This window comes from Vicia villosa, unplaced genomic scaffold (assembly GCF_029867415.1).
Source record: "Vicia villosa cultivar HV-30 ecotype Madison, WI unplaced genomic scaffold, Vvil1.0 ctg.002811F_1_1, whole genome shotgun sequence".
Taxonomy (NCBI): Eukaryota; Viridiplantae; Streptophyta; class Magnoliopsida; order Fabales; family Fabaceae; genus Vicia; species Vicia villosa.
This window is the reverse complement of record NW_026706038.1, coordinates 198236-270324: the sequence shown is the minus strand read 5'-3', so window position 1 is coordinate 270324 and position 72089 is coordinate 198236. Positions and strand designations below refer to the sequence as shown.

At 37.4% G+C, this 72089-nt stretch overlaps 1 protein-coding gene across 1 annotated transcript; it reads left to right on the top strand.

The window, feature by feature from the left end:
• The first annotated feature begins 35570 nt into the window (after window positions 1-35570).
• On the top strand, window positions 35571-36105 carry LOC131639860 (uncharacterized). The gene is made up of 2 exons (XM_058910305.1): window positions 35571-36041; window positions 36094-36105. Exons 1-2 carry the CDS (start codon window positions 35571-35573, stop codon window positions 36103-36105), a joined length of 483 nt encoding a protein of 160 aa, XP_058766288.1.
• The last annotated feature ends 35984 nt before the right edge of the window (window positions 36106-72089 follow it).

The following is a 72089-nucleotide window of genomic DNA, read 5'->3' as shown; positions in this document are numbered from 1 at the left end:
GTCTTCTAGAGTCTACTGATCTCACTGATCACTCTAGGAACCTTTTACAATCAGTGTAAAATAAATGTTTACAAGAGTTTGAATTGCTTCTTAGAAAGCTATAATCACAACTGTGATATTTCTCTTAAGTTCTAAGCTTAACACTCACAAAATATTACAATAGTTGCGAGGTTGAAGATGAAGTTCGTGAGTAATGAATTCCGCAGCGTTTCAGTATTTTTCAAGAGTTGTTCACTACGTGCTTCTGATCAGAACTTCATATTTATAGGCGTTTTGAGAAAATGATCGTTGGGAGCATTTAATGCGTTGCATGTTCCGTACAGCTCTACATTTAATGTTTCACTCTTTTGTCAACTACCTCGAGCCTTACTTTTGCTGCTTTTACTGACTTTGCCTTTTGTAGCTTCTAACGTTCCTTTTATCAGTCAGCGTAGCCTGTCATCTTGTACTTGCTTCTGATCTGATGTTTGTAGATACAACGTTTGAATAATCAGAGTCAAACAGCTTGGTGTAGAGCACCTTCTTGTCTTCTGACTTTGAAGTGCTTGAGTGTGATACCATAAGAACTTCAGTGCTTCTGCTTCTGATCTCATGTTCTTCTGATGCTTCAAAGACCATGTTTTTATTCTACTTGACCATCTTCTGATGTCTTGCGAGAGCATGTTCTAATGTTGCAATCTTGAACCTTCATAGTCAGTGCTTCTGGCGCTGAATTGTGCATACTCTTTATATATTTCCTTAAATGGAAAATGTGAAGGATTAGAGTACCACATTGTCTTATACAAAATTCATATACATTGTTATCATCAAAACAAGAATATTGATCAGAACAAATCTTGTTCTAACAATCTCCCCCTTTTTGATGATGACAAAAACATATATAATTGATATGAATTTGCAATCAGAATATCAGATGACAAAAGACAATTTCACAGATATAGCATAAGCATATAATCAGAGTGTGTGAATATGTCTCCCCCTGAGATTAACAATCTCCCCTTGAAATAAATACTAGAAGAATTTATAAATAAAAGACTTCCTTGAGTATTTTCCATTTCGGTAGAGACATTCACTTTGCCTAGAACTTCAGAGCATTCAGAGCTTCTGCTTCTTTCTTCCATAGGACAACTTTAGAGCTTTGAATTTCTTCTTGAATCATAGCATGCTTGATTGTATCAGAACATTCTTGAATGTATCAGAGCATCATCAGAGCATCTTTATATCCTAAAATGTTTCAGAGCACACTAGACGAAAATAATCAGAGCATGAATGGATCAGAATATTTTTTTAAGAAAGAACATGTATCAGAGCAATCTTGATAGATTCTTAAAAAGAATAGCATGTATCAGAGCATATGAGAGAAGAAAAAATGTATTAGAGTATATTCTTCAGAGAAAATATCAGAACATTCTCCTTGCTTCTGATCTTAAAGCTTCACAACACTAAGCTTGCTTCAATTTTCCAAGACATGCTTCTTTATAGAATTGCTTTTCCCATGTATTTGCTTCTCATGTTGAGCTTTTTCAGAATATCTTCAATCCTGCAAAAAATCTCAAAGACATAGAACTTGCAAATAATAATAGGAATGTTGAGACTTAATCCCAGCAACTGATATAATAAACCAAATCAATTATCATGTTTCTCCCCCTTTTTGTCATAACATCAAAAAGCATTTAAAAGATTCAGATGAAAAATGACATATAGAGTGAAGAAGATAATATTTCATTAATTAATAAAATATCAGAAGTACACGAGGGATAGAAGTAGATGCAAGAAACAGATGCAAGAAACAAGAAAACATCTAAGACCAAGACACACTACGACTAGCCTAACTTAGAAGCTATCTTGGCCAGAAGGTTTTGAATCTCAGCAGTGCTTTCTGTCTGCGTCTTCATAAAAGATCTTAACTCCTTGTGAGTATCCTCATGCTTGTCCAGACGAGAAGCAAGATCAGCTTGATTCTGTTGAAGAGCCTTCATGGTGTTCATCAGAACAGAAGGTCCAGCAGAAGAAGCGCCAAAGCTATTGTCCATTAGAGGATTCTCAACAGCAGCATCGATCATGAGAACATCAGCTTGATTTTCCTTAAGAGGAGTTTGCATAGCGGGATGATTCTCAGCATCTTGAGTTTCAGCACCTTGATTCCCAGCATCAGCTTCTGATTCAGAAGCATCTTCAGCAAACACAGGCGAAGGGATTTCAGCTTCTGAAGTCTCTAAAGCCAGAAAGATTTCAGCCAAATTCTTTGGAGGTGTAGGAGCAGCAGGTTCTGATGGGTATTCAACTTTTGGATATACCATATTTGGCGCTTTCACAGAGGGATTCTCCCATAGCTAGTTGAATATAGACTGAAAGTCTCCAGTCAGAACATTGTAATGAGGCTTCCACACAACCATAGCAAGTGGATGCACTTCCTCGAGCTCATCAATAAATTCCTTCTCTTCAAGGGATTTCCAGCTTCTGATGGGATGATAGTACTTACCATCATCTATATCCAAAAAGTAGCCAGAAGATCCAGTACTTTCAGCCAAGCATCTCTTCTGGATGTTTAGAAAATTATTCTGAATATCCTTCTTGAAAAATTTCCACACTTTGCGAGTAGCAACATGATCCATCTTGGACTGATAAGCAGCTTTCAGAGTCTCAAAATCAGTTATGACCTTAGACATCAACAAGTCATAGCAAGCATTAATAGAGGGTTCAGGAGGATTGAAAGTGAAACAATAGTCAGGGTAAAGAAGACTATAGGGTTTTGATTCTCTTGAGAACAAAGTAGGGATGGTAGAAGATGTTAAGGAGGATGAAGAGTCTGTGGTGGAGGTGGTTGAGAGAATATTTTCAGAGGGAAGATGGGGAGAGATAGCATTTTGAGGTTGAGGGTTTAGAACAGGTGTAGAAAGAGGTGGTTGGTTTCTGTTTGTGGTGGTGGAAGAGGATGGAATGACAGAATGAGGAGGCTTTTTCTGAGGGGGACGGTGAGAGGAGTGGTAAACTTTATGAATGAGCTTCTCAAGCTGTTCATCAGTTCTTTTCACTTTGAGAGACTCTCTAGGTTTCTTCTGCTTCTTTGCTTGCTGAGCATTAGGTCCTTCTTTTGTGGCCTTTCTCTTCAATTTCTTTTCTTTCTTCTTCTTCTCCTTCTTTCTTAACTCATCCAGTGATGGAAGAGTTCTTCCTCGAATCCAAGCAGGATCAACAGAAGTTTGTGCTTTAACACATGACTTCAAATAGCGTTTAACAGATTTGTCTAGCTCCTCTTTATACATGTGAGAGAAACTCACAACAGGAGTTCTTCTAGTTAGAATATCTGGAAACATCTTTGAAGAAGTAGTCACTTCTTCAGTCAGCTGCATCCTTTTTAGAGAATGAGCATTCAGAATGACTCCTTGGATAACAGTCATTTCTTCAATCAGCTGCATCCTTTATCCCAATGATTTCTTCCATGAAGAGCACCAGTGATTCCATCTAAACCATCAAGACCATACAATTTCCTTATTAACTTCTCGGTCACAACAACTTCATGCCCTAGCACAAAGGAGATGATGGCGGTTAAAGTAACCGTTGCATGTGCCCAGAATTGTTTAACCAATAAAGGGTAAACTGGGCCAACCAATCTTTCAAAATATTTTGTCCATCCTTGTACTACCATTGCAGCTTTGGTTTTGAAATCATGTTCCATAAGATTTTCAAAATCCACCATGGTTTCGCAGAGAACTTCCAGTTCGTTAAAAGGAAGGTTCGCAGATCTCTTTTGCTGAACTTGATGTTGCGATGATGCCTTGTGTTGAACATTCGAAGATGAAGAAATGGATTCACACAGAGATTCAGGTTTAGTAACTAGGGTTTATGCAAAACGAGAGAGAGATGAACAAATAAAGACAGCGAACAAAGAGAGAGAATGTAAAGAGATGAAATGTTATAGGAATGAGTTTATATAGGCACGGATTTGAAATGAAATGCAATATGTTTCTGAATGAACAAGATTACAGAAATGCAGAAAATCAAATGCATTTAATGTTGAGTGACGTTAGGGTAAAACGTGATATTTGAAATGATTTTGCACAGTTACCTAGGGCGGCGTCTCATCAACTGCACGCATGCTTGTCCAAATAGAGTGAACACGTGTTCATCTTCTGGAATAGCCGATGACAACTGTTTTGCTTTAAAAGAGATTTTGAATGAACTTAGACATATGAAACGTTAGAAATAACAGAATCAGAATATCTAACTGATCAACATCAAAACTTCTTATAAGAAAATAAAGCTGATCATTTCAAATCTAATCCATATATCAGAACTTCTCATCCTTTCATTCTGGGTATAAATCCATACTGATATTCTTCAGAATGAACTTAAACCTATCTTCAGCAAGGGGTTTTGTAAAAATATCAGCCTATTGATGGTCTGTATCAATGAGGTTTAAAGAAAGAACACCCTTCTAAACATAGTCCCTAATGAAATGATGTTTAATCTCAATATGTTTAGCTTTGGAATGTAAGATTGGATTCTTAGATAAACAAATAGCAGAAGTATTATCACAAAAGATAGGAATATTACTCTCATATATCTGATAATCTTCTAGCTGACTCTTTATCCAGAGCATCTGTGTACTACATCCACCAGCAGCAACATATTCTGCTTCTGTTGTAGAGAGGGCAATTGTAGCTTGCTTCTTGCTGTACCAGGAGATCAGGTGACTTCCAAGAAATTGACAACTTCTAGAAGTACGTTTCCTTTCAACTTTATCTCCAGCGTAATCAGCATCACAAAATCCTACTAAGTTGTATTCTTCAGATCTTCTGTAGACTAAAACAACATTAGTAGTACCTTTCAGATACCTCAGAATTCTCTTAACAGCTGTTAAGTGAGATTCTCTAGTATCTGATTGGAATCTTGCACACAGACAAACACTGAATAAAATATCAGGTCTAGAAGCAGTAAGATATAGAAGAGATCCAATCATTCCTCTGTAGAGCTTCTGATCTACCTTCTTACTTACCTCATCCTTACCTAAAACACACGTTGGATGCATAGGAGTTTTTGCTTCTTTCCTTTCTGAAAGATTAAACTTATTCAGAAGTTCTTTCACATACTTGGTCTGATGAACATAAGTTCCTTCAAAAGTTTGATTGATCTGGATCCCAAGGAAATACTTGAGTTCTCCCATCATGCTTATTTCAAACTCAGCCTGCATAAACTTAGCAAACTCATTTCCAAGTGTAGCATTAGAGGTTCCAAAGATAATATCATCAACATAAATTTGGCGAATTAAAATATCCTTTTTAAAGATTTTACAAAAGAGAGTAGTATCCACTTTTCCTCTAGTGAAACCATTACCCAGAAGGAAAGAACTTAATCTTTCATACCAAGCTCTAGGAGCTTGCTTCAATCCGTATAATGACTTCTTTAGTTTAAAAACATGTTCTGGAGACTTAGAGTCTTCAAAACCAGGAGGTTGGTGGACATAGACTTCCTCATATATATAACCATTTAAGAAGGCACTCTTAACATCCATCTGATACAGAGTGATGTTATGTTGAGTGGCAAAAGAAATCAATAAGCGAATAGACTCTAACCTGACCACTGGTGCAAAGGTTTCTGTATAGTCAATACCTTCTTGCTGACTATAGCCCTGAGCAACTAGTCTGGCTTTGTTTCTTACAACTTCTCCTTTTTCGCTTAGCTTGTTTTTGAAAACCCACTTAGTTCCAATGATGTTAAATCCTTTTGGTCTTGAAACAAGATCCCAAACATCATTCCTTGTAAACTGATTTAGTTCTTCTTGCATGACAATTATCCAGTCAGCATCCTCCAGAGCTTGATCAACAGAAGTTGGCTTTATAAGAGATACAAGACCAAATTGACATTCTGCATTGTTCTTAAGGAATGCTCTTGTTCTGATAACATATTCTGAGTGAGTAGAGTTGAGTCTAGAATATCTTCTGATAGTTGGCTCTTCAGAAATTCTGAGATTCTCTAATGAAGTAGCAACTTGATCTTCTGATACTTTGCTTCTGGGTTTTTCAGCGTCTGAATTAGAGATTTCTATATCTACAAAATTCTCAAACTGCTTTGGCTTTTCAAGACCAAGCTTATCATCAAATCTGATATTGATTGATTCTTCAACAACCAATGTTTCAGTATTGTATACTCTGTAGCCTTTAGAGCGTTCAGAATATCCAAGAAGGAAACACTTCTGTGCCTTAGAATCAAACTTATGCAGATGATCTTTAGTGTTCAGAATATAACATACTGATCGGTCACCATTTCTAGTAAGTTTCCGCACCTTTTTCCGACCGAAATTCGTAATCTTGGTAATACTAAGTGGCATTGGCATATGTTTTTAAAGTAAGTTTCTTGTTTTTCGGTCGTATGGCTTTGTTGCATTTTAATGTGTTTTGAGTATTATAAAAGTGTCATTTTATGCGCTGGTTGTTAGTTTGTTTTTGGCCAGGTTGATGCACGGGAGAGATAGAGACTTATGGCGCGCACGAATGGAAAAAGAAGCCGAAAAAGCCAAAGCTGAGGGCCACACGGGCACCCGTGTGCATGCACACGGTCCGTGTCAAAAAGTGGCTAGAAAAGCAAGTTTGATGCAAAGTCAGAGGTTTCACACGGGCACCCGTGTGCAGGCACACGGTCCGTGTGAAAAGATGCAGGGAACGTGTGTTTTTGGCCCAGGAGCAGAGAAACAACACGGGCGCCCGTGTGCAGCAACACGGCCCGTGTTGTTGAAGCGTGCTGATTTTATTTTCATTATTTTTCTCACCTGAAGGGGACCAGTAAGGGTATTTTTGGTACTTCAGTTTCAACCTGAATGGAAGCGAGTTATAAGAACAACCTTAGGGCAAAGAGAAGGACACTTTTTGACGTACGAAAGAATTGCAGAAGAAAGAGGAGAGCTCTCAAGGGTTTTGGAGAACAGAGATCTTCAAGAGCAATTGCGATTGAAGATCAAAGCAGTCCTATTTTCTTGTAATGTCTAATCTTCCTATTGTATTTTCTTTGAATATTATGAGCGGCTAAACCCCCCAATGCTAGGGGGTGTCCCTGAATTGCTATTGTCATTGAACCTAATTTCCTTTATGTTAGAGATTATTTATGTGTGTGAAATTATTTGATTGTGCAAAGTGCTTATTGCTCTATCTATCTGACAAATAGATTTTTGATTTACGGTTAAGGTTTAGGTCGGACAAACCACCTTATCGCTGTTTGCAAAATTATATTACGATTGCTATTGCTTAGGAATGAGGATGCTTCGTAGTAACCATAATAATCTTGATAAATTATATTGCGCTTGATTACTTCTTGAATTGCTAAGGAATTAGGATACAACAAAGTATCAAAAGGTTTTCCTCTGAGGAATTAGGGAAGATAACTCTTGAGATTCGGTAATAGTTCATGTACATTGATATTTTATAACTAAGGATTAAGGGTCATTGCAAGGCAATTCATACACTCACCCTAGCATATTCTCTCATATTGTTTTAAAGTCACATTTACGTCTCTTATTGATTTGTTGTCATTTATCATTATTTCTAGTCAAACAACAAAACCCCCATGATCTTTTGTTCAATTGAATCATTAAAATAACTTATATTTCCTACGCAGTCCACGAGATCGATATTTGGGATAAATCCTATTATTACTACATCGGTAAAAATAGTACACTTGCTATTTTCCGATCAAGTTTTTGGCGCCGTTGCCGGGGACTGCCATAATATAAGTGATTAATAAGTCAATTGAAATTTTGTTGCTCTGCAACTAAAATTCTATTTTTCTGCAATTTTTATTTTTATTTTACTTTTGTTATTATTTGTGCTTCCAATTAAGCATTGTCTAATCTTGTATGCGAGGTAAGGCCTTAGCTGAACTTCTTTTTGACGCAGAACCAGAAAGAACATTGCGAGCACGACTACGAGAAGTTAAGCGGAAAAGACTGGCATCGAAAGAGGGATCACCTATAGTTTCAGAATCGGAAGACGAAGAAGGACTATCTATTCCGTCCGAGCATTCAGAGTCTGAATCAGAACCTATGGCAGCGGATCCACCTCCTCCAGAGAGACTTTTAGGAGACTATGGAAGGGCTAATGCCCCGCTTGGAAGAATGACCATCGTAAACCAACCGGTCAATGTGGCACACTTCCAACTCCATCCTTCAACTATCCGACAGTTGGAGAGCAAGCCGTTTGCGGGAAGAATCAATGAAGATGCAAATAAGCATCTACAAAGATTCCTCACCACAACAACATCATTGAAGATTGAAGGCCATTCTGAAGAAGCCAAGAGACTCGTGATGTTCCCATTTACTTTATCCGAAGATGCAGAAGAATGGTTTTACTCACTTCCAGCTGCAAGTATCACGACATGGCAAGAGATGGAAACAGCATTCCTCAATGAATATTTTCCTGCTTCGGTGTTCATCCGAAAAAGATATGATATCGTAAATTTCAAACAAAAAGAGGGGGAATCATTGGGGGATGCATACAAGAGGTTCAAAAGGTGTTTGACTGCATGTCCTACTCATAACATGGACGCTACCGAGCAGATGCAGAATTTCGTGAATGGTTTGCGACTTAAGACAAAGCAGCTTATTGATACCGCTGCTGGTGGTTCAACCAATTTTGCTACAGCCACTGCTATGAAAAGGATCATAGAGGCAATTGCTGCTAATGAGCATCTTGAGTTGTATGATCGAACCATGAGCCAACCGGAGGGCAAAATTGATTTGAAGTTGCCAGAGCAGGTTGTTAAGATGGAGGATCAGATTGCTGCAGAGGTAGAGAGAAGGTTAAAAAAGATGAATATTGGAACTCAGACAGTGGCACAGGTGGAACCAGTTAAAGCGGTTCTTTGTGAAATATGTGGTGGACCGCACTTTGCTATGCATTGTGTGGCAACTCAAGAACAGGTTGAGCAGATTCATATGTTGAGGCAGAATAATCCTTACGCCAGCACATATAATCCGGGGTGGAAAAATCATCCGAACTTCTCATGGAAAGACCAGCAAGGAAACGTCCAGAAGCCGGTTCAAGGCCAACAACCATATCAACCTCAGACTCAACAATATCAACCACAGCCACATCAATACATACCTCCACAACAACCACCATACCAACAACAATTCCAGCACCATCCACAACAGTTCCAAACTCAAGGTCAACAACAATTTCAACAACAGGTACCGAAGAAAGAAGATTGGGAGATCGCTATTGAAAAAATGGCAGCTCAAAACTCTCAATTCCAAGAAGAAACTAGGAGCAATCTGAGGAACACCAGCGCTTCAATCAAGAATCTGGAAATTCAAATGAGTCAGATAGCACAACATCTCACTCCACAAGCACAAGGTACTCTTCCAAGCTCAACTGTGGCAAATCCAAAAAACCAAGAAAAAATTAATGTTGTTACAACAAGAAGTCAGAAAGCGCCAGAGCCTGAAGAAGAAGAAGAAATAGATGACAACTTAGTCATAGAGGTAGATCTAGAAATTAGAGAAAATCCGAAAGAGCCTGAAGTAGTGATATCACCGGTTAAGCCACTAGAAGAGAAAAATAAGAAAGAAACTAAACCGGTGGTAAAATTACCATTCCCCTCTAGAGTGGCCAAGAAGGATTCGAAAGAGAAAGATTTTGAGAAGTTTGCTACAATGTTCAAGAAGTTAGAGATTAACTTACCTTTCTTTGAAGCACTTGAAAATATGCCTTTATACAAGAAATTTATGAAAGAGGTAATTTCTAAGAAAAGACAAGTGGGAGATGAAACAAAAATTGTGACTGAAAAGTGTGGTAGAGTCTCGCCAGCAAGGAAGATTCCCATTAAGAAGAAAGACCCTGGAGTGGTGGCAATACCGTGCACCATAAATGATAGAGTGTTCAAAAAGGTGCTAATTGATTCTGGTTCTAGTGTGAGTTTGATGCCATTGTCCATCTTCAAAAAGCTGGAGATTGGAAAAATAAGCGAGAGTGAAACAAAATTGCAATTTGCTGATCACACTATTAAGAATTCATATGGGATAGCCGAAGATGTAATGGTAGAGATTGACAAGTTTGTGTACCCAGTTGATTTCCACATCATGGACATTCCTGAGGATGAAGAGACTCCAATCCTTCTTGGGCGACCCTTTCTGCTTACTAGTCGCTGCAATTTGGATATTGAAAAAGGGGAACTTGTAGTTAAATCATTTGATGAGGAGGTAACACTGAAGGTGTTAGAAGTCAAAGAAGAAGCTGCTGGTAGGAATAATCAATCTAAAGTTGGTATGATCAGAAGTGAGGGAGCCAGCAAAAGTCCACACCATTCCGAAAAAGTTTCAAGTATCATCTCTAAGCTGGCCTCAGCTCATACACCTATCATAAGTTCTGCGTTCATTCAAGAAGTCAAAAAGAAGAAAAAAGAGGACAATCAAAGTGAGAAGATGAAAGTGGATAGTAGCTTGAAGAGAAAAGCAATCAAGTTTGGAGAAGTGACAAGCAACCAGGTTTGGAGGAGGAAGTACCCTCCTTAATAAAGGGTAATGGACCGTCGAGCCATGCGACGTTAAACGAAGCGCTTCGTGGGAGGCAACCCACGGTTTTAATAATGTGGTTTACTTTTTGTTTTTTTTTTTCAGAAAATAAAGAAAAGTGGGTCTCTCTGGTGAAAGCTAGGAAGCGGAAGCTGGAGTCGCAGTACCCTCTGTGAGTTCACCCTCGCTATCTCGAATTGAAACATTGAGGTCAATGTTTCGTTCAGGTGTGGGGGAGGTTCTTATTTTATTTGCTTTATTGCTTTGCTTTCCGTTTTGAATTCATAGTTTAGTTTGTTTAATTTGAACCATTTTCTTTTGTCTTTCTGTTATTGTGTTTATTTCAAGTTTGTAGTGCTGCCATGGTGTTACCAGGTTGGATACAAGTCGGAAGGGGGCAAATGAATAGATAGTGGTTGAACAACACATCTCACACTTGACCTCTACAGGCACCACGGAAGTTGACACAATCAAAGAGAAGAAGGTAGGACGCAAAAAGTCAACACTGAACCAAGAGAGGAGTATGGTGTACTTTAGATGAAAGGAAACTGCAGGACACCAATAGCACCTCGAAGCATGCAAGCTTAACCGACCCGGTGAGATTTCTGAGCCAAATTCATAACTCCACATGAGAGTCCAGTCAGGTATGGCACTATTCACTTTGATTTTGTGTATGTTCTCATAACACAAGCACACTACGAGAGCGCACACTGAGGCAAGTTTTTTTTCGTAACCCCGAGCCTTTCTAGCCATCCTGTATGCATGATATCCATTGTCAACCCCCTTTGAGCCGTAATGTTTGTTTTGTTCATTGTTGTTATTCTCGTTACCACCCACATATTTACTATTCATGTTATCACTCGGCATTAATGTTATTCTCTTGAAAGACACGAAAGAATCTAAGTGTGGGGTTGTAAACCATTGAGAAAAGGGCAAGAAAAAAATAGAAAGAAAAAAAAAAGATGAATGTTGAACTTGTGAAAATCCAAAGAGAAAGTTTGAAAAACAAAAGGAAGAAAAAATCCTTAACCCTTGCCCACGTATATGAAAGACCATGTGAATGACTCTAAAAAGCTAAAAACAAGATGTCGAAGGTCTTAACCCCATTCTTACGATTCAAACCACTAAGAGTAGAAATGTGAACCCAACATAAATGCCGAGCACCAAAACCATTTGTTATCCCATTCCTTGTTACCCCACCAAACCCAAGCCACGTTACAACCCTAAGACCTCATGAAGTGTGTGTAATCTGTGCGTGTAGTGATTAGAGAATATATTCAAAGTTAAAAGTAATATGCATGCCTTGGTACTGTGAGTGTAGACACTTTAACCCGGAGAGATTTTGTGAGAGTGTGAAAAGCTTGCAGGTGAAAACGTGCTCGAAAGTGATAATGCAGTTGATAGTTTGAAGAAGGAAACCAGAAACTCGATTGCTAAGTGAAGGAATCTTGCGAAAAACCTGATTGTTTTGTGGAGAAAAGAATCTCGTCAGGTGACCTCTGTTTTGCCTCGATACATCACTTGAGGACAAGCAATGAGATAAGTGTGGGGTTGTGATCGGTCACCATTTCTAGTAAGTTTCCGCACCTTTTTCCGACCGAAATTCGTAATCTTGGTAATACTAAGTGGCATTGGCATATGTTTTTAAAGTAAGTTTCTTGTTTTTCGGTCGTATGGCTTTGTTGCATTTTAATGTGTTTTGAGTATTATAAAAGTGTCATTTTATGCGCTGGTTGTTAGTTTGTTTTTGGCCAGGTTGATGCACGGGAGAGATAGAGACTTATGGCGCGCACAATTGGAAAAAGAAGCCGAAAAAGCCAAAGCTGAGGGCCACATGGGCACCCGTGTGCATGCACACGGTCCGTGTCAAAAAGTGGCTAGAAAAGCAAGTTTGATGCAAAGTCAGAGGTTTCACACGGGCACCCGTGTGCAGGCACACGGTCCGTGTGAAAAGATGCAGGGAACGTGTGTTTTTGGCCCAGGAGCAGAGAAACAACACGGGCGCCCGTGTGCAGCAACACGGCCCGTGTTGTTGAAGCGTGCTGATTTTATTTTCATTATTTTTCTCACCTGAAGGGGACCAGTAAGGGTATTTTTGGTACTTCAGTTTCAACCTGAATGGAAGCGAGTTATAAGAACAACCTTAGGGCAAAGAGAAGGACACTTTTTGACGTACGAAAGAATTGCAGAAGAAAGAGGAGAGCTCTCAAGGGTTTTGGAGAACAGAGATCTTCAAGAGCAATTGCGATTGAAGATCAAAGCAATCCTATTTTCTTGTAATGTCTAATCTTCCTATTGTATTTTCTTTGAATATTATGAGCGGCTAAACCCCCCAATGCTAGGGGGGTGTCCCTGAATTGCTATTGTCATTGAACCTAATTTCCTTTATGTTAGAGAATATTTATGTGTGTGAAATTATTTGATTGTGCAAAGTGCTTATTTCTCTATCTATCTGACAAATAGATTTTTGATTTACGGTTAAGGTTTAGGTCGGACAAACCACCTTATCGCTGTTTGCAAAATTATATTACGATTGCTATTGCTTAGGAATGAGGATGCTTCGTAGTAACCATAATAATCTTGATAAATTATATTGCGCTTGATTACTTCTTGAATTGCTAAGGAATTAGGATACAACAAAGTATCAAAAGGTTTTCCTCTGAGGAATTAGGGAAGATAACTCTTGAGATTCGGTAATAGTTCATGTACATTGATATTTTATAACTAAGGATTAAGGGTCATTGCAAGGCAATTCATACACTCACCCTAGCATATTCTCTCATATTGTTTTAAAGTCACATTTACGTCTCTTATTGATTTGTTGTCATTTATCATTATTTCTAGTCAAACAACAAAACCCCCATGATCTTTTGTTCAATTGAATCATTAAAATAACTTATATTTCCTACGCAGTCCACGAGATCGATATTTGGGATAAATCCTATTATTACTACATCGGTAAAAATAGTACACTTGCTATTTTCCGATCACATACACATCCAAATGGATGGAAATATGAAATGTTGGGCTTTCTGTTCTTCCATAATTCATAAGGAGTCTTATTGAGAATAGGTCTGATAGAGATTCTATTCTAAATATAACATGCAGTGTTTATTGCTTCTGCCCAGAAGTGCTTAGCCATATTGGTTTCATTGATCATGGTTCTGGCCATTTCTTGTAGAGTCATATTCTTTCGCTCTACAACTCCATTTTGCTGTGGAGTTCTAGGGCAAGAGAAATCATAGGCAATACCATTTTCTTTGAAATAAATCTCAAAGAAATTGTTCTCAAATTCGCCACCATGATCACTTATGACCTTTATGATTTTGCACACTTTCTCTGATTGAATCTGAGTGCAAAAGTCAAAGAACACTGAATGAGACTCATCCTTATGTTTCAAGAACTTTACCCATGTCCATCTTCTATAATCATCTACGATGACTAATCCACATTTCTTCCCTCTGAAAGATGCTGTTTTGACTGGGCCAAACAGATCAATGTGCAGAAGTTCTAGCGGCCTAGAGGAAGAGACAACATTCTTAGACTTGAATGCAGGTTTGGAAAACTTCCCTTTCTGACATGCTTCGCAAAGAGCATATGATTTAAATTTCAGATTAGGGAGTCCTCTGACCAGATTTAGTTTGTTAATCTGAGAAATCTTTCTCAAACTAGCATTGCCTAATCTTCTGTGCCAGACCTATTGCTCTTCACTAACAGACATAAGACAAGTTACCTTTCTGATTCTTAAGATCTTGACGATCAATCTTGTAAATGTTGTTCTTTCTCTTGCTTGTAAATAGGATTGATCCATCCTTCTGACTAATAGCTTTACAATACTTTTGATTAAAGATTATGTCATAACCATTGTCACTTAATTGACTTATGGACAATAAGTTATGAGCTAATCAATCTACTAGCAAAACATAAGTTATGAAAGGAGAGTTACCAATACTTATGGTTCCTGAGCCAATGATCTTGCCCTTATGGTTCCCTCCAAACTTAACTTCTCCAGCATATTTAAGCACCCGGTCTTGGAACATAGACCTTTTTCCCGTCATGTGCCGCGAGCATCCAGAGTACAGGTACCATGACATGCTTTCCTTTGTCTTCTCTGCAGCCAAGGATATCTTCAACATGGATAATCTTTTCCTTAGGTACCAACATTTTCTTGGGTCCTTTCTTGTTAGTTCTCCTCAAGTTCTGATTGAACTTGGGTTTAGCAAGATAAATAACAGGAGGTACAGCATGATATTCCTTAGTTTGAGTTACATGATATTTTCTATTTTGTGTCACATGCTTCTTAGTGTATGTAATGTGAAAACTCTTCGCATGTGATGTGAGCATAATATCATGGGAGTGGCCATACTTGAATTAATCATACAATGGCTTGTATGTGATTTTCATATCATCCACAGATTCAAGTTTGTATGGGGTTCCACCCTCATAGCCATTGCCAACTCTCTTATTTCCACTAACTGCATATATCATAGAGGCAAGTTGACTTCTTCCAATACCTCTAGATAAAAACTTTCTAAAACTCAAGTCATATTCCTTAAGAATATTGTTCATACTTGGAATAGACTTTTCTGAACTAGAAGATGATTCAACATCTTTGGATAATTTTAAAACTTGTTCCTTTAGTTCAAAATTTTCTACTTCAAGCTTCTTAGTTTTAGATTCAAATAGCTTCTTCAGCTTTTTGTATTTGATACTAAGTTGGGCCTTGAGTTCCAGAATTTCAGTTAGATTGGAAACTAACTCTTCTCTAGATAGTTCAGAAAATACCTCTTCAGAATCTGAGTTTGATGTAGAATCTGATCCATCATCAACAGTGGCCATGAGCGCAATGTTTGCCTGCTCATCTTCAGAGTCTGATTCTGATTCTGATGAATCTGAATCGTCCCAAGTAGCCATAAGGCCTTTCTTCTTATGAAACTTATTCTTGGGCTTCTCCCTCTGAAACTTTGAACACTCACTCTTGTAGTGACTTGGCTCCTTGCATTCAAAGCACGTGACCTTCTTTTTGTCAGATCTTCTTAGACCAGAAGATTCTCCTCTTTCAGGCATTTTGGAACTTCTGAAGTTCTTGAATTTCCTTTGTTTGCTCTTCCAGAGTTAGTTTACCCTTCTGGAAATCATGGACAGTTCATCTTCTTCTTCTTCTGATTCTGACTCTTTAGAATCTTCTTCTTCAGCCTGATAAGCGTTAGTGCATTTTTTATTAAATGATTTTAAAGCAATAGACTTACGCTTCTTCTGAGGTTCATTAGCATCTAGCTCTATTTCATGACTCCTCAGAGCACTGATCAACTCTTCAAGAGAGACTTCATTCAAATTCTTAGCAATCTTGAATGCAGTCAACATTGAGCCCCATCTTCTGGGCAAGCTTCTGATTATCTTCTTGACGTGATCAGCCTTTGTATATCCCTTGTCAAGTACTCTTAATCCAGCTGTTAGAGTTTGAAATCTTGAGAACATTGTTTCAATGTTTTCATCATCCTCCATCTTGAAGGCTTCATACTTCTAGATTAATGCAAGCGCTTTAGTCTCCTTGACTTGGGCATTTCCTTCGTGAGTCATCTTCAAGGATTCAAAGTTGTCATGGGATGTTTCTCTGTTTGATATCTTCTCATATTCAGCATGAGAAATAGCATTCAGCAGAATAGTCCTAGACTTGTGATGATTTTTGAATTGTTTCTTTTGATCATCACTCATTTCTTGTCTTGACATCTTTACTCCTCCAGCATTTACAGGATGTCTATAACCATCCACAAGTAGATCCCATAAGTCACCATCTAGACCAAGGAAGTAACATTCCAATCTATCTTTCCAATATTCAAAGTTTTCACCATCAAATACTGGTGGTCTAGAATATCCATTTCCATTTTTATTTTGATCATTAGCAACAGGTGTAGGAGTTGATGCAGTAGTTGGTGTATCAACCATATTGACTTAGTGTTTTTCTTTTCCTGAATCTTTTTCTAACACGGTTAAGTTCTTGCACCTAGAACCGGCGCTCTGATGCCAATTGAAGGATAGAAAAACACTTAGAAAGGGGGGGTTTGAATAAGTGTGACTTTAGAAACTCTTAAGATAAAAACAGTTAACACAATTATTTTTATCCTGGTTCGTTGTTAACAAAACTACTCCAGTCCACCCCCTTAGAGTGATTTACCTTAATTGAGGATTTAATCCACTAATCAATCTCGATTACAATGGTTTTCCACTTAGATACCCTCTAAGTCTTCTAGAGTATACTGATCACAACTTGATAACTTTAGGAAATCACCACTTAGAAACTTCTAAGTCTTCTAGAGTCTACTGATCTCACTGATCACTCTAGGAACCTTTTACAATCAATGTAAAATAAATGTTTACAAGAGTATGATTTGCTTCTTAGAAAGCTATAAACACAACTGTGATATTTCTCTTAAGTTCTAAGCATAACACTCACTAAATATTACAATAGTTGTGAGGTTGAAGATGAAGTTCGTGAGTAATGAATTCAGCAGCGTTTCAGTATTTTTCAAGAGTTGTTCACTATGTGCTTCTGATCAGAAATTCTTATTTATAGGCATTTTGAGAAGATGACCATTGGGAGCATTTAATGCGTTGCGTGTTCCGTACAGCTCTGCATTTAATGTTTCACTCATTTGTCAACTACCTCGAGCCTTGCTTTTGCTGCTTTTACTGACTTTTCCTTTTGTAGCTTCTAACGTTCCTTTTGTCAGTCATCATAGCCTGTCATCTTGTACTTGCTTCTGATCTGATGTTTGTAGATACAATGTTTGAATAATCAGAGTCAAACAGCTTTGTGCAGAGCATCTTCTTATCTTCTGACTTTGAAGTGCTTGAGCGTAATACCATAAGAACTTCAGTGCTTCTGCTTCTGATCTCATGTTCTTCTGATGCTTCATAGACCATGTTCTGATTCTGCTTGACCATCTTCTGATGTCTTGCGAGAGCATGTTCTAATGTTGTAATCTTGAACCTTCTGAGTCAGTGCTTCTGGCGCTGAATTGTGCATACTCTTTATAAATTTCCTGAAATGGAAAATGTAAAGGATTAGAGTACCACATTGTCTTATACAAAATTCATATACATTGTTATCATCAAAACAAGAATATTGATCAGAACAAATCTTATTCTAACAGCAGCTACCAGCTGAAGAACAGATGTTCTGGTGCTAAACTAATGTAGTGTGAGAACATTGGTTTGGAACCTACTCCTGGTATGGAAGAGGAGACATCTGATTATAAGTTGATCAGGACACGATCAACATGTAATTCTACTCCAAATCTTAATTTATGGGAATTTAGAAGTAAAAAGCTCAAATCCAAAGAAAACTCATGAAGGTATTTCTTTTTTATCCTTTATGTTTAAATCAAGATGAGCTTACATCTGGTGTTTTCTTCTAATCAAAGGAACCAGATATGTGAATTTTCATTCATAACCATAGAGGAGTTGTTGGAAGTGAATAATGTCCCTCAACCACAGTGAAATATGGTCAAGAATGTTTATTGCCCTAGTTGTTATCCAGAAAGGGTAGTGTTATTTGGAATCAAGGAAGTCAGATGGCTTAGAAGAATCTGACTAATTCAGTGTTATGTCATGACTAAGTCTGTTCCAGAAACCTAAATGAGGGAATCTCCTCTATAGGTACAGACTATGGCATCCATCATCTCGAAATCAGAATGAAAGACTGAAGAAAAGCTTATTGAGATGTTGGCGATTCTATTCCTTGATATGTCTGGATGTTGCTGATAATTAGATGTTTGAGATGTTAACTAAGAACCATGAAGGATGCACTTTTTTGTTTCCACCCCAAGTGCTATAAATTAGATGTTAGAGATGTTAACTAAGAACCATGAAGGATGATGTCATATCAGATGTTACAACATCATCTCAAGGTCTTCAGTTATTTGAAAGTATTTTTTTTGCCAAGAGGAAAATATATAAGTGTGAAGAGGCAATCAGTCAGAATGATCTAGTGTGAGTAGTCAATTCTAACTGATTAACTGATAAGTACTTGGAAGGGAGACTTAGTTCTTATTAGGTGTAGAACCTGGATGCAAGACTGTGAAGAAGAAATCAGTCAAGATGAACTAGTGTGAGTAGTAAATCCTACCGAGTAACTAATAAGTACCTTGACGGGAGACTTAGTACTTATTAGATGAAAAGCCCTTCCAGTTGTGTATTCAAGGACTAGTGTGAACTAAATGTTAATGTTCAGTGTTATCTTCACAAGCTTAGAAAGAGTGGCAATGGTATCTGGAGAAGCATACTGATTCTGTTAAATATCTAGATGGGTGCTGGATATTTGCAATATCTGTATGAAGAGAAGAAGTATGTGATGAAGAAAAAGATCTACATGAAAATACATCATCACTACTGTTGAAGACACCAGAGAGATAAGCTTCATACTTATCTGCTGAAGATTGATTTATGGTTATAAAATTATAGTTTCTTCTAGTTCAAGTTGCAGAGTATGGCAATCTGAATCTTGTGTAGCAAGCAAACTAAAGATTCTAAATTTGGAAACTGTGACAATTCCAAATGAACGTAGCTTCAAGGAAGAACATCAAAGATGTCCTTAATTTGTATATCTCAGGGGGTAAGAGAGTATGAAGATCAACAAGGACACTGTTATTTTGCTTCTAATCAAATGGAAAGTCTCTCAAAGACTAATCTTTAAGCCAGAAGAACAATGTCATACAAGATGTCAGAACATAACTCAAGATATGTTTTATCCTTGAAAACCAGTGAGGATCATTCTTTGGATTAACATCTTAAAACATGTATTGATGGTGTATATCACTTGTTTTGATATAGTGCATGTTCCAACCATTGCACAAGTCCACCTGATGCAGTTCTTTCTCAAATAACATGTCTTGATCAAGAAATTTGTTAAAGTCTATGTATGTTATTCAAATTGCTTAGGTTTTTAGAGTCTTTTCGTTTTCATTTTTTTTTGTTTCTCTTGAGTCTTATTTGAGTCTCTCATGTCCTTCTTACGGATATGGGTAAGTTTAGAGTCTATATAGGTTATGTTTGTGACAAACATAGGGTCTAAGGGTAATGTTCATACATTGTTAAGTCTGAGGTCATTCTTTGCAGTTGCTTTGCAAAGATATTATTATTTTTATTTTGAGTCTTGTTTCGAGTCATAAGCACAAATTGCTTCTTGTGTTATAAGTCATCCAATATAGAAATCTGTTGTCTATTTGGATAAGTCCCTGTAATTAAGTCCTGTCTAAAGTCATGTCTAATACGGTTAACTGACTTTTAGAAATGTGCGGATAGCAAGAGTCGCCACCGACTTTTATTTATCCAATTGGAAAGGCAAAAAGAACAGGAAAGACCTTTGAAAGATTTTGAGTTCGGGGGGTAGGTTATACAAAGGGAAGGTGTAAGGCACCCATTGCATCCATGGTTTTCCATGGGCTCTTAATTGCTTAGATCACTTGTTTGTTTGAAAATTTTGAAGTGTCGTGTGTGAATAGTAAAAAGATTTGAATAAGGACTTTAGCTTGTAAATAAGCGTAGCCTTTTGGAAATTGTCTTGAAAAGGAGGTGTGGAAAGCATTTTGAATTTTGAATATGAGCAAGCATTTAAGAACACCTACTCTAAGATTGTCTTTCTTGTTCTTTAAGTCTTTCGGGGGAAAGGGTCTATCCATACCATGAGAGGGCAGGAAGTCTTTCAATTGGATGTTTAAGGGTCATCGATAATAATCGTTCGCCATAAGACTGTCCCTACCATAAAGAGGGCAGGTAGTCTAAGGGAAGGATATAATAGTCATTTAGGCAACAGTAAGGATACCTTAGCATCCGAAGGGACTATCACCATTTTATCGAGGGACGAGATCATATTTATCGTAGGCAACTCGAAGGGGCTATGATCTTTTATCGGAGGGACATGGTGATTTTGAATCGAAGGCAGCAAGCTAAGGTATCCCTACATCCGAGGGACTTGACTATATTTAGTATAATTAGAGGCAACAGTAAGAGGGGTTTTCCTAAAGGTGTGTGGGTGCACAATCACGTGGTTAACTTCGATTACATTTATCTTGTAAAGTTATTCATTCTAGATCCAGTTCATGGTTTGCACTCCCTAATTTACTAACCACAACAGTTATGATAAACAATTTAAAAAAATCTACGCTATTACAATAAACACCTGTTAATGCAGAAAAATAAAAAGCGGAATTTAAAAGGCCCTAATTACTATTACATCAAAATTGAATAGGCAACCTATACACCTTCTAATATTTAAATAACAGAAATTAAATAAAATAAATAAATGTCATAATTAAATAAAGGCGAAATTTAAATGACGGAAATTAAATAAGTAATTAAATAAACGTCATAATTAAACAAAGGCAAAATTAAAATAAAGGCACGCGACAATCATAGAGTGTGGGATGAGAGGAGAAATTCGTAATTAAATTAAGTTAGAAAAATCAGGGTTAACAAACCTAAACCTTTAAAAAACCCAATGATATTAAATTAATTATTACGGTAAAAACCCTAATCATAAACTTACAAGGTTTATTTAAGAAAACTTACTGTGACTTAAAAAGGTTTGTGAGGTTTGAAAATTGTGTTAATGGGCAATACCTACCTGAGGCTACCTAGGGTTATCTATGGTTTTTGAAATTTGAGGGTAATTACTAAACCTAATAAAACAGTGAATTAACTAAATAAATCTAATTAGCCTAAATTACCTAATTAAGTTAAATTAGCCTAAGTCTAAAAATTAATTATTAGTTAAAGCTAAAATTAAGTTAATTGATCTAAATTAAAAATTAAATTAGAATTATTATAACACCATAAATTAAAACTAAATTAGTTTAATTAATATTATCCTAAAAACTAAATTAGTTTATCTTTTTAAAAAAAATTGATTTTAATTAAAAGGTTTGCAAGAAAAAGGAAAGAGGTAAAACTAATCATATAAATAAATATAAAACAATTTAGAAAAACCTGGGGTTTATAATCCGGTGTTGTTGGATCTTGAAGGTCCATGGTGAGGAAGCATCTCCTGGGCGTTTGATTTGTTGGTCGCTGGATCCAGTGGATGAGATTTGAGGATGTACGGTGGGGACCCATTTGCGTTGCACGCCAGATCTGCAAGGAACATCAAAATTGAAAAAGAATAAAAATACATGTCTTGCTCTGGGGTTGAATTCGTGACCCCAGGACTGCCATGCCACACGCCTTGCCAACTGTACCAATTTTGTTTGTTGACATTAAATCATCCGTAATTAATAATATTAGAAAACAATGAAAAATCTGAAAATTCAAACTTCAATGGAAAGTGGACCCCATGTTCCTTTGAATCAACCAGTCGTGTGAGGAGAGAGAGAAGCGAGTTGGTTGACCATCCAATCAAGGTATGGCACGCGTGGAGAGAGGTTTGAGAAAGTTGACCAGTCAATCATGCTTCCCAGAATTGCCACGCGTATCGGTCAATTGTTCCACCATTACTGTTCATCATCTCTTTCAAATTACCTGCGGATTTTACTATGGATTTACCTGCGAATTCTGTTGCGAGTTTTGCTACGATTCTCCATGGCTTCATCCTGCAATTTTGGAACCTGAAAAATCTCACAAATAAAAATCCAAGGGCACTCCTCCCACCTGAATCGGACCTCCTGAGTCCATTGGTGGTTCCCGTTTGGGCTGAAACGACCTGAAACACATAATACGAACAAAAACAAGAAACGTGCCCTAGCCATGGCACCTTGTCATTCTTACGTTAGAGCTTACAACCAAGGGCTCTAAACAACCTAAACCATATATGTGAACAAGTGCTTATGCATAGACTCCATTAAAACACCATATATAACATGTTTGAAATTCAATAGTTCTTACTAATGTGTGTAGCTTCGTGGAGGCGTTTTTAGGCACGATTTTGTTCGCCTAAGGACTTGTCTCGATTGCTGGAATACTCAGGAGGATAAGTATATATATGGTATTGATTGAGAACGTCTGCAATGAGAAATCTCCCTTGCCCTAGTTTGGGGAAATTTTTGAGAGCTTTGGTTGTTTCTTGGAGGCAGTTATGAGGCAAGGGTTTCGTGTCTTTTGATCAGAATGATATGAGTATATATAGTAGATCAAATTAGGGTTGAGAATACTTAGAGAAAAATCATGAGATTTGATTGAAAATTTTCTTTGATTTTTGCATAAAATCTTTCTTTTTTGGGATTGAATCTATTTTCCAACTTTTTCAAACGTGTAATGGCCCATGTTGGATGATTGCATGAATGCAATATTTTTGTGTAATTTTAATTTGATTTATTCTTCGATTTTATTTGATTCATATTGAATTTAAACAAATAAATCCAAAATAAATGTAATAAAAATCACAAAATAATTATCAAATAAGCTTTGGGCCTTTAATGAGCTCATTACCACGTGGGAAGTCCAAACTTGGAAGCCCATTACTTAAAACTTTGAATTTGGTCATTTAGGAATCCATGATTTTCCTCAAATTTCTCCAAATTCTGACAGTCATAACTCACTCAATTTGTATCCTGTGAAGGTGTTCTAGGACTTTTTGGAAAGCCCAAGATGTCTTCTACAAGCCACTTTGGAACATATTTTTCATTTGGAGATTTTATCTTGATGATATGGCTCCTGACAAAAAACTGCTTTTTGCGAGCTTCCAGAAGGACCTGTAATGTATTGGCTCATATTTCTCAAATGGTGCATTTCTGGCCTTGGCTTGTGAGAGACAAAATAGTAGATAATTGAATTTCCTTCAAGATACGCTTTGGTTGGGAAATTTCTGATGTTCCATGTGAAAGTTATGGCTGGTCAAAGTTAAGTTGACTTTCTCCTATAAAACCCTAATTTAGAACTTTGAGTTTTGTTGATCTCTGAACTTTCCTTGATGATTCATGATCAATCCTTAATCAAATGATGAATGATACTTCCAAATGAGGATGTTGACGAAAAATCAGGAGTTTTGACTTTACTTTGACCACAGTTGACTTTTAGGTCAAACTAGTCGACTGTTGACCATTTGAACTTTTGACTGAGCAATCTTATGAATTAGAGCTTGCAACTTGGCATGAGGATCCTTTGAGGCATATGAGAGACCAAGGGTTCCATTTGAGGTCTTAGAACTTGATTTTTCTTTGAAAAGATCAAATCCCTAGTTGGAGGGTAGTTGATTAGGAGAGTGTGCATTCAATCAAGTCTTGTGCTTCTGTCATTCAGCCGAGTTTAAATATGAAAATATGATGGGCAAATTTTGGGGTATGAGAGCTGCCCGTGTTCATTCTTCTTAAACCTTAAGATGTAGAGTGGTTCGTACGCCAGTCAGTATCTGAAGGTGGAAGAGGATTGAACACTAGAAGACCCAGAAATTTGTACCATCGGGGGATGGGCTTAGAGATGCCATCGGGATGTTGGGGACATGAGGTGGGCTTTAAGATGCCACCTGTCTTGATAAGTTTTGAAAGTCATAATGAAATACGTTAGCCTATATCTGAACTTGAAGTATTGAGAAGTAGTTGTTGAATGTTAGTTGTGAAGGATAGAAAAACACTTAGAAAGGGGGGGGTTTGAATAAGTGTAGCTTTAAAAACTTGACAGATAAAAATAAATTGCACAGATATTTTTATCCTGGTTCGTTGTTAACTAAACTACTCCAGTCCACCCCCGCAGAGATGATTTACCTCAACTGAGGATTTAATCCACTAATCGCACGGATTACAATGGTTCTCCACTTAGTCAGCAACTAAGTCTTCCAGAGTCTTCTGATCACACACTGATCACTCCAGGAACAACTGCTTAGATACCCTCTAAGACTTTTCTAGAGTATACTGATCCACACGATCACTCTAGTTACAACCTGCTTAGATAACTTCTAAGACTTCCTAGAGTATTCTGATCCACACGATCACTCTAGTTCCTTACAACTTAATGTAATCAATTCTAAGAGTATTACAATTGCTTCTTAAAAGCGATAATCACAAACTGTGATATTTCTCTTAATCGTTTAAGCTTAATCTCACTAATATATTACAACAGCAATGTAGTGAGCTTTGATGAAGATGAAGATTCTGAGTTTTGAATTTGAACAGCGTTTCAGCAAGTTAATAAGCGTTGTTTTGTTCAGGATTGTTAACCTTGCTTCTCATCAGAACTTCATATTTATAGGCGTTGGAGAAGATGACCGTTGAGTGCATTTAATGCTTTGCGTGTTCCGTACAACATCGCATTTAATGTTATACGCTTTTGTCAACTACCTCGAGCCTTGTTCACGCTGTGTCTACTGACGTAGCCTTTAGTAGCTTTTAACGTTCCTTTTGTCAGTCAGCGTAGCTTGCCACTTGTACTTTCTTCTGATCTGATGTTTGTGAATACAACGTTTGAATATCATCAGAGTCAAACAGCTTGGTGCATAGCATCTTCTGATCTTCTGACCTTGAAGTGCTTCTGAGCGTGATACCATCAGAACTTCAGTGCTTCTGTTCTCTTGTTCTTCTGATGCTTCCATAGACCCATGTTCTGATTCTGCTTCGACCATCTTCTGATGTCTTGCCAGACCATGTTCTGATGTTGCATGCTGAACCCTTGAGACAAAGCTTCTGAGCGCTGAATTATGCGTACTCTTTATATATTTCCTGAAAAGGAAATTGCATTGGATTAGAGTACCATATAATCTTAAGCAAAATTCATATCATTGTTATCATCAAAACTAAGATAATTGATCAGAACAAATCTTGTTCTAACAATCTCCCCCTTTTTGATGATGACAAAAACATATATAAATGATATGAATTTGCGATCAGAAAGAGCAGACGGCAAAAGACAAATTACACATCTATAGCATAAGCATATGAATATGTCTCCCCCTGAGATTAACAATCTCCCCCTGAGATAAATAATCTCCCCCTGAAATAAATACTCGAAGAACTTTAATAAAAGACTTCCCTGATTATTTCGGTAGAGACGATCATATAAGCTTCTGTCTTTAGAGAATTCATAGCTTCTGACTTCTGCTTCCATTGGACAGCTTCAGAACTAGAATTTCTTTAGATCCCTAGAACACTCACAGCTTCTGATTCCTGCTTCCATCTAGGACAGCTTCAGAACTTGAATTTCTTTGATCTTCTGAACATTCACAGCTTCTGACTTCTGCTTCCATTTAGGACAGCTTCAGAACTTGAATTTCTTTGATCTTCTGAACATTCACAGCTTCTGATTTCTGCTTCCATTTAAGACAGCTTCAGAACTTGAGTTTTCTGGATCTTTAGAACATTCGCAGCTTCTGATTTCTGCTTCCCTCGGATAGCTTCAGAGCTTTGAATTTCTACCAACATCACTTCATGCTAGATTTGTATCAGAACATTGTTGAATGTACCAGAGCATCATCAGAGCATCTCTACATCCTGAAATGTTACAGAACAAAAACTAAACGACAAAAGTCAGCATGAACGAGTTAGAACATAAAATGTATATTAGAACACATGATATGTATCAGAGCCATATAGGCTAAAGTAATGTATCAGAGCAAATAGAATTTTGTCAGATCAAATAGACAAATATGGATCAAATTCTATTATCAGTGCTTCTGATTCATTCTTCTTTCTTGCTTCTGATTTCTGAAGCTTGATAGCACTCAGCTTGCTTCAGTTTCCATGGTTTTGCTTCTTGTGTTTGCTTTGAAGATTTTCTTCACTTCTTTATACCTGCAAAACACTTAAACCATATAGAACTTGCAGTTCTTGTTAGTAAATGTGTGGGAGCTTTATCCAGCAACTGATAGATTAATCAAATCATTTATCATTTATCTTCTCCCCCTTTTTGTCATAACATCAAAAAGAATATTTCAAAAGATTCAGATGAATAAAACGACAAATAAAATCACTGGAATGTAAAAACAAAGAAACTTTTCATTGATAATCAAAAGATATTACATGAGGATGTTTAACAAGCAGATGCAACAAGGAAAGAAAACTACAAAGACCAAAACCTAAGACCCTAGCTAAGACAAAGTCTGTGCCAGCATGCCATGAAGGAGTGAAACGCCTCATTGACTGCTTCTTGGGCTTCCAGGTGAGGGGTCAGGGAGACTTGGTTCTGTTGCAGATCTTCCACAATCTTTCTCAGAGACAACATTCTCAGCAGGTGAAGATGAAGAGATTTCTTCGGAATGGATTGAGGGAGAGGAAAGGTTAGATGAAGAGGAAGTTGATTCTAGAAGGAAACAAGATGAGGAAGAGGATGGAGATGATGGAGGGCTTTCACCAGGAGGTTGAAACACACGTCTAGAATAGTTTCCAGATAACTTTGCTTCGAATGGATTCACCTTGAGAGGGTCATAGGTGATCTTTATCTTTTTGGGTTTGGAAGGAGATGTTTCAACAGCTTTTCTCTTTTTATTTTGATCATTTTCATGGTTTCCTGGGTTTGATGAAGAGTTCATGATGGATTTGCAGAAAATGAACAGCTAAGGTTTGATATGAATGCAAAAAGATAGAGTGAATAGAGAAAATATGAGAGGGAAGGAGAAGTGTTTGAAGAATATAAGGAAAAACTGAAAGAGAGTAAATGATGAAAAGCATTTAATGTTACGTGACGTGAGGAGAGATAATAAAGACAAATGAGGTGACTAGCACAGTTACCTATGGTCGGCGTCCCTTCAACTGCACGCGCACTTATCCATGAATAGTAACGACAGGTTTACCATCCCGAGATAAAACGTTACAGCTGTTTTGCTTTAAAAGAGGTTCTGAATCAACTTAGACAATGAAACGTTAGTAATAACCGAATCATAATTTCTAAAAGATTTCAATCAGAACTTCTGATAAAAAAAAATCCATTTTCATTTCAGAAGATACTCATACATAAGAACTTCTCATCTTCTCATTCTGGGCATAAATCCATACTGATGTTCTTCAGAATGAACTTAAACCTATCTTCAGCCAGGGGTTTTGTAAAGATATCAGCCCATTGATGGTCTGTATCAACAAAGTTTAAAGATATAACACCCTTCTGAACATAGTCCCTTATGAAATGATGTTTAATCTCAATATGTTTAGCTTTTGAATGAAGAATAGGATTCTTAGATAAACATATAGCAGAAGTATTATCACAGAATATAGGAATGTTACTCTCAAATATCTGATAATCTTCCAGCTGACTCTTCATCCAGAGCATCTGTGTACTGCAACCAGCAGCAGCGACATATTCTGCTTCTGTCGTTGATAGAGCAATAGTTGCTTGCTTCTTGCTATACCAGGAGATCAAATGACTTCCAAGAAATTGGCAACTTCCTGAAGTACTCTTTCTTTCAATTCTGTCTCCAACATAGTCAGCATCGCAGAATCCTACTAAGTTGTATTCTTTAGATTTTCTGTAAACTAAGCCAACATTAGTAGTACCTTTCAGATACCTTAGAATTCTCTTAACAGCAGTTAAATGAGATTCTCTAGGATCTGATTGGAATCTAGCACACAAACAAACACTGAACAGAATGTCAGGTCAAGAAGCAGTCAGATATAGAAGAGATCCAATCATACCTCTGTATAACTTCTGATCTACCTTCTTACTTACCTCATCCTTACCTAGGATGCATGTTGGATGCATAGGAGTTTTGGCTTCTTTGCAGTCTAGAAGATTAAACTTCTTCAGAAGTTCCTTCACATACTTGGTTTGGTGAACATACGTTCCTTCTGATGTTTGATTTATTTGTATTCCAAGGAAATACTTGAGTTCTCCCATCATGCTCATTTCAAACTCAGCCTGCATAGACTCAGCAAACTCCTTTCCAAGTGTAGCATTAGATGTTCCAAAAATAATATCATCTACATATATTTTACAAATTAAAATATCCCTTTTAAAGGTTTTACAAAAGAGAGTAGTGTCCACTTTTCCTCTAGTGAAACCATTATCCAGAAGGAAAGAACTTAAGCGTTCATACCAAGCTCTGGGAGCCTGTTTCAATCCATACAATGATTTCTTTAGTTTAAAAACATGATTAGGAGACAGAGAGTCTTCAAAACCAGGAGGTTGATGGACATAAACTTCTTCATCTATATAACCATTTAAGAAGGCACTCTTAACATCCATCTGATAGAGAGTGATGTTATGTTGAGTGGCAAATGAAATTAATAGACGAATAGATTCTAACCTGGCCACTGGTGCAAAGGTTTCTGTATAGTCAATCCCTTCTTGCTGACTATAACCCTGAGCCACCAGTCTGGCTTTGTTCCTTACCACTTCACCTTTCTCACTGAGCTTGTTTCTGAAGACCCATTTTGTACCGATTATATTGAATCCATCTGGTCTAGGAACAAGATCCCAAACATCATTCCTTGTAAACTGATTCAGTTCTTCTTGCATAGCAATTATCCAGTCTGGATCTTCTAGAGCATGATCAACAGAAGTTGGCTCGATCAAAGATACAAGACCTAATTGACAATCTGCATTGTTCTTAAGGAATGCTCTTGTTCTGATTGGATCATCCTTCTTTCCAAGAATGACATCTTCTGAATGACCAGAGATGAGTCTGGATGATCTTCTGACAGATGGTTCTTCAGAAATGCTTAGATTCTCCAGAGGAGCTGATACTTGATCTTCAGATTCTTTGCTTCTGAGAAGCTCTGCTTCTGATGCGTTGCTTCTTGGCTCAGCAACTTCTGATATATCAATATCCCAATCTGCAAAATTATCAAACTGCTTTGGTTTTTCAGAACCAAGCTTATCATCAAACCTGATATTGATTGATTCTTCTACAATCAATGTTTCAGTATTGTATACTCTGTAGCCTTTTGAGCGTTCAGAATATCCAAGAAGGAAACATTTTTGTGCTTTGGAATCAAACTTACCAAGATGATCTTTAGTGTTCAGAATAAAGCATACACATCCAAAAGGATGGAAATATGAAATGTTGGGCTTTCTATTCTTCCACAATTCATAAGGAGTCTTAATTAGAATAGGTCTGATAGAGATTCTATTCTGAATATAGCATGCAGTGTTTATTGCTTCTGCCCAGAAATGCTTAGCCATATTGGTTTCATTGATCATGGTTCTGGCCATTTCTTGCAGAGTCCTATTCTTTCGTTCTACAACCCCATTTTGCTGTGGAGTTCTAGGACAAGAGAAATCATGGGCAATACCATTTTCTTTGAAGAATTCTTCAAAGGATCTGTTCTCAAATTCACCACCATGATCACTTCTAACCTTTATGATTTTACACTCTTTTTCAGATTGAATCTGAATGCAGAAATCAAAGAACACTGAATGAGTCTCATCCTTGTGTTTCAAGAATTTTACCCATGTCCAGCGGCTATAATCATCTACGATGACTAATCCATATTTCTTCCCTCTGACAGATGCTGTTTTGACTGGGCCAAACAGATCAATGTGCAAGAGTTCTAATGGCCTTGAGGTAGAAACAACATTCTTGGACTTGAATGCAGGTTTGGAGAACTTGCCCTTCTGACATGCTTCACAAAGAGCATCCGATTTGAATTTCAGATTAGGGAGTCCTCTGACCAGATTCAGTTTGTTAATCTGAGAAATCTTTCTCAAACTAGCATGACCTAATCTTCTGTGCCAGACCCACTGCTCTTCAGAAACAGACATAAGACAAGTCACCTTCTGACTCATAAGATCTTGCAGATCTGTCTTATAAATGTTGTTCTTCCTCTTGCCTGTAAATAGGATTGAGCCATCCTTCTGATTTACAGCCTTGCAAGACTCTTGATTAAAGATTATATCATAACCATTGTCACTCAATTGACTGATAGATAAGAGGTTATGTGTTAATCCTTCTACAAGAAGTACATTAGAAATGGAAGGAGAGTTACCAGACTTTATAGTTCCAGAGCCAATTATCTTGCCCTTCTGATCTCCTCCAAACTTGACTTCTCCTCCAGACTTAAGCACCAGGTCTTGGAACATAGACCTTCTTCCTGTCATGTGTCATGAGCATCCAGAGTCCAGGTACCATGAAATGTTGTGCTTTGTCCTTTTTGCAGTCAAGGATATCTCTTCAGAATCTGATTCTGACGTAGATTCTGATCCGTCATCTTCTGTCGCCATCAGCGCACAGTTAGCCTGCTCATCTTCAGAGTCTGAATCATCTTCTGACTCATCCCAGGTTGCCATAAGACCTTTCTTCTTATGAAACTTCTTCTTGGGATTTTCCTTCTGAAGTTTTGGACATTCATTCTTGAAGTGTCCAGGCTCATTGCATTCATAGCACATGACCTTCTTCTTGTCAAATCTTCTGTCATCAGAAGATTCTCCACGTTCAAATTTCTTTGAACTTCTGAAGCCTCTGAACTTCCTTTGCTTGGTCTTCCAGAGTTGATTTAGCCTTCTGGAGATCAAAGACAGTTCATCTTCTTCTTCAGATTCTGATTCTTCAGGATCTTCTTCTCTAGCCTGAAAAGCGTTAGTGCATTTCTTGATATTGGATTTTAATGCAATAGACTTACCTTTCTTTTGAGGCTCATTTGCGTCCAGCTCTATTTCATGACTCCTCAAGGCACTGATAAGCTCTTCCAGAGAAACTTCATTCAGATTCTTTGCAATCTTGAATGCAGTCACCATAGGACCCCATCTTCTGGGTAAGCTTCTGATGATCTTCTTTACATGATCAGCCTTGGTGTATCCCTTGTCAAGAACTCTCAGTCCAGCAGTAAGAGTTTGAAATCTTGAAAACATCTTTTCAATGTCTTCATCATCCTCCATCTTGAAGGCTTCATACTTCTGGATTAAAGCTAGAGCTTTAGTCTCCTTGACTTGAGCATTTCCTTCATGAGTCATTTTCAAGGACTCATATATGTCATAGGCCGTTTCCCTGTTAGATATCTTCTCATACTCAGCATGAGAGATAGCATTCAGCAAAACAGTTCTGCATTTATGATGATTCCTGAAAAGCTTTTTCTGATCATCATTCATTTCTTGCCTTGTCAGCTTTACGCCTCTGGCATTTACTGGATGTTTGTAACCATCCATCAGAAGATCCCATAGATCACCATCTAGACCAAGAAAGTAACTTTCCAGTTTATCTTTCCAGTATTCAAAGTTTTCACCATCAAATACCGGCGGTCTAGTATAACCATTGTTACCGTTGTATTGCTCAGCAGAGCCAGATGTAGATGCAGGTGTAGACTTTTCACTTTCATCAACCATCTTTTACTGAAGCGTTTTTCTCTTCCTGAATCTTTTCTAAACACGGTTAAGTGCTTGCACCTTAGAACCGGCGCTCTGATGCCAATTGAAGGATAGAAAAACACTTAGAAAGGGGGGGGGTTTGAATAAGTGTAGCTTTAAAAACTTGACAGATAAAAATAAATTGCACAGATATTTTTATCCTGGTTCGTTGTTAACTAAACTACTCCAGTCCACCCCCGCAGAGATGATTTACCTCAACTGAGGATTTAATCCACTAATCGCACGGATTACAATGGTTCTCCACTTAGTCAGCAACTAAGTCTTCCAGAGTCTTCTGATCACACACTGATCACTCCAGGAACAACTGCTTAGATACCCTCTAAGACTTTTCTAGAGTATACTGATCCACACGATCACTCTAGTTACAACCTGCTTAGATAACTTCTAAGACTTCCTAGAGTATTCTGATCCACACGATCACTCTAGTTCCTTACAACTTAATGTAATCAATTCTAAGAGTATTACAATTGCTTCTTAAAAGCGATAATCACAAACTGTGATATTTCTCTTAATCGTTTAAGCTTAATCTCACTAATATATTACAACAGCAATGTAGTGAGCTTTGATGAAGATGAAGATTCTGAGTTTTGAATTTGAACAGCGTTTCAGCAAGTTAATAAGCGTTGTTTTGTTCAGGATTGTTAACCTTGCTTCTCATCAGAACTTCATATTTATAGGCGTTGGAGAAGATGACCGTTGAGTGCATTTAATGCTTTGCGTGTTCCGTACAGCATCGCATTTAATGTTATACGCTTTTGTCAACTACCTCGAGCCTTGTTCACGCTGTGTCTACTGACGTAGCCTTTAGTAGCTTTTAACGTTCCTTTTGTCAGTCAGCGTAGCTTGCCACTTGTACTTTCTTCTGATCTGATGTTTGTGAATACAACGTTTGAATATCATCAGAGTCAAACAGCTTGGTGCATAGCATCTTCTGATCTTCTGACCTTGAAGTGCTTCTGAGCGTGATACCATCTGAACTTCAGTGCTTCTGTTCTCTTGTTCTTCTGATGCTTCCATAGACCCATGTTCTGATTCTGCTTCGACCATCTTCTGATGTCTTGCCAGACCATGTTCTGATGTTGCATGCTGAACCCTTGAGACAAAGCTTCTGAGCGCTGAATTATGCGTACTCTTTATATATTTCCTGAAAAGGAAATTGCATTGGATTAGAGTACCATATAATCTTAAGCAAAATTCATATTATTGTTATCATCAAAACTAAGATAATTGATCAGAACAAATCTTGTTCTAACAAGTTGTGTCAGTACCGTTCGTAGTAACTGAATTAGACTTTGGAAAAGTTGATCGTGTCTACACCGTTCGTGATGATAGAATTAGATCTTTGAAGGTTGATCGTGTCAAAACTTAGATCTTCGTAGCATAGTTCTCAGTTTGATGGGGAGCATTTAGTATTTTCTTCCTCATGTGCATCATGGCCTCAGTTTTCTCCTTCTCTATGAAGATGATATCTGTGATGTTATGTTTCTTATGCTATAGTGAGTTCTCCTTCAACAAAGCCTTTGTCTTATCATGGCTTAAAAGGGGGAGAAGTGGTTATGTTCTGTTATCTCTAAAGAGCAACTTTTAAGGGGGAGTAACTTTGTGTGATCTGTGGGATCCTTAAAAGAGAGAGAGAACATTGGAGTTGGACCTGCCAAAAAGATGTACTAGTATGATGTTTCAACATTATAAAAGAAGACTTAAGACCGTCACTTGTAAAGTTTGAAATATCATAAACAGTGACTACTGAAGACTTCTAAATTGCTGCTACTGAATTGTAATGTTTAAACCCTTGTATTTTTTATGCTTCTGTAATACAAAGGTTATGGAAATTAGTTTTAGCCAAAATAAGCCAAGGGGGGATATTGTTAGTGCTTTTGAGGATTAGCTTTATGTTTGGTAAAACTAATTTAGCAGCAATAGGATAAATAGGATCATAACTTGTAAGAAAAAGCAGGTGGAAGTTCTATTTAATGGAGAAACATGTTGTGTTGAAATGTTTCAACATCTGGAACAACAATGTCGAAGAAGATGTCGTGACATCGTATTTGAATTGACAGTTTGGATTTTGTTATAACAAAAACAGAATATTCCTAAAACATTGGATCCTATGTGGAGCTATATCTAAGGAGATCAAGGAGAACATTTAGCAAACTATATGTTGAAAGATTTTATAGGAGAATCTGTTGCAAAAGTGTAACAACTTATTGTTGTTACTTGGAGCATATTTTATGGAGATATTTGTGGAGAATATCTTGGAGCTTATATTGTGGAGCAATTTTAGCAAAATTTTGTTATGTCAGTTTGTAACAGCAAGATGTTATATGGAATGTCATGACATTAACGCATGACATCGCGCCTGCTAAGCTGGAATGTGAAGATTCAGTTTTTTTTCAACAGATGTAGAATATTCTATGGAATATTATGCAATCCTATGTGGCGCAAATTTAAAGGTCAAAAGAATCAAGTCAGAATATTGAAGAATCAAATAAGAATATTGAAGATTCAGCAGTTTCTAATTTAGGAGATAAATTAGGAAACTTGTGATTGAAGACCTTTCTTTTAGGAGAAGAATTCTTCTGACTTCTAACAGCAAATAAGGCCATGATTGAAGGCCCAAATCCAGTTGGGTAATAGGTTATAAATATGTAGTTGTAACCTAAATTTAGGAAGCTAGCCGAGTATTGAAAAGATGTAGTTTTTTGGGTTAGCCATGTAAGTGAACCACCTGGTTTGTGGGATGGTCAATGATTTATGCCTCGAAGCCTATAGCCAAGAGGTTTGTTTTACTCACTCAGAAATTGTGAAGCAATGAGTGAAGTTTTGTTCTTGGAGAAAGCTTGTAAGCAACTTCAAGTTAACTTTGTATATGTGCTTAGAATATTGGTGAAGGGTTGTTGATGCAGTGGCTGAGGTGTTGAATGCTAGACATCATTGCTATGATTGGGTGTGGAATGGAGATATTCCATATCTAGGGAGAACCTAGGTAGAAGGGCATTGGGTAGTAATTAAGTGAGAAGTTGTAAACGGGTGAGTTTAGCTTTGAATTGATACTGCTAATAGTGCACTTCATCCGTGGCTTGGTAGCCCCTAGAGTAGGTTGGTTGAATAGAACTGGGTGAACAATTCTGTGTGTTATTTATTTTTTGCACTGTTATTTGTATTCCTACCTAATCTGTTTTTATAATGTCTGATCAGATGTCACGGCATCCTATATGACATCTAAGTCAGCTGTAACCAGAATTTCAGAAAGTTATTGGGTTTCATTGTCACCCAGAAAGGAATTGAAGTATATCTCGATAAAGTCAAAGCTATTCAAGAGATGCTAGCACCAAGAATTGAGAAAAAAGTGAGAATTTCCTTGGGCGTTTGAATTATATCTCCAGATTCAACTCCAATATCACTACTACTTGTGAGCCGATTTTCAAGTTGTTAAAGAAAAATCAGGGATGTGTGTGGAACAAATATTTCCAAAAAGCTTTTGACAGTATCAATAGGATGTGTGTTGGGACAACATGACGAGTCTGGTCGAAAAAAGTACACAATATACTACCTTAGCAAAAAGTTTACCTAGTGCGAAATAAGATACTTGCTACTTGAGAAAACTTGTTGTGCTTTGGTGTGGGCTGCTCGACGACTGAGACAGTATATGTTGGTTCACACCACCTTGTTGATTTCCAAAATGGATCCAATCAAGTACATATTTGAAAAGCCCGCGTTAACTGGAAGGATTGCTCACTGGAAAATGTTGTTATCTGAATGTGGTATTGAATACCACACTCAAAAATCCGTGAAAGATAGTGTGTTGGCATAGTACCTCGCTCACCAACCGATTGACGATTATTAGTCTATCAGAATGGATTTCCCAGATGAGGATGTGATGTATTTGAAAGCTCGAGATTGTGACGAGACATTGCCCGAAGAAGGACCAGAACCTAGATCCCGATGGGGTTTAGTTTTTGATGGAGCCTCTAATGCTTATGGTCATGGTATTGTGGTTATTATCACACTGCAAGGTTCATATATTCCTTTCACTGCACTCGTGATTATTACTGAATATGAAACTTGCATCATAGGACTTGAAGAGGCCATTGATCTTAGAATTAAGATTTTGGATGTTTATGGAGACTCTGCACTCGTGATTAATCAAATTAAAGGAGAATGGGAAACGCGTCATCCTAGCTTGATCCCTTACAAAGATTATGCCAAAAGGCTGTTGACATTCATCAACAAAGTTGAATTCCACCACAGCCCTCGAGATGAGAATCAAATGGTTGATGCTTTGGCCACACTGTCTTCCATGTATAATGTAAATTTCCATAATAAGGTACCTCGAATTACAATCATGCGTCTTGATAGACCCACTCATGTGTTTGCAGTTGGGGAAGTAATAGATGAAAAGCCTTGGCATTATGATGTTAAACATTTTCTTCAGGCCCAAGAAAACCCACTTTGGGCATCAAACAAGGATAAGAAAACTCTGAGGAGATTAGCTGGCAGTTTCGTCATCAATGCTGGTGTTTTGTACACGAGAAATTATGACATGGTTTTGCTCAGATGCGTGGATAGACACGAAGTAGACATGTTCATGCATGAAATTCATGAAGGTTCATTTGGTACTCATGCCAATGGAAATTCGATGGCTAAAAAGATGTTTAGACCAGGTTACTATTGGTTGACAATGGAATCAGATTGCTATAAGTTTGTAAAGAAGTGTCACAAGTGTCAAGTGTATGCTGACAAGATTCATGTGCCTCCGACGCTTCTCAATGTTATTTCCTCTCCATGGCTTTTCTCTATGTGGGGCATTGATATGACCGGGATGACTGAACCCAAGGCTTTGAATGGACATTGTTTCATTCTTGTGGCAATTGATTACTTTACTAAGTGGGTGTAGCGGTGAATTTGGTGAGACTAGAGTCGTGGGAAGACTTAGCTCATTTTACTCAGAGTCGTCACCGCGCTTTATTGATTCCAAAAAGTAATGTGTGAAAGAGCGAATAAAACCCACAGAAGTTTTTAAAATAAAAACTAATAAACTTGTTAAACTAATCAAAACCCACATGATTCCCCGGAATCAATTTATCATCTTGAACGATCAAGTTATCGGGGACCGGATATGTGCAATTAACAACCGGATGAAAATGGTGAATTGAAATTGCTTGATTCAATGGAATTATCAATTAGTTAATGTACATACTATATGGAACTTACTCACAATAAACTGCTTCACAAAAATTGACCAAAAATTCAATGTGGAATTTTATCAAACACTTGGTGAGCGATTTTCACCAAGCTTTAATTTTTGCTCAACTATGAATTTTTACTGAAAACGAATATTGAAAAGATAAAACTAAAGACGATAAAGAACACGATATTTGTTTAGGCAGTTCCTCTATCGTCCTCGCAGTAGTACGTCTGCCCCTAATTTCAAATGAAATTAGGAAAGTTTTATTTGATTGGAAAATGTTTAACAGGGAAAGAGTTTACCAATCACCAACTACACACATGCAGTAAAATTGAATAAAATTCTTTCCTCCCCTTGATTCAAGTAGAACCAAGTCAATGTCAATGATCTCTACCGATCACGACCCCGATCCTTCCTTTTCAATCCTCCAGTTGTAGCAAATTTGATGAGCGAATCTACAATCCCTCAATTCCTTATGCTCGGCTGAATTGAATCCAAAGCGAAGCGATCGTCAAAAACCTTCAAATCAAAACCTTGATGTAGAAGGAAAAACCCTAAGATTTTATACAAGAAACACCCTCAACAATCTTCACTCGAACAAGACTACAGTCCACCGTCGAACCTTATCAACGCACATTCCTTACTCTGATCGAAAAAGATTATTATGTGTGATTTCCGATCAATAAGCGAAAGGTTGAAGATGAGAAGAAGCTTGAGTATATCTTTCACGTTTCTTGTTGTTTTTGCTTGAGAATGATCAAAGACAATATATACCACACCCTTTTCATTAGCCACTTAGAATCAGCAAAAAAACAGTAAATTTAGCGATAGGTCGACCTGTCCACCTGTGTAGGTCGACCTATTGCAATTCTGCACTTGTTTTGGAAGCAAACGTGACACATGCGTCGACCTATGAGCTCGGCGTGCGCATTCCACGGATTTCCTTAAATGTCTATGCGTCGACCTGTAGGGTCGGCGTGCGCATTCCCGAGATTTTCTCAATGTTCCATACGCCGACCTGAACAGGCTATGCGTCGACGCATTCTGCCCCAACATAGAATTTTGCTCAAGTCTACCAATAGGTTAACCTGTACCAGCAGTGAGTCGACCTGTTGACTGAATTTTACCAAAAATGCCTTTCCTTAAGGCATCCACTCGATTCCTTTGTTTCTCCATTAATTTGGTCAAATTCACAATGTTTTGACATCATGAAAATGCACATTGCCCTCACATACTCCCCATTTTTGATGATGGCAAAACTTGTAAACTTTGTCGAGTGCACTAAGAAAATTCTCCCCCTGTCACTATGCCTTTTAACTTTTGCTTGCTCCCCCTATCTTGGTGCACATATATGCTACAATGTCTGGGCTAATCCAATACCTTCCCCCCCTTTGACAACATCAAAAAGAGACAAGCATTGTTATACATACACGGTGGGTATTATATCATTAAATTTAGATCACACTCAAACCCTTTTTCAATAATAAACAAATAGCATTCATTCACATAAAACGATACTAAAGACAATATAAAAAGGCAACAATAACATAAATACCAAACAAACCAAGAGCACATAGCTCAATGTTTCAATGTTACACAAACACATAGTAGAGGAAACAATTGTTCAGACAATAAAATAAAATAAAGTACTCAAAACATATAAATTGTTCATGGATTATGCTAATGATTCATGCATGAAAAATACTCTAGGAATCATCATTATCATCTCTCTCTTGAGTAGGTGGAGGTGGTTGAGCAACATGAGCTTGAGGAAACGGATAGTGTTGAATGAAGGCGTTTGTGAACGAAGTGAACTGGTTGCTTTGCAAATCAATCATCCCATATAGTGTGTTGTACCTTTGCTCTTGAATAATTGAATATGTTGTAAATTGTTCACCTTGCTCAGTGACACGGGAGGTCAAGGTAGTAAGGCGCTCATTCATGAGGTTTTGATTCTCAGTTTGTTGAAGGCGCATAACCTCAAGCAAGTTTGCAACATTTGAGCTTTCTTCACCAGCACCCACATCTCCATCTTCATCTTCAGCCACATGCTCTTCGCCTTCTTCAATATCCATATCAGCCTCGTCATCACTGTTTACTCGGTTAAGATCCGCATTGTTTCCCCTTAACACGGCTCGGTAGGATCTTGTGGTATGATTGTAGAAGAATCCCATCATGTTCATAGTTTTTTTGGTAAACTCTTGGTCAATTGGAATAGTCACCATAGAAATATGATTAATCCCAATGTTTGCCTTGTTCAGCACCATTTAAATGAAAGAGGCATAGCAAAGTGCGGTGCCTCTACCAGATTCTTTCAACTCAAACATCCTCTTTGCAAAGAAATGGGGCCAATTTACTCTAATCCCGCTCTTGATCAGCCAAACCAAATATACCTCTCGTTGATCAACACGAGAGTATCCACCCTGCTTAGGTCGGATAATTCATGCCACGATCCATTGTAAAATTCGATCAACTATTTTCAACAATCCTGTAGTGGCAGTTCTTGGAAACAAACTGCTTCGAAAAATATCATTAGTATAGGGGCGCCTGAACATGTTGTTCAAGGCAATATTGTAATCAAATTGCGCCAGCACATTTGTATCAGTCACAGTTACCGCATCATCACTTAGCGGAAATAAACCGACATGACTCATCAAATTGAACGAACTTCTACTAAAGGTTCCTTCCATTCCATTATAGAAAATCCGAACCAAATCTTCATTATAGTCATGACTCAATTCTAGAAATGTACTCAATTTTTTATTAACCAGCAAATCATTAATTTCTTGCAGATGTAGTCTACGTAGAGTACCACTATACATCATAAATTGCTTAATTATCTTCCTCTTGCTAAACTTAGAAGAGTAAGATTCAACCAGTTCATTGGGTACAAGAGAAAGAGCAGTTACCGGTTCAGGTTGTTGAGAAGAGGAGTTTCCCTTACGAGGCCTCTTCCTTGAAGACTTGTGTGATGCCATGGATGAAAGATTAAGAGGATTTTGAGAGAAATTGAAGTTGAGAATTTAGGGTTTGCTGGAGTGAGTCGACGACGTAAGAGCGAAAGAATGAGGAAATGATTTTGCCATTCAGCCTTTTTAATTTAATCAATTTTGGAAAAGCTGCAACCGATGCGTTGACCTATGCAGGTCTTGCGTCGACGCATTAGAATTAAATTTTTAAAAAATTTCTTTTAATATGTCGACTCATAGAAAGAGTAGGTCGACCTATTTTTGGCATTTTTCCAAAATTTGTTAAACTTAAAGTATGTATGCATGAGACTTCCAAAATATGCACAATACATACACAATTATGAACAAGTAGCAAATTTACCATATTGATGCATTATTTTAAGAAGATTCTAAGATTGAAACGATATTACCTTTACAAATGGGGGATAGAGAAATATGCCCTCACATATCTTTAATACACACTTCAACACATTTATGAGAGCATAGATAATAATAATAATAAATTGAGCATATGCAACTACTCATAGTTGCAACCTATCCGATATATCAAGGACACCAAGTTCCCTACGAATGTGAAAGAAGGGCTCGGTAGCCAGTGGTTTTGTAAAGATATCGGAAAGTTGATTTTTGCTTTCAATTTGCTCAAAAACTACATCACCTTTCTCCACATGGTATCTATGAAAATGTTGTCGAATTTCTATGTGTTTATAGCACTTGTGTTATCACAAAAGATGGGAATATGATCAAGCTTAACATTAAAGTCAAGTAATTGTTATTAAAGCCATAAGATTTGAGCACAACAATTACCGGCCGCCACATATTCCGCCTCGGCGGTTGACAAAGCAACAGAAACCTTTTTCTTGCTATGCCAACTCACTAAGGAGTTTGAGAAGAAATGACATGTACCACTAATGCTTTTCCTATCCAATTTGCAACCGGCAAAGTTGGAATCGGAGTACCCATCCAAAGAACAATCACTACCTTTGGAGAACCATAAGCCATACTTAGTTGTACCGACAAGATACCTAAGTATGCGCTTAACGGATTTTAAGTGAGACTCCTTAGGACATGAATGGTATCTCGCACACATGCAAACACTAAACATAATATCGGGACGAGAAGCGGTAAGGTAAAGTAGGGAACCGATCATACCTCTATTCCTTTTTACATCAACCGGCTTACCATGTTCATCCCGATCAAGATTGACCGCGGTAGGCATTGGGGTGTCAATGGCCTTTGACTTTGCCATGTCAAAGCATTTGATAAGCTCTTGAAAATACTTAGTTTGACTCACAAATGTGCCTTCCTTTAGTTTCTTTATTTGGAGTCTAAGAAAGTAGTTTAATTCACCCATCATGCTCATCTCAAATTCTCCCTGCATAAGCTTAGAAAACTCCTTGACAAGAGTCATGTTAGTAGACCCAAAAATAATTTCATCAACATACACTTGAACCAATATAGAATACTTTTCATGTCTTTTAATGAATAGAGTGGTATCTACCTTCCCTTTTGAGAAACCTTGATTGATAAAAAAATTACTAAACCGCTCGTACCAAGCTCTTGGAGCTTGTTTAAGACCGTACAAGGCACGCTTAAGTTTATAAACATGATCAGGATAATCAACATTTTCAAAACCGGGAGGTTGAGATACATAAACTTCTTAATTAATAAACCCATTTAGAAAAGAACTCTTCACGTCCATTTTATATAGCTTAAAGTTGTGTGAGCATGCAAATGCCATTAACAAACGTATGGCTTCGAGTTGGCCGACTGGAGTATAAGTTTCCTCATAATCGATCCCTTCCTCTTAGCTATACCCTTGAGCGACAAGGCGGGCTTTGTTGCGAGTAATAATCCTGTTTTCGTCTAGTTTGTTCCTAAACACCCATTTAGTGCCAATTACTCGATGGTCTCGCGGAGGAGGGACAAGGTCCCAAACCTCATTTCTCTTAAATTGGTTCAGCTCTTCTTGTATAGCTAAATACCAATGCTCATCGACTAATGCATCTTTGGAGTTTTTAGGCTCAATTTGAGAGACGAAAGAATAATAATAACAAAAGTTACTTATCCTTGACCGTGTTGTTACCCCTTTTGATATGTCTCCTAGAATGTTCTCCAAAGGATGGTCCTTAGAATACTTCCATTCAAGGGGAAGATCACTTTTATCACTTGGTTGATCTTCCACTTTCTCTTCAGGTGCTTGATCCACTTCTTCTTTAATATTCTCGGGTGAGAGGCAATCTTTATCTTTATCAATCTTTGCATCTGAATCCTTAAGTATACTCTCAGTTGAGATACCTGCACCATTAAGAAAACTACCTTTTTTGACTACTTTCAGACAAGACTCATCAAAGGAAACATGTACGGACTCTTCAACAATATGTAACCTTTTGTTGTATACTCTATTAGCTTTACTCGATTGAGCGTATCCTAGAAAGATACCTTCATCCGCTTTTGCGTCAAATTTACCAAGGTTTTCCTTTCCTTTATTTAAAATAAAGCATTTACATTCAAATACGTGAAAGTGGGATATGTTTGGCTTTCTTCATTTTAAGAGTTCATATGGTGTTTTGTTTAGAATAGGTCGTATCAAGATCCTATTTAAAACATAGCAAGCCGTATTTATGGCATCGGCCAAAAAGTATTTTGGAAGCCCATGCTCATTAATCATAGTATTTCGGACACCTTTTATGAACCTCAGGGAAGCTTTTGCAATGCTCAAAAGTTCTTGGAAATGCCTACAATTAAGAACACGATTTCACCTTGAACCTAAAAACGTTATGGTTAGTGTGCTATGAAAGTGGTGTTACAGATCAAATGCAGATGTCTGGATAGCTTCTATATGATGTTTAGAACCTATCTAAACAATAAGGCCTTAAAACGCACAAGTGGATTTGGTTTTTGCAAGTTTGAGTTCAAAGGTTCTTTAATGGAGTTTTGAAATTGTGATTTCTTGTTCAAAGCCTTTGGTAGGTGTTTGGGTGCTATGGATAGCTTCCAAATGATAAATAAAAGTTTTTTGAAAGGTTGTTTTGGTTTGAAAGTGTTTGGTTTAAGTTTTGGCTAGTTATGAGCTTAAAAGCTTTGAAAATGAACCAAAAATGGTGATTTTTGGTTATAGGCCCTTTTGTAGGTTAAAGAGAGTATGGACAGCTTCAAAATGGTGTTTAGAAGTTGTTCAAACCCTTGTTTGGCACCCAGAGCTTATGGAACTAAAAATGACTTGAAAAATGCAAAGGTAAGAAAAGGAGAATTTCAAGTTTATAGGTCACTTGGAGAATTCTGGTGTATGTGATCCAATGAGCAATGCCCTCTATTTATAGGCAAGAATTAGGGTTTGTGAATGGCAAAGGTTTAGAGGTTTGAAGCTCACATGTTATCTTGTACCATGTTGTTTCTTTGTGAAGAAATGAGAAAGTTATGGTTTCAATGGTTAGATAGAAAGCTTTAAGCATGCTTGCAAGGTTTGGATTTGATCTTAGAGGCTTGCTTGTTGGTTTCAACTTGCTTTTTTTGCAGAGGGAACAAGTTAGAGGCTCAAGACAAGTTGACTTAGCATAAAGCAATGCTTTTCTAAAATGGAAGTGGTAACTTTTGTACAAAAATGGTATGAAACTTGGATAATGCTTAGAACACTTGGATCATATCTCAAAAGAATGTGTAATCTTCTAATTATGGCCTCTTAAACAAGTTAAAATGGCTGTACTTGCGAGATTCCCATAGATTTAGATGAATTTGGGACTTTGTTCTTCATAAAAATGCTCCATTTCAAGTGTTCATGGTGCCATATTGACAAAATCATATCTCATGGATGGAGCCATGGATTTTCATGCTACTTGGCTCTTTAGAAAGTCCTTGCTACATACTTCAAATGAGTAGTTGAAAGTTTCCTCAAACTGCTTTTCGATAATTGAGAAAAATGGCCATAAAGTTATAAAAAAACCAACTAAAACACCTGAAAATTTCTCTAAGTCTTTTTGAAAGTTATCTTCTTAATTCCATATCTCTCAAAATAATCACTTTTAGAAAAAAGTTCCAATTTGATAAGTTGTTTATTTTTCCAAGATCTACAACTTTCATGTTGGGAGATTTTTGAGTGTGTGAGCAAAATTTGGAGATCCATGAATTAGGTCAAAATACACTTAAAAACCCTAGTTTGACTTTTTGTTGACTTTTTGATTCTTGATGAATTCTTTGAATTTTCTTTGATCAAATGTCTTAAATATCCATATGATGATGATTTGGATCCTTAAAAGTCCATGGTTGACTATTTTCCTTGAAAGTCAAAGGTTGATTTGTATAGTTGACTTTTTCCAAATGAATGGTTGTCTTGTGATTTCCAAATGAATCAAGCTCTCCTCTTCAAATGAATGATATGGATGGACTATAATATTGATTAGGATGCCCTTAAATCATATTTTGAGTTACTAGAAAAGAATGAAGAAAGCTTTTGATAAGGTTCGACCTCGTGTATTCAGAGAAGGCGACCTCGTGCTCAAAAAGATCATGTCTTTCACCGTTGATTCAAGGGGCAAGTGGACTCCTAATTTTGAAGGATCATATGTTGTTAAGAAATCTTTCTCTAGCAGTAATTTAATTCTTGTAACTATGGATGGAGAGGAACTCCCACGACTCGTGAATGCTGATGTAGTCAAGAAATACTTCGCCGAAAAATGATAAAAGAACAGCTCGCTAAGTTGAAAACCCGAAAGGGCGGCTTAGGCAAAAAGAGCGTCTCGGTGGATTGAAAACCCGAAAGGGCGGTCCAGGAAAAAGTTAGAGACATAAACAGAATAAATTACCCTGTGGACTGAAAACCTGAAAGAGCGGTCCTGGAAAAAGTTAGGGATTCATGGCAAATAACTACATCAGACAAGAATCGATCATCGACAATCATTTGTTTGTCATGAGAAGTTCAACACATTTTGACAGAAGCTTTAGCTCAGAGATTTGAAGTTGTGAGAGAGGATAGGGTCATTGCACTTCAATGTATCTTTTCCAAAAAATTACCACTTTCCAAACTTTGTAATCATCCATGGGGTCTTGCCATTTGCAGACTACCATTCTATTAATGAAGTTTGAGCCCTTATCCAATTATTTGAAATCTTACTTCTTTCTACTTCTTAAATGTCATTTATTGTTTATAGTAATTTTTGAAACAAAAGGAAAATTTAATTTCAACAAATTCTTTTGAAAAATATAAAAAGGATTTATTTTGATACATGAGTATACCAGAAGGAATGGAAATGGTGATGCCGTCATGGTCAAAAGAACATAGTTTCCAGTTTAGTGTGTCCCTGACATGATGTAAGGATGTTAAAAGAACCAGCTTCAGTGATTCCCCAGTGTTTGGAAGAATTCATTCTCAGCCATCAAAATATAATTGTGGCTACTCTTTGCTCATGTTTGCAGATGATACCTCGAGTGTTCTGCTTGAGACATGCTTAACTATACTACTGTTGTATTTTGTCTATACTGATTTAAATCTTGTGCTAGTTTTGGCAGCATACACATCATTAACATGCATAAAAGACAGTCATACATTCATTTTGTCGTCATGTGTAAACAAAAGTTTATCAGAGTCCTCTTTCATTTAGAAAATCTCTAGGCAGAAAAGCGTTCACTTCATTTTAATTCCCCACTGAATTCGTTCATCGTGGATGATCTATTCTTCAATACTTCTGTTCGATCATACTCATGAACAGAAAAATCTAGTTAGTTATGCCCTTACTTGATGTAGTCTTATTTGGCAGTTTCTTTCCATTTGTTCATGGATTGTGTCGCCCACTCGGTTTTTTGCCATACCTCTCGCGGAGAGATACGCGAACTGACTCTTTTTATTTCTGCTTTTGTGTTTGAAAATCAGAGAGTCGCCACCGACCTTTTATTTTATCCAATTAAGGAAAGGTTTATAAAAGAAACAGAAAAAAGACCTTTAAGAAATTCTGGGTAAGGGGGTAGGTTATACAAAGGGAAGGTGTTAGCACCCTTTGTATCCATGGTTATCCATGGGCTCTTTAATTTGCTTAGCTCACTTGTTTTCAATTACTTTTCGATTGCCTTGAAATGCTCGTATGTGGTTCCAAATACCTTTGTAAATTGACTTTGTAATGATCCTTGTGCGGATGTATACAAAGTGTTTTTATCTTTCAAAAGATGTTTTGAAAAAAGAACGTTAACTTCGTAATGATCCTTGTTTGGATATATACAAAGTATTGTCTTTTTGAAAGTTTTATTTTGAAAAACAATGATATATGAGAGATTTGTTTGTTTTGATTTGAGCAAGCAAATTAGGAGGTCTACCCTGAGTTATAAGGTCTTTATCCTATTTCCTTTAAAAATCTATCCTTTCACCGGATATAAACAAAAGTTCGATTTTGTACTCGAAATAGTAGAATTTGATTTTTTGATTTTGAAAAGAATGAGAAAGGGATTACCCTAAGAGGTGCAAGTGTGATTGTGTTTGGATTCAGATATTTTATCTTTGAAGTTAGTGATCTAACGATTCAATTTTATCTTTGGCATACACGCAGTTTATATGTGCTGGAATTTAAAATGCGGAAATGTAAAATGCGGAAAGTAAATCTACGCTATTACATCGATTGTGCAGGAAATGTAAACTACGCTATTTACATGAATTTGACAACCTATACATTTATCTAGGAATTTAAATTGCAAGGAAATAAAAGAAATGTTTTTGGATTTTTTATGATTGTTTTTAACTATAATTAATGCATGATTAATTAAATTAAAATGAGGAAAAAGATGAAAATAAATTTCAAACCTAAAAATTAAGTTCAAAATATGTTCAAAATGCTTGTTAATTAATTTTAAAACAAAACTAATTTTTTTGGGATTTTTGAAATTGATTTGAAATTTATTAAGTTAATTAACACATAATTATATAAATAATTACACAAATAATTAAAACTTAAAGAGAAAATTATTCTAAATATGTACAAAATTAGCCTATAATATATAAACTATATTTAATATAAAGAACAAAAAATTTTATGATTTTTTGATTGGTTGAAATAATTAAAAAGCAAATATATAAATATAAACTAATTAATTATGCAAAATATTTAAATTATGAAGAAAAATAAAATATTTTTATATCAGAAAATAAAATATTATTTTAGAAGCCTAAAAATATTTTTTGTGTATTTTTTGGATTTTTAGAATTATTTAAACTAATTTTGCAAAGAAATTAAAATGAAAATAGAAAATAAAATAATCAGGTGTGGTATTTAAATGAGGTCCATGTTATGGAGAGTGTTTTGGTGCGTTGGATTGAGAGTTAATGAGATCAGATGGCTCAGATATTGAGGGCATATGGAAAGATGATGGAAAGCGCACATGGGAACCCAGGATTCAAAAATACTGGCGCGCGCGTTCTATCCAATGAGGTGAGGACACCTCATCATCTTCAACCTCCAGCCAGCACATTTAACTGCGTTTTTATGAAAAAAGCGCTATAATAGATGTGTTCTAAACCTGCAAAATAGCGAATAGGGTTAAACCATAACATAAATTTTTCGCGACATGCTCTTTTGACTGGGTTTTCTCTTCTGAATTCGAATATGGCCTTAGTTTCTTCTAATTTTGCTTGTAACGAAAATCCCTAAATAGGATCTAAGAACCCTAAAAATGGTAACCTCGTATACAAGCATCCAAAACATAATTAAACTTCCAGAAATGATCAACACATCAAACTAAACTCAAATATATGTCTACATCTTGCTAAGCATGCGTGTATGATCAAATACGAGTTGATTTATGTTTGAACAAACTGTGGCTTTTGGGGCTCGATTTGTGAGGTTTTGATACTTTAAATTTACTTGGACAAGTTCAATGAAGTTCAGAGATGATGTTTGAATGCTTAGTTTGTATTGAAAATGACTTAAACTTAAAATTCGAATTTCAAGTTTCTTTGAATTTTTACAAGTTGTTACAAGAGTGATATATGCCTATGGGAGCTTCTAAATTCGTCCTCTCTTCTTTGCTGAAGTGATATAGCCTTTATATAAGCATTGAAGTGCTTATAAACTAAGTTAAGAAGCATTTATGTCTTTGTTGAATTCTTGATTTCTTTAATATATCAAGCTTGAATTTTAAGCAACCATGGCTTAATTTTTCCACACCTCTTGCCCTAGGCCTGCTGTACTTGTTTCTTGCTGCGGAATTGAGTCAATTGTGGAGGCTTTAGCTTAAGATTAAAGCTACATCATTATCCTTCCATTTTCCATTTTCAATTTAATTTTAAATGGGATAAAATTAAACCAAAAATGAATAAAAATGATGTGGGCTTTGTCTTGGTCGTGGGAGGCCCATTGTATCATGGTAAACATGTTTGAACTATGAAAACTTGGCCCCATTTGGAAAAAATACATTTTTGAGCAGTGTTGGTTTTATGCATTTTCCCAAAATTTAGCCAACTTCAACAAGGTGTAAATCCCTCAATTTTTGTCATATGAAGGTGATCTTGCACTTTTTGGAAACCTCAAAGAGTCCTCTAACCAATGTCTTTGGTCTCATGTCAAAATGATTTTTGATGCTCCTTGTGTATCCTTTTGAAAAAAGTGTCTTTTTGTTGACTTTGAAAATGACATGTAATGTCTTGGTTCATATTTTTCAAATGGTGAACCTAATGACCATGGGACCAATTTAATTTGAAGGATAATTGAATTTCCTTCAAAATGAGCTTTGGTTTGAATTTTTTGGATGAAGGATGAGAGAGTTATGACCAGTCAAAGTTCAGTTGACTTTTTAGGAGAAAACCCTAATTTTGAATCTTAGGGTTTTGTTGATTTTTGATCTTTCCTTGATGAATTATGATCATCCAATGATCAAATGATGAATCCTTTGACAAAATATGGATGTTGACAAAAAATTTCATTTTTGACTGTCTGTTGACTTTTTTGGTCAAACGGGTCGTCTGTTGACTGTTTGAGCTGCTGACGGTGCGTCTGAGTGAATTGAAGTTTGAAAATTTGTATGATGGTACTTTGAGATGTATGGAGGTCCATGAAATCCATTTGAGGTCTCAAAAACTTGTTTCTCCTGAAAAAACAATAAACCCTAATCAGGGACTGTTTGTGTAGGAGACAGTTAAGCGTACCTGATTTTTGTGCAGTGCTGAGTCTCTGCTAATCATGTGATATTCAGAAGACTTCTAGGACAAAAATCTTGGAATTTTTAAATTCAAAAGTTTGATTTGATTGATGGTACAAAACACGGAGAATTGTACTGTCAGCAGTTTGACTGTCAACTGACTATTCAGGCATGTAACAGCTAGAGTGAAAAATCAACAGTCAAAGTTAATTTTCTCTTTGTTGTTTTTGTTTTATGTGATTGGTGAAAATTTATTTACATGACTTGTTAGAAAAACACATACATAATAAATAAATAATATATACTGTATGCGAGCAAAATTACCGATAATAACCCTGAAAATCATTTAATGCACAGAAAAATAAATATTTGACTGGCAGAAAACACACAAAATATTATCTGAATAATTAAGCAACAATATGACAAATAGTACAACATTTTATACTGACAGTACAAACATTACATACTATAATGAACGGTACGACGAGTAAACGGTACATTTAAGAAAATAAGAGATACGGCAAACTTTAAGAATGACGATTAATAACCCATGCTATGACCAACAGAAAATAGATGATCGGGAGTGTAACCATCGCAGGTCCACATTTTTCAGGACTATGCAGACAGAAGAAGGACATGATCACCGTAGCAATGGTGATGACCATAAGAAAACATGTTTCCATCCGCTTTGCCATTTTGCCGGGGAGGAAGAGAGAATGGATATGAAGTAGAAATTTGAGAAATGATTTAGAATTTTGATGTGAGATTTTATGGAAAAAATGAGAGGTATTTATAGAATGAAAAGAAGGACAGAGACGTTGGGGAATGAAGTGATTCCGTACAAAAGGAAAATTTGAGTGGAAGTAAGATTTGAAAGAAAGTGTATGATAGTGTTGGGAAAAAGAGAGATGTATAGAATAAAGTTAGGATTTGATTTTTGAAAAAGAGATTTGAAAAGAGATTTTGAAAATAATGGAATATAGTACAAAAGTTAGTGGGAAACCACAATTAATAATAATTTACTTGTTACCAGTACAGTCTGAATCCCGGACTCTGCGCCTGCAAAAGTTTTAACTTTGTACCAATTGCGTCAGTACTACTTATTTGTAAATAAATATCAAATAAATAGCGTGTGTGAAGTAATAAACAGTAACTGGCGTTTCGGTAAGAATAAATTCAACAGCAAGCCAAAATACTGTATAAGAAAAAATTCTAAAAATCAAGTATTCATAAATCAGGATGTGAAAATCCAAGATTATATGAAACTCTTAATTTTTAGATTGAAGTTTTCTTGAAAAAATATGCGGGCAAATTTTGGGGTATAACAGTTGCCCCTATTCAATCTTCTTAAACCTGAAGAGATTGTCTGAAATCTGAAGGTGGAAGATGATTGAATATTTTAGATGCCCTGAAAATTTGCACTTACCTCCATCGGGAGTGATGTTGGAATTTGTCTTTGAATGTTGTCTGAGAAATGTGGTAGGAAGATTGAAACATTACCCGGGATGGGCTTTCAGATGCCCCCTGGCAAATGTGTTTGATGGTTTGTTCATCAGAATGAATCCATTGATTATATCTTGATGAAGGATTTGAAAGTCTTTGTGTTGACTGTTTCGGAACCGTCCAAGGTTACCGCTTTAAGTCTAGGAGGATGATTGTTATGGAACTATCCAAAGTTTTTCCGCTTTAGATTTTGAAAGTTGATCGTTGTGGAACCGTCTGAGGTATCAGCTTTAGATCTTCGATGGTAGATCGTTCTGGAACCGTCTGAGGTATCAGCTTTAGATCTTCGATGGTAGATCGTTCTGGAACCGTCTAAGGTATCAGCTTTAGATCTTTGATGGTAGATCGTTCTGGAACCGTCTGAGGTATCAGCTTTAGATCTTCGATGGTAGATCATTCTGGAACCGTCTGAGGTATCATCTTTAGATCTTTGATGGTAGATCGTTCTGGAACCGTCTGAGGTATCAGCTTTAGATCTTTGATGGTAGATCGTTCTGGAACCGTCTGAGGTATCAGCTTTAGATCTTTGATGGTAGATCGTTCTGGAACCGTCTGAGGTATCAGCTTTAGATCTTTGATGGTAGATCGTTCTGGAACCGTCTGAGGTATCAGCTTTAGATCTGCGTTGCTTGTTTTTTGAGTTGATAAGTAATTTGAAAAGGAGAGATCTCTTCAGAACGAATCCTTGGCTTGATTATATCTGAGAGGACTGCTAATTTGAATAGAGTTCAAGGGGAACATTGTATGTGATTGAGAACATCTTTGTTGAAGACATCCGTCTGCCTGAAAAACCAAGTTAGTGATATGCAATGGCGTGATGTATGTAATGCATGAGATTCTCTAACTAAAGGAGAAATATGCATGTTATGTATGCGTTTGTCATGAAACATTATATGCTGTGTATGAATATGCGTATGATGTATGATGTATGATTGGGAAAATAAATCCCAGCTAGTCAATCATCTGGAGATGAAGGTATTGTGATTGTTGATGATCTTTTGAGTGGGAATGAGGAAGATGCATAATCCTCCGATGCACTATTTGACCAAGTCCTGGTGTGGAGACCACACCTTCTGGAGATAGTAATCTGGAACAGCCCTGCTGGGGGATAAGATTTCTCGAATCACTTCGTTTGGAGAGAAAAATCTTATCGAGGAATTTGCTGAGAAATGAATCTCTGTTGGAGATTTTCTTCTGATGCTGATTTCGGGATGATGTCCCAATGATTGAGACATTACCTGAATGTTGTTCCTGTTTTTTTTTGGTAAACATCAATCATATTCAAATGCACATGTTCATTCAAAATTATCATTGGGACGTTTACGTATTCAAAACAGAAAAAGTGAAAACGTTGATTTTGAGCCTAAGCTGCATTGATTTTTGAAAAAGAGCCATGATAGGCTGATTAGTTCAAGGAAACAAAAATCCTAATAGTAGGAAATTGTCATAAAGCTTTGGAAAATATTTATAAAGATAAATAGCTATGTGAAAACAATCCAGTCAGGTTTCAATTCTGCTATTGCCAATCTGTCCTCGAACATCTCATCCCTCGCTTGTTGGAAGAAAGTAATTGGACTGATCGGTGTCTTTGATGTGTTGAATCTTGAAGGTGAATAGGCAGCTAAACAGAACATAGTTGTACGCTTTAATCCCTAACTTTTGCCCAGGCTGCCTTTTCAGGTTTTCAGCCTACCGGGATAGTATTACTTAGTCTCTAATTTTTGCCTGGACCGCCCTTTCGGGTTTTCAATCCACCGAGACGCTCATTTTCTTGCCTAAGTTGCCCTTTCAGGTTTTCAACTTAGCGAGCTTTTCTTTTTAAGCGAAGTATTTTTTGACTATGTCCGCATTCACAGGGTGTGGGAAATCCTCGCCATCCATGGTGGTAAGCAACATGGCACTGCCGGAGAATATTTTCTTGATTACAAATGGTCCCTCATAAGTGGGAGTCCACTTGCCTCTGGGATCACCTTGAGGTAAGATGATGCGTTTGACAACCAAGCCGCCGGTTTGGTATGCCTGACTTTTGACTTTCTTGTTGAAGGCTTTGATCATACGCTTTTGGTACAACTGACCATGACAAATAGCTGCGAGTCTCTTCTCATCAATCAAGTTTATCAGGTCCAACCGGGTCTGAATCCAATCGGCTTCTTTCATAATCCTTAGGGAAGAAATCTGAATTTCAATTGGGAGAACTGCCTCCGTACCATAGACTAAGGAGAATGGAGTTGCCCCTGTTGAAGTACGCGCAGATGTGCGATAACCATGAAGAGCAAAAGGTAACATCTCATGCCAGTCTTTGTAGGTTACTATCATCTTTTGTATGATTTTCTTGATGTTTTTATTGGCAGCTTCCACTGCGCCATTCATCTTTGATCGATATGGAGAAGAATTATGATGTTTGATCTTGAACTGTGTGCAAAGTTCAGTAATCATTCTGTTGTTTAGATTTGTGCCATTGTCTGTGATGATCCGTTCAGGGATGCCATACCGACAAATGAGATTGTGCTTGATAAACCGGGCCACAACATTCTTCGAACACGTACTTGATAGGATCCATTTTGGAGATTAGGAAAGTGGTGTGATTTAGCATATACTGTCTTAGTCGGCGAGCCGCCCATGCTAAGGCACAGCAAGTTTTTTCGAGTAGTGAGTATCTTGTTTCACAATCGGTAAACTTTTTGCTAAGATAGTAGATTGCATGCTCCTTTCGGCCGGACTACTCATGTTGCCCCAGTACACACCCCATTGAATCTTCTAACACAGTTAGGTACATTATCAGAGGTCTTTCTTCCACAGGTGGTAACAAGATTGGCGGTTTTTGGAGATACTCTTTGATTTTGTCAAAGGCTAACTGGCATTTGTCATTCCACCTTTCCACTTGATCTTTCTTCAACAGTTTGAAGATCGGCACACAAGTAGTAGTCATGTGGGCAATAAATCGGGCGATGTAATTCAGACGTCCCAAGAATCCTCTGGCTTGTTTCTTGGTACGGGGTATAGGCATTTCTTGAATGGGTTTGACCTTGGCCGGATCAACCTCAATACCATTGCTACTGACGATGAAACCTAAGAGTTTGCCGGATCTTACTCCAAAGGTACACTTATTTGGATTCAGTCGCAACCTGTATTTCTTGAGTCTGTCAAACAGCTTGTGTAGATGACCCAGATGTTCTTCTTCGGTGTTGGACTTTGCAATCATATCATCGACATACACCTCTATCTCCTGATGAATCATATCATGAAATAGAGCTACCATTGCACGTTGATAGGTTGCTCCTGCGTTCTTTAAACCAAAGAGCATTACTTTGTAACAAAAGGTTCCCCAGGGTGTTGTGAAGGTTGTTTTTTCCATGTCTTCGGGTGCCATCTTGATTTGATTGTACCCTAAGAATCTGTCCATAAAGGAGAATACCTTGCATTGTGCGGTATTATCAACCAGTACATCAATGCGAGGTAAAGGGAAATCATCTTTGGGGCTTGCCCCGTTTAGATCTCTGTAGTCTACACACATTCTGACTTTCCCGTCTTTTTTAGGTACGGGCACGATGTTAGCTATCCAAGGAGGATAACTTACAACTTTTAGGAAGCCGGCATTGAATTGCTTTTCAACCTCGTCTTTGATCTTTTTTGACATATCAGGCCTACTCCTCCGTAGTTTCTATTTGACTGGAGTGCTACCTTCTTTGATTGGCAGGCGATGAACCACAATGTCCGTGCCAAGGCCTGGCATATCTTCATAGGACCAGGCGAATATCTCGACGTAGTCTTGCAGCATTTGAATCAGTCTTTGCTTGACACTGTGTTCTAAATCAGCCCCTATTTTGACTTCTTTCTTTTCTTCGTTGCTGCCCAAGTTGATAACCTCAATTGGTTCCTCATGAGGCTGTATAGCCTTCTCTTCTTGTTCTAGCAGCCTTGCAAGTTCTCTTGGTACTTCACAATCTTCCTCACTTTCGTCCTCAGTTTGGTAGATCGGATTTTCAAAGTCATGACGGGCAATAGCAGAATCGTTATCGACTGGATCCAATGTGAATGTGAATCTGCATTTTATTTATGTGAGTGTGTGTGAGAAAACATAGCTATTTGAAAGCAAAGTAAGAAAGAAAAAAGGATCACAAAATTTGAATATGCAAACGTCCCATGATTTTATTGAATGCACATGCTCATGATATGATAAGCCCTTATAAAAGGACCAGTGTGCTTCGGGCAAGGCACACGACTTTCAAGCTCATGGTTCGATAGTACAGGAACCATTTTTATCTTTGCACAATATACACAAAGAAAACAAGAAATTGCATTTACTCCTGATCGAAGGAGATCACATCCTCAGTTTTCCAGTTGTTCAATCCATTGTTGTGAGCAGGGAGTATCCAGCTGTTCTAGTTGCAGTTGTCTTCTTCATCTCCCACAGCATTGATTTCATTGGTGGGGAAATGAGCCGGTGATCTTTCGGGATAAGTGATATACTCTGCTGAATACGAGAGCCCAGGCTGAGATATCTCTGTTGGCTGAGCGAGATGCTCGATAAGGCCGTCCCATCCAGTCGGGATGATGTCTTTGAGGGAGACTTGCGCAGTCTGCTGAGTAGTGTACTGTGACCGAAAGTAACCCTCGTTATTTGGTGTTTCCCTGGTGTTTTCAGGAGTAAAATTGTCATCATAATGTTCATCCCATCCAGTTGGGACAATGTCTTCCATGGCGACTTGTGAGCTCGGAGGAGCGGAATATTTCACCATAAAGTCGTATTTGCCACTTGGCTCTCCTAGCGTATCCCATATTTCTTTAGGTGGATTATGATATTGCTGAGTGCTAGGACTTGTGAGACTTTTGTCATTCTCAAATTGATCACCCCATCCAATTGGGGTAATATCTTCCATAGCAATAAAAGAATTCTGAGGTGCGGTATATTGATAATTATATCCGCCGCTTGGATCTCCCAAAGTATCCCACATTCCCATGGAAATGGGTGGAATTTCATCTGGATATGGCTGAATGATATGGTTCAAGAACACTCCATCGTTTTCAATGGCGTTTACTCCTTGGCTGATGAAATGTGACATTAATCCTCCAGAACAAGGACTTTGATCATTCTTTTGATTTCCACTATCATAGCCCAGGCCTAGCTTGTCGGACTTGTAAGGTATATCGAGGAGCTGTCCCCATATTGTGCAATCACCTTTTTCGATCACAGCTTTGGCATCTTTGAGAGAAGCCATAGTTGCAGTTAGAGTAGCAGAAATATGCTTGGTAGTAGAGACATCTGGAGAGACCACCTCAAAAGATTGGCAGGGAGTTTCGATGAATTCGTCATCCAACTCGACATATTTGGAATTGCTCAGGTGACTAACCACATATTCCTCTTCTCCATAAACTGTGACAATCTTTCCTTTTACTGGATATTTCAACTTCTGATGCAGGGTAGAAGTTACAGCATTTGCCCCATGTATCCAAGGGCGTCCTAGTAAACAGGAATATGCTGGGTGAATTTCCATTACGTAAAAGGTAGAATCAAAGATCTGAGAGCCCACTCTGATTGGGAGATTCACCTTTCCGTACACTATTCTTGTTGACCCATCGAAGGCTCTTACCACAACATCGCTTGGTTGTAACACAATTCCTTCGAAGTCAAGCTTTTCCAGTACTGTTTTTGTTAACACGTTCAAAGAAGAACCGTTATCTACCAGCACATGAGATAGAGTGGTGCCATTGTATTCAATGGAGATATGTAGGGTTTTATTGTGATTCTTTCCAGCAGGGGTTAGATCAACATCAGAGAAACCGAGGCCATTGGTCACTGTTAGATTGGCAACACAATTTTCAAATTGATCGACTGAAATCTCTTGAGGCACATGCGCAGCTTTCAGGAACTTCATCAGAGCTTTGGCATGAGCTTCTGAATACTTTAACAGAGACAGCATTGAGATTTTTGAAGCAGTGTGCCCCAGTTGTTCGACAATATTGTAATCACTCTTGCAGATGATTTTCAATATTTCCTCCATTTCTTGCTTCGATGGATCTTTAACAGTGACCTCCACCGGTATTTGAACTGGCTCAACTTGTGGCCTTTTGCCTCGAGCGTCGATATCTTGATTAGGAACTGGGACCTGGACTGGACCAGTAGCAACATTTGGAGAAATTTCTGGTGAAAAGATCCTTCCACTTCTCGTGATCTTGCTAGTACCCACAATATTATCCACGGTTGGAGCAGTTAACTTCGTGGCCTCTTCAGTCGAAGTATCCTGTTTAACTCCATGGACATAAACATTAGTGTCGTAACCCCACGGGACAGATTTGTCTGAGGAGTATGGAAATGGAGTTGGACTAGCAATGATTACTGATGCCACTTTGAGTGTAGCGGAAATTTTGAAAGGAGCCTTGGCAGAGATTTTGAATGGTGAGCTGGAGATCACTGAGACATCCTCTATTCTCATCCCGTTTGCAAAGACTTCGCATAAAACGTCCATAGAAGGGAGCCTCTCAAACATAATGATACGGCGATCCATCCATTTTTGAATTCCCATTCTCAGATTTTCACAACCATTGGGCAGGCATGAGCAATAAAAGCAATCAGGGTCACAACCTGGAAAGTAACCAGCTTGGATTAGCTTTCCTTTGACTTCGAGGAGCGGAGTTGACAATTCGGTCACATCATAGATGTAAACAGTGTCTAGGATAGCGTTGACAGTTTTTTCATGCTTCGGCATGGGTGCCGAGATGACATTTGGAGTTTCTGGAGGATCGAACTCAATTTCCCCAGCATCTATCATGTCTTGTATTTTATTTTTCAGGGCCCAACATTGATCTGCGTCATGTCCTGGACAGTTTGAGTGATACGCACACGTTGCATCGGGGCGATAACTCGGAGAGGAAGTGTTGACATTCTTTGGAGGATCTTTTAATATGATCAGATCTGCTTTTAGCAAATGCTGCAATGCCTGAGAGATCGGCATATTGATTCTGGTGAAATTTCTTCTTGGCGCATCTGGTCGACGCGTTTATTTTGGCGGTTGATCTTTTTGAGGCGCAGATGCGGAGATCAGAACTGCCCCTACAGATTGGTGATGCTCATTCTTGCGATCTTTCTGAATTTGCATTGTATTGACCTCATTTCTCCCACTGATGGGCATTTTTGTAGTACCAGAGGAGGAGCCTATTTGAATTTTTCCATTTTGAATGCCGCTTTCGACACGTTCCCCAGTCAATATCAGGTCAGTGAAACCTGATGATGAGCTTCCCAACAAATGACTATAGAAAGGGCAAGTTAAAGTGCCCATGAACATGCCGACCAGCTCGCGATCAGATAAGGGTGGTTGAACCCTTCCAGCCATATCTCTCCACTTTTGTGCATATCCTTTGAAACTTTCTTTTGGTGCCATGGACATGCCCCTGAGTTGAGTACGGGTTGGTGCAAGATCAGCATTGTATTGATACTGTTTGTAAAAAGCAGCAGCTAAATCTTCCCAGGTATGAACTTTTGTACTTTCCAGCTGGTAGTACCATTCGAGTTGTGTACCCGACAGACTTTCTTGGAAGAAGTGAATCCACAATTTGTTATCTGTTGTGTGAGGTTGTATCTTCCTTACATAGGACCTCAGATGTAGTTTTGGGCAGGAAACTCCATCATATTTTGCAAAGACAGGAACTTTGAACTTTGGAGGGATAACAACATCCGAGACGAGTCCTAGATCATTGAAATCTAAGCCAGGTATTTTTTGTATCTCCATAGCTTTCATGCGTTCTTCCAACTGCTGATACTTGTCATCATCCTGTTCGTCTCTAGAATGATAATCTTCTTCATTAGAAGAGAGAGAGGGTTTGGCAGAACCCTGGTTGCTATGATTGTCTCCTCGTTCACCATCACCGACTATTTCAGCGATCGGTGGCTTTTTGAACTTTTTGGCTGGGATTTTGATCTTTCTTTTCAGTTGGCTCAAGCCTACAGATCCTTTAGGCTTCTTTTTCTTCTTGATCATCAGGGCTTTCAGCTCTTGTTGCCCCTTTGCCAGTTCCAGAATTGCCACTTGAACTTGGGCGTTCTGTGCTTCGAGATTCTTGATGCTTATTTCAGATTCCATCTCTTCTGACTGAAATAAACAGCGAGGAGATGAGAAATCCGTCATGTGAACCTGTTATGCAATGTGTATGAATGAAATGTATATGCAATGAATGAAATGTATATGCAATGAATGAAATGTATATGCAATGTTTTCAAGGATCTTAGAGTTTAGATTTGTTAAAACAAAAGAAAAACAAACATTTGTTAGTCAAACAATTTATTATTATTTTTTCTTCTTTTTTTTCTTTTTTGCCTCATTCGGGCTTACAAAACAGAAATAAATAAAGAAAATGAAAGATCCCTCAGGTCTCCCATGGACGCTTTCTCTTTGCACCCAGGAATGTGTTGATCTGCTGCTCTTCTTGGAGTTGTCTGGTGAGTTCCAATAATCTTCTCTCATAGTCTTGACAGTGTGCTTTGAAGGTATCTCTTTCCTCTTTTAGTTGAACCCAAGATTTTTGCAACTCTTCCAGGTCAGTTGGCATATCCGGATGTAGAATAACTTGAGGTTCGTCTCCTTCGGCTTCCGGCTCAATAGTCACAGGTAGAATAGCAGGATATGGCATGATGAGTTTCTGAGCATGAGCCCGAACCCATCTGAGGTAAGGTTCCATAGGAATAGAATTCCATTGTCCCAAAGTTTTGCTTTCTAGACACTTCCCCACGCATGTATGAACCTTCGTCGATGTCTGTGGGAATCATCCTCGTAATCAAACACAATGCCACGGATAATCATGTCATGAGGACCGTTGCTCCGTGCATATCCGAATTGGCGTAAAGCTAAAGAGGGATTGTAAGTGATGCCCCCTTTGATGCCAAGTAGTGGCACATTAGGGTACTCTCCACAATGATCAATGATAGTAATGTCTCTTTGAAAGAAGTTGTTCCATCGGATATCTGAATGAGACAAAGACATAATCCTGCGAGACTATTGCATTCTTTGTTCATTTCTCAACACTGATCGGGGAAGATGAAATGTAAACCACCTAGCCAGTAGTGGTATACAGCACATGAGAGTTCCTCGTTTCTTCATTGTACGAGTGTGTAGAGAATGTAGAATGTCTCCCAACAATGTTGGTACCGGGTTACGGGTTAGGAAAAGGTTGATGATGTGCACACTTATGAATTGGTCGGGATTAGGGAATAAAACCAACCCATAGATCAAAAGAGCCACAACCTCCTCAAAAGCTGGGTAACTTTTGTTTTCTAGTAGTAATCGAGCCTTTTCCATTAAGAACTTAGCAAGCAAACCCTTAACTCCACTCTTTGTTTCCCAATTGGACTCGATTTCTGACATTCGCAAATGTAAAGCAGCAACAATGGTTTCAGGTTTTGGAATCCTTTCTAAACCAATGAAAGGTAATTGATTTCGAACAGGTAATCCAATTAGTTAAGAGAACTCTTCCAAAGTGGGTACTAACTGGTAATCAGAAAAGGTGAAGCAATGATGTTCGGGATCAAAGAACTGGAACAGGACCCGTATCATGTCTTCTTCAAATTTTGAGGTAACCAAATGGAGTAGGTGACCGTGCTTTTCAGTGAATTGAACATTCCGGGGGAATTCTGATACTAAGTTTTTCAGTTCAGATGGCACCGTTGAGATGTTGATTCGGATGTAATCTCTGGTGGTGGGAGCCATTACCTGCAATAACAAAACAAAGGTAAACTCTTTGATCCTTGAAATTATTAGTGAGAAAATGATATGCTTATGATGCTTATGATGTTATGATGTCAAACATGTGGCACACAAAAACAAATCAAACAATAGCCTTAAGTTTAAAGGCTTGCATGAAGTCCATAGGTGACACCCTCCCCACTGAAGTTGAGTTGGTTAAAACCTGTCCTAGAATAGTATTCGGGTTCTATGATCCTTGGAGGTAACATCTCAATACGGCGCTCGGACGGCCGATCAAAATATTCCTCGAGGATAACTAACTTCGATCAATTTCAAAGCTAACCACTTAATAGGCCACAAGTCAAGTTCAACTAAAAGGTTCTAAGACAAATTAGTGTTTAATGACATTTCGGAAGCCTAATATACTCCTTGATCGTTTTCACGGGACATCAGTATAAACCAAAGTATCGCACTAACGGTGACTACCAGATCAACCGTATCGGTACATGCCGTACAGTTTCCTTGGTCTATTGTCACATACTTAAGGTATCTCGAGATTCGGGTTAGAATATTTCACACAAGTGTCATACCCTAATTTTTGACCCCCCTGAGATGACATATCTTCAGGATTTTCATCATGTCAAAGCAAGTACCCAGAACAGTCACTTCTTCATCTGGCATTTAATCGAGGATGTTCAAAGACAAGAAAACTCAGGCAAAGGATCAATCAGTAGAAGGATTAGTCTCTAACATAATCATAGGACTCAAGAGCTTCATTTTCTCACCTATGATTGATTAGACACCCAGTCCTCTGAATACAGATTTACTCAGGTCACCAGGCTAGGGTTTTGAGCCTATCAAGGACTGAAATCAGGGATCACCTTTGGGAAACCCTAAAAAGCCCCAGGGGATCATTCAAAGACATCAATCATCTTCAAATAGCTCATATAACAAGATCCACTGGACATTACACCCCAATTCAAAGTCTACAGTCATCATCTGGTCGACAATTAGGGTTTTGTAACCTAAATCACCAGGATAGTTGACTTTAAATCAGGGCATGGATCCAAAACTCAAGACATGATTCAAGAACCTCTACTACCTCAATATAACCCATTTACATCACTCATTTGAGGAGAAAATCTTGATTCTACACAAAAGTCCAAATCTCACTTTATTTGGAAAAAGTCAACTGTATGGGATCACCTTTGACTTTTAAGATTTTTGGTCAAAACATGACTTTCAAAGATCAATATCATCAATATATGGATATTAAAGTCATTTGACCAAAGAAATTCAAGAAGAATCTTCAAGGAGCAAAAAGTCGGGAATTAGGGTTTTTGAGGGTATTGTGGGAACTCAAAATTTCACCTACACAACTCAAAAAACTTCCAACATGAAAGTTGTAGATCTTGCAAAATAAAACAACATCTTACAATTGAACTTTTTTCAAAAGATCAATCATTTAAGAGTTTTGGAAATTTTGAAGTTTTAGGTCATAAACACTTAGAAAATTTTCTAAGTGTTTTAACCTAGTTTTCTTCCAACTTTGGCCTCATTTTTCACAAATTTGCCAAAGGATTCTGAAGAAACTCCAAACTAATGATTTGAAGTAGATGTTTAGGGCTTTCCAAATTGTGTTCAACCTTCTCCAAATTCATTTTGAGCTAGGAGTTATGCTTGTTCAAAGTTGGCCTCATGAAGTGAAATTATAGGTCATGCATCATTTTTGAACTTTGCAATTTTGTGCACATGACCTCAATTATGGATGCTACACGACCCATAACACATCTGAAAACATGTCATGCATTCATTTTCACCATGCCATGATAATTGAAGAGGATTCCTAAAACAAGAACATGTGATTATGTAATGATTACATTTGAGAATTTATGGCAAATTGATGAATCACCCAAGGAATCTTCTCATCAACCAATTAGAGCTCACTTTGTATCTGAAATGTTCCCTAAGATCAGATAGAATCAAAGGATAGGGAGCTGGCTCGAAAATGCAATGATCACACTTGGATATTCTTTGAAATTTCTTCATGGCTAAGAAACCAAATTCACTTCACTAAGCAAGCTCACTCTCTCAATCACTACTGAATCATTTGCCTATAAATAGGAGAGCATACCTCAGTAGAAAAACACACCAAAGCAACCGTATTTCTTGCTTTCTCTTTCTCTTCTCATGCTTATTGTTTTTCAAAGTTCTTTGGCAAGAAGAATCGTTTTCTTCAAACCAGAGCTTATCTTTGGAAAGTAAGCATTCTAACATCTCAAGGGGGATCATTTGAGGTGATCCAAGCACCTGGAGTTGAGTTGGTTAAAACCTGTCCTAGAATAGTATTCGGGTTCTATGATCCTTGGAGGTAACATCTCAATACGGCGCTCGGACGGCCGATCAAAATATTCCTCGAGGATAACTAACTTCGATCAATTTCAAAGCTAACCACTTAATAGGCCACAAGTCAAGTTCAACTAAAAGGTTCTAAGACAAATTAGTGTTTAATGACATTTCGGAAGCCTAATATACTCCTTGATCGTTTTCAAGGGACATCAGTATAAACCAAAGTATCGCACTAACGGTGACTACCAGATCAACCGTATCGGTACATGCCGTACAGTTTCCTTGGTCTATTGTCACATACTTAAGGTATCTCGAGATTCGGGTTAGAATCTTTCACACAAGCAAAATACCCAAACAACCTTTTGAAAAATAGAGCAATCAAGTCAAACAATTGAAAACATCGGAATGATCTATTCTCTAAAGGTAACCCCTTTTGAAAACATTTTGTTTTTAGAAAGTATCCCCAGCAGAGTCGCCAGTTCTGTCGCCCACTCGGTTTTTTGCCATACCTCTCGCGGAGAGATACCCGAACTGACTCTTTTTGTTTCTGCTTTTGTGTTTGAAAATCAGAGAGTCGCCACCGACCTTTTATTTTATCCAATTAAGGAAAGGTTTATAAAAGAAACAGAAAAAAAGACCTTTAAGAAATTCTGGGTAAGGGGGTAGGTTATACAAAGGGAAGGTGTTAGCACCCTTTGTATCCATGGTTATCCATGGGCTCTTTAATTTGCTTAGCTCACTTGTTTTCAATTACTTTTCGATTGCCTTGAAATGCTCGTATGTGGTTCCAAATACCTTTGTAAATTGACTTTGTAATGATCCTTGTGCGGATGTATACAAAGTGTTTTTATCTTTCAAAAGATGTTTTGAAAAAGAACGTTAACTTCGTAATGATCCTTGTTTGGATATATACAAAGTATTGTCTTTTTGAAAGTTTTATTTTGAAAAATAATGATATATGAGAGATTTGTTTGTTTTGATTTGAGCAAGCAAACTAGGAGGTCTACCCTGAGTTATAAGGTCTTTATCCTATTTCCTTTAAAAATCTATCCTTTCACCGGATATAAATAAAAGTTCCATTTTGTACTCGAAACAGTAGAATTTGATTTTTTGATTTTGAAAAGAATGAGAAAGGGATTACCCTAAGAGGTGCAAGTGTGATTGTGTTTGGATTCAGATATTTTATCTTTGAAGTTAGTGATCTAACGATTCAATTTTATCTTTGGCATACACGCAGTTTATATGTGCTGGAATTTAAAATGCGGAAATGTAAAATGCGGAAAGTAAATCTACGCTATTACATCGATTGTGCAGGAAATGTAAACTACGCTATTTACATGAATTTGACAACCTATACATTTATCTAGGAATTTAAATTGCAAGGAAATAAAAGAAATGCTTTTGGATTTTGTATGATTGTTTTTAATTATAATTAATGCATGATTAATTAAATTAAAATGAGGAAAAAAGATGAAAATAAATTTCAAACCTAAAAATTAAGTTCAAAATATGTTCAAAATGCTTGTTAATTAATTTTAAAACAAAACTAATTTTTTTGGGATTTTTGAAATTGATTTGAAATTTATTAAGTTAATTAACACATAATTATATAAATAATTACACAAATAATTAAAACTTAGAGAGAAAATTATTCTAAATATGTACAAAATTAGCCTATAATATATAAACTATATTTAATATAAAGAACAAAAATTTTTATGATTTTTTGATTGGTTGAAATAATTAAAAAGCAAATATATAAATATAAACTAATTAATTATGCAAAATATTTAAATTATGAAGAAAAATAAAATATTTTTATATCAGAAAATAAAATATTATTTTACAAGCCTAAAAATATTTTTTGTGTATTTTTTGGATTTTTAGAATTAATTAAACTAATTTTGCAAAGAAATTAAAATGAAAATAGAAAATAGAAAATAAAATAATCAGGTGTGGTATTTAAATGAGGTCCATGTTATGGAGAGTGTTTTGATGCATTGGATTGAGAGTTAATGAGATCAGATGGCTCAGATATTGAGGGCACATGGAAAGATGATGGAAAGCGCACATGGGAACCCAGGATTCAAAAATACTGGCGCGCACGTTCTATCCAATGAGGTGAGGACACCTCATCATCTTCAACCTCCAGCCAGCACATTTAACTGCGTTTTTATGAAAAAAGCGCTATAATAGATGTGTTCTAAACCTGCAAAATAGCGAAAAGGGTTAAACCATAACATAAATTTTTCGCGACATGCTCTTTTGACTGGGTTTTCTCACCTGAATTCGAATATGGCCTTAGTTTCTTCTAATTTTGCTTGTAACGAAAATCCCTAAATAGGATCTAAGAACCCTAAAAATGGTAACCTCGTATACAAGCATCCAAAACTTAATTAAACTTCCAGAAATGATCAACACATCAAACTAAACTCAAATATATGTCTACATCTTGCTAAGCATGCGTGTATGATCAAATACGAGTTGATTTATGTTTGAACAAACCGTGGCTTGTGGGGCTCGATTTGTGAGGTTTTGATACTTTAAATTTACTTGGACAAGTTCAATGAAGTTCAGAGATGATGTTTGAATGCTTAATTTGTATTGAAAATGACTTAAACTTAAAATTCGAATTTCAAGTTTCTTTGAATTTTTACAAGTTGTTACAAGAGTGATATATGCCTATGGGAGCTTCTAAATTCGTCCTCTCTTCTTTGCTGTAGTGATATAGCCTTTATATAAGCATTGAAGTGCTTATAAACTAAGCTAAGAAGCATTTATGTCTTTGTTGAATTCTTGATTTCTTTAATATATCAAGCTTGAATTTTAAGCAACCATGGCTTAATTTTTCCACACCTCTTGCCCTAGGCCTGCTGTACTTGTTTCTTGCTGCAGAATTGAGTCAATTGTGGAGGCTTTAGCTTAAGATTAAAGCTACATCATTATCCTTCCATTTTCCATTTTCAAGTTAATTTTAAATGGGATAAAATTAAACCAAAAATGAATAAAAATGATGTGGGCTTTGTCTTGGTCGTGGGAGGCCCATTGTATCATGGTAAACATGTTTGAACTATGAAAACTTGGCCCCATTTGGAAAAAATACATTTTTGAGCAGTGTTGGTTTTATGCATTTTCCCAAAATTTAGCCAACTTCAACAAGGTGTAAATCCCTCAATTTTTGTCATATGAAGTAGATCTTGCACTTTTTGGAAACCTCAAAGAGTCCTCTAACCAATGTCTTTGGTCTCATGTCAAAATGATTTTTGATGCTCCTTGTGTATCCTTTTGAAAAAAGTGTCTTTTTGTTGACTTTGAAAATGACCTGTAATGTCTTGGTTCATATTTTTCAAATGGTGAACCTAATGACCATGGGACCAATTGCATTTGAAGGATAATTGAATTTCCTTCAAAATGAGCTTTGGTTTGAATTTTTTGGATGAAGGATGAGAGAGTTATGACCAGTCAAAGTTCAGTTGACTTTTTAGGAGAAAACCCTAATTTTGAATCTTAGGGTTTTGTTGATTTTTGATCTTTCCTTGATGAATTATGATCATACAATGATCAAATGATGAATCCTTTGACAAAATATGGATGTTGACAAAAAATTTCATTTTTGACTGTCTGTTGACTTTTTTGGTCAAACGAGTCGTCTGTTGACTGTTTGAGCTGCTGACGGTGCGTCTGAGTGAATTGAAGTTTGAAAATTTGTATGATGGTACTTTGATATATATGGAGGTCCATGAAATCCATTTGAGGTCTCAAAAACTTGTTTCTCCTGAAAAAACAATAAACCCTAATCAGGGACTGTTTGTGTAGGAGACAGTTAAGCGTACCTGATTTTTGTGCAGTGCTGAGTCTCTGCTAATCATGTGATATTCAGAAGACTTCTAGGACAAAAATCTTGGAATTTTGAAATGCAAAAGTTTGATTTGATTGATGGTACAAAACACGGAGAATTGTACTATCAGCAGTTTGACTGTCAACTGACTATTCAGGCATGTAACAGCTAGAGTGAAAAATCAACAGTCAAAGTTAATTTTCTCTTTGTTGTTTTTGTTTTTTGTGATTGGTGAAAATTTATTTACATGACTTGTTAGAAAAACACAGACATAATAAATAAATAATATATACTGTATGCGAGCAAAATTACCGATAATAACCCTGAAAATCATTTAATGCATAGAAAAATAAATATTTGACTGGCAGAAAACACACAAAATATTATCTGAATAATTAAGCAACAATATGACAAATAGTACAACATTTAATACTGACAGTACAAACATTACATACTATAATGAACGGTACGACGAGTAAACGGTACATTTAAGAAAATAAGAGATACGGCAAACTTTAAGAATGACGATTAATAACCCATGCTATGACCAACAGAAAATAGATGATCGGGAGTGTAACCATCGCAGGTCCACATTTTTCAGGACTATGCAGACAGAAGAAGGACATGATCACCGTAGCAATGGTAATGACCATAAGAAAACATGTTTCCATCCGCTTCGCCATTTTGCCGGGGAGGAAGAGAGAATGGATATGAAGTAGAAATTTGAGAAATGATTTAGAATTTTGATGTGAGATTTTATGGAAAAAATGAGAGGTATTTATAGAATGAAAAGAAGGATAGAGACGTTGGGGAATGAAGTGATTTCGTACAAAAGGAAAATTTGAGTGGAAGTAAGATTTGAAAGAAAGTGTATGATAGTGTTGGGAAAAAGAGAGATGTATAGAATAAAGTTAGGATTTGATTTTTGAAAAAGAGATTTGAAAAGAGATTTTGAAAATAATGGAATATAGTACAAAAGTTAGTGGGAAACCAAAATTAATAATAATTTACTTGTTACTAGTACAGTCTGAATCCCGGACTCTGCGCCTGCAAAAGTTTTAACTCTGTACCAATTGCGTCAGTACTACTTATCTGTAAATAAATATCAAATAAATAGCGTGTGTGAAGTAATAAACAGTAACTGGCGTTTGGGTAAGAATAAATTCAACAGCAAGCCAAAATACTGTATAAGAAAAAATTCTAAAAATCAAGTATTCATAAATCAGGATGTGAAAATCCAAGATTATATGAAACTCTTAATTTTTAGATTGAAGTTTTCTTGAAAAAAGATGCGGGCAAATTTTGGGGTATAACAGTTGCCCTTATTCAATCTTCTTAAACCTGAATAGATTGTCTGAAATCTGAAGGTGGAAGATGATTGAATATTTTAGATGCCCTGAAAATTTGCACTTACCTCCATCGGGAGTGATGTTGGAATTTGTCTTTGAATGTTGTCTGAGAAATGTGGTTGGAAGATTGAAACATTACCTGGGATGGGCTTTCAGATGCCCCCTGGCAAATGTGTTTGATGGTTTATTCATCAGAATGAATCCATTGATTATATCTTGATGAAGGATTTGAAAGTCTTTGTGTTGACTGTTTCGGAACCGTCCAAGGTTACCGCATTAAGTCTAGGAGGATGATTGTTATGGAACTGTCCAAAGTTTTTCCGCTTTAGATTTTGAAAGTTGATCGTTGTGGAACCGTCTGAGGTATCAGCTTTAGATCTTCGATGGTAGATCGTTCTGGAACCGTCTGAGGTATCAGCTTTAGATCTTCGATGGTAGATCGTTCTGGAACCGTCTAAGGTATCAGCTTTAGATCTTTGATGGTAGATCGTTCTGGAACCGTCTGAGGTATCAGCTTTAGATCTTCGATGGTAGATCATTCTGGAACCGTCTGAGGTATCAGCTTTAGATCTTCGATGGTAGATCGTTCTGGAACCGTCTGAGGTATCAGCTTTAGATCTTTGATGGTAGATCGTTCTGGAACCGTCTGAGGTATCAGCTTTAGATCTTTGATGGTAGATTGTTCTGGAACCGTCTGAGGTATCAGCTTTAGATCTTTGATGGTAGATCGTTCTGGAACCGTCTGAGGTATCAGCTTTAGATCTTTGATGGTAGATCGTTCTGGAACCGTCTGAGGTATCAGCTTTAGATATGCGTTGCTTGTTTTTTGAGTTGATACGTAATTTGAAAAGGAGAGATCTCTTCAGAACGAATCCTTGGCTTGATTATATCTGAGAGGACTGCTAATTTGAATAGAGTTCAAGGGGAACACTGTATGTGATTGAGAACATCTTTGTTGAAGACATCCGTCTGCCTGAAAAATCAAGTTAGTGATATGCAATGGCGTGATGTATGTAATGCATGAGATTCTCTAACTAAAGGAGAAATATGCATGTTATGTATGCGTTTGTCATGAAACATTATATGCTGTGTATGAATATGCGTATGATGTATGATGTATGATGTATGATGTATGATTGGGAAAATAAATCCCAGCTAGTCAATCATCTGGAGATGAAGGTATTGTGATTGTTGATGATCTTTTGAGTGGGAATGAGGAAGATGCATAATCCTCCGATGCACTATTTGACCAAGTCCTGGTGTGGAGACCACACCTTCTGGAGATAGTAATCTGGAACAGCCCTGCTGGGGGATAAGATTTCTCGAATCACTTCGTTTGGATAGAAAAATCTTATCGAGGAATTTGCTGAGAAATGCATCTCTGTTGGAGATTTTCTTCTGATGCTGATTTCGGGATGATGTCCCAATGATTGAGACATTACCTGAATGTTGTTCCTGTTTTTTTTGGTAAACATCAATCATATTCAAATGCACATGTTCATTCAAAATTATCATTGGGACGTTTACGTATTCAAAACAGAAAAAGTGAAAACGTTGATTTTGAGCCTAAGCTGCATTGATTTTTGAAAAAGAACCATGATAGGCTGATTAGTTCAAGGAAACAAAAATCCTAATAGTAGGAAATTGTCATAAAGCTTTGGAAAATATTTATAAAGATAAATAGCTATGTGAAAACAATCCAGTCAGGTTTCAATTCTGCTATTGCCAATCTGTCTTCGAACATCTCATCCCTCGCTTGTTGGAAGAAAGTAATTGGACTGATCGGTGTCTTTGATGTGTTGAATCTTGAAGGTGAATAGGCAGCTATACAGAACATAGTTGTACGCTTTATTCCCTAACTTTTGCCTAGGTTGCCTTTTCAGGTTTTCAGCCTACCGGGAAAGTATTACTTAGTCTCTAATTTTTGCCTGGACCGCCCTTTCGGGTTTTCAATCCACCGAGTAGCTCATTTTTTTGCCTAAGTTGCCCTTTCAGGTTTTCAACTTAGCGAGCTTTACTTTTTAAGCGAAGTATTTTTTGACTATGTCCGCATTCACAGGGTGTGGGAAATCCTCGCCATCCATGGTGGTAAGCAACATGGCACCGCCAGAGAATATTTTCTTGATTACAAATGGTCCCTCATAAGTGGGAGTCCACTTGCCTCTGGGATCACCTTGAGGTAAGATGATGCGTTTGACAACCAAGCCGCCAGTTTGGTATGCCTGACTTTTGACTTTCTTGTTGAAGGCTTTGATCATACGCTTTTGGTACAACTGACCATGACAAATAGCTGCGAGTCTCTTCTCATCAATCAAGTTTATCTTGTCCAACCGGGTCTGAATCCAATCGTCTTCGTCTAGATCGGCTTCTTTCATAATCCTTAGGGAAGAAATCTGAATTTCAATTGGGAGAACTGCCTCCGTACCATAGACTAAGGAGAATGGAGTTGCCCCTGTTGAAGTACGCGCAGATGTGCGATAACCATGAAGAGCAAAAGGTAACATCTCATGCCAGTCTTTGTAGGTTACTGTCATCTTTTGTATGATTTTCTTGATGTTTTTATTGGCAGCTTCCACTGCGCCATTCATCTTTGATCGATATGGAGAAGAATTATGATGTTTGATCTTGAACTGTGTGCAAAGTTCAGTAATCATTCTGTTGTTTAGATTTGTGCCATTGTCTGTGATGATCCGTTCAGGGATGCCATACCGACAAATGAGATTCTGCTTGATAAACCGGGCCACAACATTCTTGGTGACAGAAGCAAATGAAGCTGCTTCTACCCATTTTGTGAAGTAGTCAATGGCGACCAGGATAAAACGATGTCCGTTGGAGGCAGTGGGCTTGATTTCTCCAATCATATCAATACCCCACATTGCAAAAGGCCAAGGAGCTGTCAGGACGTTTAACGGGACTGGAGGTACATGTACCTTGTCTGCATATATCTGACATTTGTGACAGGTTCGGGAATGATGATGACAGTCCGTCTCCATGGTAGACCAGTAATAACCTGCTCTGAGGATCTTTTTAGCCATTGTATGTCCACTTGAATGAGTACCAAAGGCACCATCATGTATGTCTTCCATAATCTGTTCTGCTTCCTTCTTGTTTACACAACGAAGTAAAGTCGAGTCATGGTTGTGTTTGTATAGGGTTCCATTACTTAGAAAGAATTTGGCGGCAAACCTCCTTAGAAACTTTCTGTCGTTGATGGACGCCCCTTCAGGGTACTCCTGAGTTTCGAGATATCTTTTTACTTCATGGAACCATGGTTTTTCTCCCGTTCCTTCGGCATCGATCTTATTGCAATAGGATGGTTCATCTTGTCTGTAAATGGTGATTATCGGCGCCTCATTGTCCCACCTGACTTTGACCATGGATGACATGGTAGCTAAGGCATCAGCTAGTTGATTTTCCTCACGTGGGATGTGTTCAAAAGTGATTTCTTCGAAATAAGGAATCAGACTCAGCACATATTCTTTGTAAGGAATTAGATTCGGGTGCTTCGTGTCCCATTCCTCTTTGACTTGGTAAATTACCAAGGCCGAGTCTCCGTAGACCTTCAGGAATTTGATTCTGAGATCGATTGCAGCTTTGAGACCCAGAATACATGCTTCGTACTCAGCTATATTTTTAGTGCATTTGAAGCATAATCTGGCAGTGAATGGTGTATAACCTCCTGCAGGAGAAATGATCACAGCTCCGATGCCATTGCCAAGTGCGTTAGAAGCTCCGTCAAAAACCATAGTCCACCGGGATCCTGGCTCGGGTCCTTCTTCTGGTCCTGGTTGTCTGTAGTCATTGACTAGCATAATGTCCTCGTCTGGGAAGTCAAAGTTCAATGTTTGATAATCATCCACTGCTTGATGAGCCAGATGATCAGCTACCACACTTCCTTTGATTGCTTTTTGTGAAGTGTATTGAATGTCATATTCTGTTAAGATCATTTGCCATCTTGCTATTCTTCCAGAGAGAGCAGTTTTTTCGAACACGTACTTGATAGGATTCATTTTGGAGATTAGGAAAGTGGTGTGATTTAGCATATACTGTCTTAGTCGGCGAGCCGCCCATGCTAAGGCACAGCAAGTTTTTTCGAGTAGTGAGTATCTTGTTTCACAATCGGTAAACTTTTTGCTAAGATAGTAGATTGCATGCTCCTTTCGGCCGGACTAGTCATGTTGCCCCAGTACACACCCCATTGAATCTTCTAACACAGTTAGGTACATTATCAGAGGTCTTTCTTCCACAGGTGGTAAGAAGATTGGCGGTTTTTGGAGATACTCTTTGATTTTGTCAAAGGCTAACTGGCATTTGTCATTCCACCTTTCCACTTGATCTTTCTTCAACAGTTTGAAGATCGGCACACAAGTAGTAGTCATGTGGGCAATAAA

Coding starts and splice junctions, on each gene's coding strand:
- LOC131639860 (XM_058910305.1), top strand. CDS start 35,571: ATGGATTTCCCAGATGAGGATGTGATGTATTTGAAAGCTCGAGATTGT.